The 72,089-nt window shown below is 30.0% G+C and overlaps 1 protein-coding gene across 1 annotated transcript; it reads right to left on the bottom strand.

Annotated features, from left to right (window-relative positions):
- Nucleotides 1–5,180: 5,180 nt before the first annotated feature.
- Nucleotides 5,181–59,332, bottom strand: LOC143224339 (degenerin-like protein unc-105). The gene is made up of 13 exons (XM_076452729.1): nucleotides 59,295–59,332; nucleotides 47,791–48,013; nucleotides 43,277–43,331; nucleotides 33,231–33,307; nucleotides 29,062–29,204; nucleotides 26,469–26,626; nucleotides 26,201–26,299; nucleotides 24,877–24,997; nucleotides 22,589–22,673; nucleotides 18,841–18,904; nucleotides 17,111–17,187; nucleotides 11,883–11,958; nucleotides 5,181–5,919 (listed from the first exon to the last, which is right to left on the bottom strand). The coding sequence occupies exons 2-13, from the start codon at nucleotides 47,997–47,999 to the stop codon at nucleotides 5,758–5,760; spliced, it is 1,326 nt and encodes a 441-aa protein (XP_076308844.1). The 5' UTR covers nucleotides 48,000–48,013; nucleotides 59,295–59,332; the 3' UTR covers nucleotides 5,181–5,757.
- Between the last annotated feature and the right edge of the window lie 12,757 nt (nucleotides 59,333–72,089).

Raw genomic sequence — 72,089 nt, forward strand, 5'->3', positions numbered from 1 at the left:
TTTCATTGAAATCGCGTTACATTTTGTTACGGTTAATGTTGACAACCACTGACTATAGATTTCTCTATGCCAATCGAGACGTGAGAGTCACTTCCACCTTTCTGGAACTCGCGAGAAACACACAGCTAGTATATAAACAATGAACAGTCCCTATGACGTGTCAGCTATGGATATTACTGTTTGTGGGTACACTTTAACATTCCTTTTTGTTTTTAATATTATTTATTCGTCGGTATAGCAACAAAAGTTTGTGTAAATGGCCTAAACACATTCTGTTATATTTGTGGTAAATATCATATCATATAATATTTTCTTTTTGTTCCCGAATGTAATAATCCTTACATGATAAAAAAAAACAGAATATTTATTTTTGAAATCTGTGTAACTGAAGTATGGAAAATTTATTATTAAAACCAAAACAACTTTTATGAAATTTAAAATTGTGTAAGGTAATTTATTGGCTATAATATTTGTTTCATTTAAATAATAGATAAAAACGAACAAATGTAACAGTGTTGTAATAGTTGTTTCGTTCGAATAAAGGATTTACTCATGAAAGCAGAACATCAGAGTTGTTCAAGTCCTGTGGAACTAGAGAAACACTGTCTTAGTTACGCTCTCAGTCTAAAGTAGCACATTCTTAATACGACCAGTTACACTCTCTGCCTAAAGTAGCACATTCTTAATACGACCAGTTACACTCTCTGCCTAAAGTAGCACATTCTTAATACGACCAGTTACACTCTCTGCCTGAAATAGCACTTTCTTAATACGACCCTATAATAACACTGAAGCACTGTCAGTCTTTGTAAAACGCATATGAAAACTACAAAACAACATGTGTGAAATGTATTGCGTCTCGATCTGGTATACACAGCAAAAATGTTGTTGTATGGGTAAAGGAATAGTATATTTAATCCATAAAGCCAAACAAGTAAAACTATGTTTTATGTTAAATTACTGTATGAGGCTTAGATATTTAAATAAACGTTCTCTTTTTAGTACAATAATTGTTAACAATATGTTATACCAATTATAGAAGTGGAATTTAATCTGCAATATTACGTTTAATGTGTGCTAATTTATGAAAACATAATTGTGCCAAGGGTTTTGCTTGAATTAACATACTGATAAAATTTATGTAGTGTTATAACTATTCAGAAAGAAGCTATCCAGGGACTAGCATACAGAACATTTTCTGTTTTGGCTCAACATCTTCAGGATATTAAGGCACTTGACTCACAGTCAGAAGATGGCGGGTTCGAATCCCTGTTTCATCAAAATTGTTTGCCCTTTCAGTTGTGGAGGCGTTATGATGTGACGGCCAATACCATTATTTGTTGGTAAAAGAGTTGCCCAACAGTTAGCGGTGTGTAGTGATGAGTAGCTGCATTCCCTACGGTCTTCCACTACTGACTTAGGGTCAGATATCCCTCATGTAGCTGTGCTTAGGGTCAGATATCCCTCATGTAGCTGTACTTAGGGTCAGATATCCCTCATGTAGCTGTACATAGGGTCAGATATCCCTCATGTAGCTGTACTTAGGGTCAGATATCCCTCATGTAGCTGTACTTAGGGTCAGATATCCCTCATGTAGCTGTACTTAGGGTCAGATATCCCTCATGTAGCTGTACTTAGGGTCAGATATCCCTCATGTAGCTGTGCGCGAAATTTTTTTTTTTTTTTTTGAAACCGGAGTAGTAAAGATTTTGTAAGTTACGAGGCCTTTATAGAAATATAAGATGATGTTGTCTAAGTAATCCAAATAGATGAATATTTTAAAGGAATATCTCGTGAAGAAGTAAAGCATACCTTGATAGCAGGTAAGATAAACACCTTTCGAAGCTTTCAGTACTACAGTAAAAGTGTGTGAAACGTATCATTTGAGACAGAATTCTTAATTATTGGATTAAGTTTTTCATATCAGAATCTGTAAAAGGAATTCTTCATGTCAATATTTGTCTGACAAAAATCATGGGTTAGTAATTCCTTCGTTCTACACAGAACACCTCAGCTGATCATTACCAAAAGTATATCATAAATGTAATTTCTATTCATTATTTTATATATCTATAGAAGACATATTTCATCTGATTATAAATTTGTGAAAACAATAATTCACTGCTAGATCGTACTCTGATGAAGCTGTACAAGCGAAACACTGGCCGAAACAACAAGTTTTGTTATTATTATCTACTGGGAGATTATCGTTTAATTCATTGCTATATCGTACTCTGATGAAGCTGTACCAGCGAAACACTGGCCGAAACAACAAGTTTTGTTATTATTATCTACTGGGAGATTATCGTTTAATTCATTGCTATATCGTACTCTGATGAAGCTGTACCAGCGAAACACTGGCCGAAACAACAAGTTTTGTTATTATTATCTGTCATTATTATTATCGTTTTTACTCTAACTTTAATTTTTAAATCTCTACCAATTTTGGGAAATCAGTAAAAGCTGCTTCACTGTCCGTAGAGGAAACCACTTCAGGAATAAATGTTGATCATAAACGTAAGAAACAAGAACAACAACAAAATAAATACGTGTTATGTTGTGTTTATTGATTACAATTATTTTTAATATGGTGACGAACGACACAATTAGCATTCAAAATACACTACATCAGAGTGTAGAATTAAGATTGTTTAAAAATACTGCTTACTGAATATCAAAGTTAATAAATAATTTAAAACTATATTCAATTTCTCAATAATAACCACTGAATATTTCTAATAACACGTATGAAACAATGAATAACTGTAAATGTTTTTTTATTAAAGATGTATTAAACAGGAATTACAAACAGCAATATATTCTTTATGTCTTTTCATCCAACTCTAGACAGTTTTTTGTTATGCATTACTGTGTAAAAATGTTAGTCAAGATCAATATGTCTCTGGTGTTAACTTTCACAAATAACGCACGTTACAAGAAATAATTATGATGTCACTCAAGTTAAATATAAATATGCCTTTAGTGTTAAAATTGCATAAAAAATGAACAAGTAACAGTTCTGACATCACTCAAGTTAAATGTAATATAAATATGTGTTTAGTATTAAATTTCCACAAATAACACATGTTACAAGTAACAGCTCTGATGTCATTTAAGTTAAATATAAATATTTCTATAGTGTTAAACTTTCACAAATAATACACGTTGCAAGTAACAGCTGTAATGTTACTCAAATAAGTATAAATATTTCTTTAGTGTTAAATTTCCACAAATAATACACGTTACAAGTAACAGCTGTGATGTCACTCAACTAAGTATAAATATTTCTTTAGTGTTAAACTTTCACAAATAATACACGTTGCAAGTAACAGCTGTAATGTTACTCATATAAGTATAAATATTTCTTTAGTGTTAAATTTCCACAAATAATACACGTTACAAGTAACAGCTGTGATGTCACTCAACTAAATATGAATGTTTCTTTATATTAAATTTCCACAAACAACACACGTTACAAGTAACAGCTGTGATGTCACTCGACTAAGTATAAATATTTCTTTAGTGTTAAATTTCCACAAATAATACACGTTACAAGTAACAGCTGTAATATCACTCAACTAAATATAAATATTTCTTTAGTGTTAAATTTCCACAAATAATACACGTTACAAGTAACAACTGTGATGTCACTCAACTAAGTATAAATATTTCTTTAGTGTTAAATTTCCACAAATGATACACGTTACAAGTAACAGCTGTAATGTCACTCAACTAAGTATAAATATTTCTTTAGTGTTAAATTTCCACAAATAATACACGTTACAAGTAACAGCTGTGATGTCACTCAACTAAGTATAAATATTTCTTTAGTGTTAAATTTCCACAAACAACGCACATTACAAGTAACAGCTGTGATGTCACTCAACTAAGTATAAATATTTCTTTAGTGTTAAATTTCCACAAATAATACACGTTACAAGTAACAGCTGTAATGTCACTCAACTAAATATAAATATTTCTTTAGTGTTAAATTTCCACAAATAATACACGTTACAAGTAACAGCTGTGATGTCACTCAACTAAGTATAAATATTTCTTTAGTGTTAAATTTCCACAAATGATACACGTTACAAGTAACAGCTGTAATGTCACTCAACTAAGTATAAATATTTCTTAGTGTTAAATTTCCGCAAATAATACACGTTACAAGTAACAGCTGTGATGTCACTCAACTAAGTATAAATATTTCTTTAGTGTTAAATTTCCGCAAATAATACACGTTACAAGTAACAGCTGTAATGTCACTCAACTAAGTATAAATATTTCTTTAGTGTTAAATTTCCACAAATGATACACGTTACAAGTAACAGCTGTGATGTCACTCAACTAAGTATAAATATTTCTTTAGTGTTAAATTTCCACAAATAATACACGTTACAAGTAACAGCTCTGATGTCACTCAAGTTAAATATAAATATTTCTTCAGTGTTAAATTTCCACAAATAATACACGTTAACAAGTAACAAGTAACAGCTGTAATGTCACTCAACTAAGTATAAATATTTCTTTAGTGTTAAATTTCCACAAACAACACACGTTACAAGTAACAGCTGTAATGTCACTCAACTAAGTATAAATATTTCTTTATATTAAATTTCCACAAATAATACACGTTACAAGTAACAGCTGTGATGTCACTCAAATTAAACATAAATATTTCTTTAGTGTTAAAATTGGGTAAAAAGCAAACAAGTAACAGTTCTTACGTCACTCAAGTTAAATGTCGTATAAATATGTCTTTAGTATTAAATTTGAACAAATAACGCACGCAACAAGTAACAACTCTGATATCACTGAAGTAAATATAAATATTTATTTAGTGTTAAATTTGCACAAATAATGCCTATTTCGGATTATAACTTCGATATCATTTAAGTTAAATATAATAGAAAGATTTTTTTTACTACGAAACTGGCATAAATAACTACGCTCATTACATGTTACAGCTTTCTAGAATATAAAAAATTACAGGTGCTTGTTTAAGCTATAAGCCACTTCTAACAAGATTTAAAGTTTAATGGACAGTTGAAATAAATAAGTTATTACTGTTTTACATTTGTCCGTGAAGAAGATGCACAGTAAATAATAAATATAAAAAGAACATGCTGCCACACCCTAATAATATTTTATTGGGAATAATTAATAATTTATTACACTACAAATTTAATTTATAACCACGGAATGACAGATGTGTTATAATTCAAACGCACGTGATAATTATCAACACATGATGTAAAGGGTTTCCTACATTTAAAAAGCGATAAATGAGATATGGTTTCATGAATTAATTGTATGTAACAAACAAGTAAACTAATACAAGCATGATGAATTGGGCAATGAAACAAGCTAAATATGTTTCGCTAGGACAACAATAACGATTTGTGTCTGTAATAGTAACAACACACAGCTATACAATTCCTTTCTGATATGTACTTCATAAGAACATCAAATTATCCACTTGATTTTATTGAATTAGAACAAAAGATTTTGTAAAAAATTCTCAAAGCACATTAAATATTTTTATCACAATAGCAGTAGACCAATGTGATGTATTATATTGAAAACACCCATAAGCTATGATAGTGTCAAATTTCAACCAGTACTGACTTATTACAATAGCAGTAAACCAAAGTGCTGTATTACGTTCAAAACATTCATAAGCTATGACAGTGTTAGGCTTCAATCAATACTGATACGACTTCACTTTTTCAACTTCAATTGACTCAGTTTCTCCTGTCAATAGGCCGACTTTTCGTCATTCTTTTCTTCATTACGTTTTTTAAAGCATTTTATCGCCCAAGACCATAATGCACCCATGGCAATAGCTGCCACGCTCAGTACCGAGTAACCTACCCACATACCCAGGTAACCGCCAAAGTAGCTGAACACCTCGATTTCCTATAGTAATATTATAAGAAAATTCTTGAAAAAACATCACTTGAAACTAGATATGTTGACTATAACAGGTGTTTGTTAAAATAAATATAATATAATATAATATAAATAAAATAAATATCAATACCGACATTTATGACCATACAAGAAAAATGAAAATATTACAAACATCCTCATTACTTATTAGAAACAAAACCTAAGAACGATATATGTTACTTTTGATACAAAGCGAACAATAGCTATCCATCTTGTGTTTTCTGTTGCTATAAAGAATACTTGTTCTTGTTGTTGCTGGATGGCTTTAGTAACGGAGAAGAGAAAATGTATCTATCAACATGAACACGATTTTTGCTTTTTAACACACAGAGCACTATCTGGTCGTCTCATACGTTAATTTTCTTATGGCTTATATGTATGAATGTAACATTAATCTGTGAATAAGGCTAAACGACGTTTTCACTTTTTGACTAACTGTAAATAACGTTTGAAATAGATTTTCTTACTACTTTTAGGTTTGAGATTCTACGTTTATTTCCTTATAAAGATTGCCAGTGTGACATAATGTTTACTATATTTTGTAAGTCTGAAAAACGGCGCTTTAGAAACTAATGGAAATAGAAAGTAGTTAGGGCTGTGCCCAAGGGATGCCGACTCAAGATTATTATAACTAGTCCATAATGTATACACCCGTGGGCTACACAACTATTACATAATATATACACTTGTGGGCTATAAAATTATTACATAATATGCAAATGACGTTGACGCCTGAGGGTTGCACTATGTTACGTAATAAGCATCAGTGTGCGTAGCTGTCTCAGGATCGTAGGTCCAGGTATAATGAGCGTGTGAACAACCAGAGGGTGATATAAACCAACATGACATCAACGTTATAGTAACAATGAAAGTCTTAAAATTAATAATTTAATCTCACTTAAATAATGTTACTTTTATAGTTTCGATTTATAATAAAACATTTATCCTGAGTTGTGATTACCAAGGTTTTGTAGGCTGATGGTGTTGCTATAGGCAGTCGATGTCACCAAGGGTCTATAAGCAGCTGGTTTTACCAAGGTTCTACTGCCGAAGTGTGTTACTAAAGGTAGTGTTTTCGTCAAATACAATTTACACATTAGCGCCAATGTTATTAAGTTGTTACAGGCGGATAATGTTTCTACAGGGACACAATGGTACTATTCTTCCATAGAAATGTATACAGATTTTAAATCATTTCAACATATGTTTAAAGTTTTTTATGGTCTTACTAGACATATTGGGTGCATTTTACAATGATAGGCTGTGCTTCTACACTGCTGGCCAAAATCTTAAGGCCAATGAACATAAAGAAAAAATATGCATTTTGCGTTGTTAGACTCAACCACTTATTTGAGTAGAGCTTCGAAAGATGAAAATAATAAAAGGGAAAATCAAAATCGTTTTAGCATTTAATAGGGAAAATGTGAACACTGAAATTATCCTAAATACTAGCTGGTCAAAAGTTTAAGACCATACCAAAAAGAAGTCCTAAACAGGGTAGGAAATGCCCAACAATAGGTCTCAGCAGTGAGTTGCATGGTCGTCATTGCGAATAACTTCAAACATTCGCTTTGGCTGGGTCGATATAAGCGTTTGCAAAAGGCTGGCTGGAATGTTATTCCAAGTGGTGAAGATGGCTTCACGAAGATCATGCACTGTTTGGAATTGAAGTACATTTCTATAGACTTCCATTGCCATCCACTCCCAGACATTTTCAATGGGGTTCAGTTCGGGTGGAAACGCTGGACGGTCCAAAAGAATTACGTTATTCGCCATGAAAAAGTCCTTTGTCCCTCGGGCATTGTGGACTGTAGCGTTGTAATGCTGTAAGATCCAGTCATTTCCACATATGCGAGGGCTTTCATTCAATAAGGATGCTCTCTCCAACATGGCCCTTATATTCTGAAGTTCCACTGTTCCATGGAAGGAGAAAGCACCTCAGATCATGATGGAACCTCCTCCACTGTGTCGTGTATAAAATGTCTCTGGTGAGATATCTTTATCGTGCCAGTAACGTTGGAAGCCATTTGGACCATTCAGGTTAATTTTTTTTCTCATCAGAGAACAAAACCTTAGTCCACTTTTCTAAGTCCCATGTTTGGTAATTCTAAGCAAAGTTTAACCGAGCTGTTTCATGGTGTGGAAGGAGACGTGGCCGTTGAAGACGTTTACGGTTTTTAAAGCCTTTCTCTCGTAGATGCCGTCTTATTGTTCTTGAGCTGCATTCTGCGTCCGTTAGGGCCTTAATCTGGTTCGACGATCGGCTGGTGTCTTGCCGGACAACCCATAGAATCCTCCTGCTCAACGTCAGCGAAATTTTCTTGGGCCGACCACTTAAAATTCTCGTTCCGTATCCCTCAGGGTCTTTTGAGAAATTTGCAACAGCAGCTTTACTACGCCCAATCTCACCAGCGATGGCACGTTGAGAGAGAAAATTCTGCCACGTTCAAAGTCTGTCAACTTTTTAGACTATGCCATGTTTTTATCCAATGTAACACAGGAGATGTCAGTGGGAGATATTGACAACGCTAATGCTTGAACACAAATTACTAAATTTCGTTATGTGTTTACCGATTAACGCTGCGTTTCAGTATGGTCATAAACTTTGGACCAGCTAGTATTTAGGCTAATTTCATAGTGTTCACATTTTCCTTATTAAATGCTAAAAAAGTTTTTTTATTTTCCCTTTTCTTATTTTCATCTTTCGAAGCCCTACTCAAATAAGTGGCTTAGTCTTACAACGCAAAATGCAAAGAAAGGTAGAGGTAACTGACCGGAAGCTGAACACATGTTTGAAAGGGGTTGTGTAACTGAGTGTCAGAATGTCAGTTACCTCTTCATTTCTTTGTGAACCTGATAATGACCGAAGAAGGTCGAAACGTTGTTCGCTCCTCTACGCAAAAATTTTTTTCAATCCAAATGAGCCGTTTTTACATATGTTTTTTCTCTACAAGTGGGTTTTCTCGAAAGTACTGATAATTAAAATACAATTATCATTATGTTAACCACCGGACTTATAAGAAAACCTATAATGACGATAAAGACAAGACTTATTAGGGATAAGAAGACATATAATGATCTATATACATTAAATCAGTAGCATTTATACGTGAATAATTATGACGATAAACGTAGGACTAATTAGGGATAAAAACTTAAAGTGTAATAATCATATAGATACATCAAATCAGTAATAGTATTGATCGAGGACTTGGTGAAACTCCATAATTACAGAATGGAAAAATAAGCGAAGTTTATGTGAAACGCACACTTGTCTTTGTTTTCCTTTTCTGTAGATTGGGTATATTCTTAATAAATAAATTATACTGTGGGAACTTAAACTGTAATAGTGTTGTATATATGTTAAATAGATACCATTTACAAAATAATAATAATGATAATGAAAACCGTATTTATCTTTAGTAGGAACAAACAACGTAACAAGATGTAAATCGGCTTATTCAGTATCGATTAACATGAACACAGGAGGGAACTTAAAGGGTAATGATAATCTATATACAATAAGTCAGTTATATTTACAAATCAGTAATAATAATGATGAACATAGAACATAGGATCTGACAATGATGTAGGTACACTATATATATGGATTAATATTGATGATAATAAATGCAGGAATTAATGGAGTAATAATAATGAACTATGTACATTACATCAGTAAAATATTTGTAATAATAATGAACTATGTACATTACATCAGTAAAATATTAGTAATAATAATGAACTGTGTACTTTACATCAGTAAAATATTAGTAATAATAATAAACTATGTACATTACATCAGTAAAATATTAGTAATAATAATGAACTATGTACACTACATCAGTAAAATATTAGTAATAATAATGAACTGTGTACTTTACATCAGTAAAATATTAGTAATAATAATGAACCGTGTACATAACATCAGAAAAATATTAGCAATAATAATGAACCGTGTACATAACATCAGTAAAATATTAGTAATAATAATGAACTGTGTACATTACATCAGAAAAATATTAGCAATAATAATGAACTGTGTACTTTACATCAGTAAAATATTAGTAATAATAATGAACTATGTACATAACATCAGTAAAATATTAGTAATAATAATGAACTGTGTACATTACATCAGTAAAATATTAGTAATAATAATGAACCATGTACATTACATCAGTAAAATATTAGTAATAATAATGAACTATGTACTTTACATCAGTAAAATATTAGTAATAATAATGAACCGTGTACATAACATCAGTAAAATATTAGTAATAATAATGAACCATGTACTTTACATCAGTAAAATATTAGTAATAATAATGAACCGTGTACATAACATCAGTAAAATATTAGTAATAATAATCAACCATGTACATTACATCAGAAAAATATTAGTAATAATAATGAACCGTGTACATAACATCAGTAAAATATTAGTAATAATAACGAACCATGTACATTACATCAGAAAAAATATTAGTAATAATAATGAACCATGTACATTACATCAGTAAAATATTAGTAATAATAATGAACTATGTACTTTACATCAGTAAAATATTAGTAATAATAATGAACCGTGTACTTTACATCAGTAAAATATTAGTAATAATAATGAACTGTTTACATAACATCAGTGAAATATAAGTAATAATAATGAACTGTGTAAATTACATCAGAAAAATATTAGTAATAAGAATGAACTGTGTACGTTACATCAATAAAATATTAGTAATAATAATGAACCATGTACATTACATCAGAAAAATATTAGTAATAATAATGAACTGTGTACTTTACATCAGTAAAATATTAGTAATAATAATGAACTATGTACACTACATCAGTAAAATATTAGTAATAATAATGAACTGTGTACTTTACATCAGTAAAATATTAGTAATAATAATGAACCATGTACATGACATCAGTAAAATATTAGTAAAAATAATGAACTGTGTACATTATATCAGTAAAATATTAGTAATAATAATGAACCGTGTACATAACTTCATTAATATATTAGTAATATTAAAATAGTTGTGACGATAAATACATTTCTGTTTAAGGATAGGAACGTAAACATTCGTTAAAATAGTGATATTTATAAATCAATAATGAATATGATCTCTGTTCTTCTTATGGTTTTTTCTGGGAATACTATTGAAGTATTGAATAAGATTGATCAGCACGTCACAAAATTAAAAGTTTGATTATTTTTATATTTAGAAGTGTTGGTATAACTTGAACTGAAAAACTAGTAAAATGCGGAATGTTTGTATGAAATGTGATAGTGAATTAGAAACATCACAACACAGCTTTTATATTTACTTAGATGCTTTAGAAATATAAATATATTATTTTATGTTTATGATATTATTATTGATAGAAAAATGTTGAAAACAAAATATTTAAATCAGTATTATTACACTGCACAACAAAGTTTTTGTTTCTTGAACACTGTTGAGTGTTCCTTATAGGTTTTTGGCTGCTGATCACGAAAATTACATCGAAATTTGCCCATCACGTACCGTTTCATTGAAATCTTCAGTTTTGCTACAATGAAAAAATAATATCAGGGCAACTGGAATCCTTCAATGCTTGCTGACTACTGTTAGACACTGCAACGTGATGCACCGGATATTGAATAGAAACGAAAATCAGGAGCAAATTTAATTATGTTGAACTTAATAGCGTATTAGAAACATAAACGTAATTAAATACCTTATTGCCGATAAACAGTTAACTGTTTATCAGAGTTCTCACGTGATGAATCAAAACCAAAACTATAATTGTGCATACCTACCAGGTACCTGTCACAATCAGCAAAAAACATTCAGGAAGCAAAACTTTTCAAAAAAATTGTTGTGCAGTGTTATCGAAACAGATAGAATACATACAATAATAATAGAAAGTGTTACCTGAAAACTTGCGTGATAATTGTATGTTATGCTCTCTTCCGTATCAGGTTCAACAGAAACAAGCAGGACTTGCTTGCTGAAACATATTTGACTTACAAATAAAGTTTAAAATAGCTAAAATTGGAATACAAATATTGTAAACATTTACTGGGCTGAAAGTGATTATGGGTAGTTTTTATTATTTAACACTTTGACTTTCTTATACAAACCACTAATGCGGTTTTAAAAAAAGACAGTGAGAAAATAAAAATGTTTGATTGAAAGCTTTCATTCATAACAGTTAACTGTTTTTTGATCAAGTAGCCTTACAGCCAACAAGCATTTCAAAGAAAGTCTATCATTATAGCACAATTTATAAGAAAAATTTCATAAGACTTAGTCATGATAACATCGTATTCATTAGTCATGATAACATCGTATTCATTAGTCATGATAACATCGTATTCATTAACCAAATTTTAGATACATCACGTCAGTATCGTGACCAAATATATCAGGAACTGTGTTGATATTAGTATTTTTATTTGTGTATAACAAGCCACTTCCTACCATGCAATAGTCTCTTTCTTGTTGTCCAGTATATAATTAACAATGGTTCGAAAATCGCGCAGTTTACAGCTTCATCAGGTGGCACTGGTATATGAAAGTTGACCATAGGTGGCGTCTCTAGCTAGTTAACCTTGAAATAATATTTGTTTATCTCTTGACTTCATTTGGAATTGAAGTTAAATCTGATTTGGAGGATTGATACAAATTACCCTAATGCTAACGTATAATCATATTAAATACTATTTGATGCACTTTTAATGCGAAGCTATGCTATGCACCCACCCACTAATTAGTTTTTTTTTAATATGCTATTTTTCATCATTTTAAGTTTGGATGCAAATAGGGCTATAAATTACAATACTCAACTCTCCCTTCCACTAATCCTCACAACATCTGTACTTACTATATATTTGTAATATTGTTTTTCATGAGGAAGACAACTTGTAATGTTGTGAGAAAGACCGTTGATTTTCTTGTTAGTTAATTGGGAATGACATAACAGTTCAGAGTTGCCATGTTCTTTGAACAAATATAGATTGATAATACATAGGCTTCTCTACTGAACACAAATGAATACGTTTGCACCACAAATTAAAAACAAATTTGCACAGAATAAAAAAAGATTTACCAGACTTCTATGTTTATTTAGATTTAAACTTTTAGTTTTAGAACAGGTGACTTAGAAACGTTTAGGATATCTGATGTGACTTTAACCTTGGAGTCCAATGTGCCTTAAATTTTGAGGACGTTAGGGTTTGTTTAAAATGATAGTTGAAGCATTTAGATTGTCTGTTTTACTTTTACCTTGATGTGTTAGGTTATGCTTCATTTGAATTTTTATCTTACTTTATTTTAACTTACAGGGGAGAAGTATAATGATCTGATATGAGATTCTAAAATATGTTTGAAAATATATGCCTTTTTACAGTTTGTATTGTATTGTCTGTTGGTTTTTCTTTCTAATTGTAGATTGCTGAACTTATACATCTGCATAATATCTAAAAATATATATAATGACAAACTCGGTTTGTGATTAGGAAGAAACAATTCATAGCTTGATACCCTTAAGCCTCCCGTTAGATGACTCTATCTGATTACACTTGGGTAAATTAACAAGCCAGAAATACTAAATAGATGTAAAGGTAAAAATTTGGTGATGTGACCAAAGGTTATCGTAGTAAAGGAGTTTCAGTCTGAAATGAGGATAGACAGATTTGTAGAATCCAACTTATAATACATAGACTTCTTCCTTTGCTGCATAAATCATTAGTAACTATCATACCTCAACTGTGAACTTAGAGAGTGAATGTCATCTGGTGCACACAAATGATTGATAAAGCTCCCACCTGACGTTCAGCCTCGAAAATAGAGCTGAAGTAAATGAGGTTTGCTTGAGTTGCAGGCAAACTAGATTAACTGTGATGGATATTTATACCACAGATATATATATACCAAGAGAAGTATAACCCCGTTTTATTTGGATGTCATTTACAGAGTAAAGGGGAGAATTATCAGTGGTCGACACAATAATAGTTGTCTTGATAACATAAGAAATGGTGAGCTTTTGTGCAAGGAATCAGTGATCAATGGAGAGAGCTTATCCAGAAACTGACGCCAATAAACCAAAGGTCAAAGACAACAGCTCTTATTGAATGACAGCTACCAGTAGGAACTGCACCATCAGAGGATGTGAGATCTTACCTAGGATGGTAATGATAAGCTAACAGAGAGTCTGTTCAGGAGAGAAGTATCAAACCATCCGAGGAGTTAGAAGTAAGGTAATATTGATGGATAATGTTATCCAATGTGAACTGAACAACAGAGTAAGTACATAATATCAAAATGAAATGAGGACCAGGAAAGATATTTCCTTGATATTGGAGGTGAATTTCCGAGGCAATCACAGGATAAAGAGTGACTAGAGGTTGAGCATGAATATATTCAATACCATTTTTGCATCCTCAAAATAGAGAATTAACACGTGCCTGAATGGGGTTACAGTCACTTCAGACTCAACTGTGCTCATTATACTGAGCATACCTATTTACGATGACACCATGTGAACCTGAAATTATACAAACCAGATAGTACCACAGTTCAAGTGGACACTTACAGAAGACTTGATCCATTTCTTTAACGGTTTTGAAAAGTTATTTTTTAACATTGCTGATTTCACTAGCAGCCAATACAATGATGAGCCTAGATGGTTTTATACACGACACCATCCACTGAAGCACTGAACCATTAAGTAAGCTGAATTTAAGTCTTGTAGAAGGGGCCTTTTAAGAAATTGTGTACTTTTGCAAGTAATGTTATTTGTATGGGAAGGGTCCCCTACAATGACACCAGCAGTAAGTAAAAACGGCCTTAGAACGATTTCTAAGTAAGAAGAAGAGAAACCACTTCAGGGTAAAATTATTATGATTAAAGCATATCAGTTGTAATGATGTTATATAAGACTGTTTCAGTCATATGATTAAAGCATATCAGTTCTAATAATGTTATATAAGACTGTTTCAGTCATATGATTAAAGCATATCAGTTGTAATGATGTTATATAAGACTGTTTCAGTCATATGATTAAAGCATATCAGTTGTAATCATGTTATATAAGACTGTTTCAGTCATATGATTAAAACATATCAGTTGTAATGATGTTATATAAGACTGTTTCAGTCATATGATTAAAGCATATCAGTTGTAATGATGTTATATAAGACTGTTTCAGTCATATGATTAAAGCATATCAGTTGTAATGATGTTATATAAGACTGTTTCAGTCATATGATTAAAACATATCTGTTGTAATGATGTTATATAAGACTGTTTCAGTCATATGATTAAAGCATATCAGTTGTAATGATGTTATATAAGACTGTTTCAGTCATATGATTAAAGCATATCAGTTGTAATGATGTTATATAAGACTGTTTCAGTCATATGATTAAAGCATATCAGTTGTAATGATGTTATATAAGACTGTTTCAGTCATATGATTAAAGCATATCAGTTGTAATGATGTTATATAAGACTGTTTCAGTCATATGATTAAAGCATATCAGTTGTAATGATGTTATATAAGACTGTTTCAGTCATATGATTAAAGCATATCAGTTGTAATGATGTTATATAAGACTGTTTCAGTCATATGATTAAAACATATCAGTTGTAATGATGTTATATAAGACTGTCAGTCATATGATTAAAGCATATCAGTTGTAATGATGTTATATAAGACTGTTTCAGTCATATGATTAAAGCATATCAGTTGTAATGATATATAAGACTGTTTCAGTCATATGATTAAAGCATATCAGTTGTAATGATGTTATATAAGACTGTTTCAGTCATATGATTAAAACATATCAGTTGTAATGATGTTATATAAGATTGTTTCAGTCATATGATTAAAGTATATCAGTTGTAATGATGTTATATAAGACTGTTTAAGTCATATGATTAAAGCATATCAGTTGTAATGATGTTATATAAGACTGTTTCAGTCATATGATTAAAGCATATCAGTTGTAATGATGTTATATAAGACTGTTTCAGTCATATGATTAAAGCATATCAGTTGTAATGATATATAAGACTGTTTCAGTCATATGATTAAAGCATATCAGTTGTAATGATGTTATATAAGACTGTTTCAGTCATATGATTAAAACATATCAGTTGTAATGATGTTATATAAGATTGTTTCAGTCATATGATTAAAGTATATCAGTTGTAATGATGTTATATAAGACTGTTTCAGTCATATGATTAAAGCATATCAGTTGTAATGATGTTATATAAGACTGTTTCAGTCATATGATTAAAGCATATCAGTTGTAATGATGTTATATAAGACTGTTTCAGTCATATGATTAAAACATATCAGTTGTAATGATGTTATATAAGATTGTTTCAGTCATATGATTAAAGTATATCAGTTGTAATGATGTTATATAAGACTGTTTCAGTCATATGATTAAAGCATATCAGTTGTAATGATGTTATATAAGACTGTTTCAGTCATATGATTAAAGCATATCAGTTGTAATGATGTTATATAAGACTGTTTCAGTCATATGATTAAAGCATATCAGTTGTAATGATGTTATATAAGACTGTTTCAGTCAAATAACTGAAAAAGAAATGTGAAAGTAGTTTGTTGTAGTACTTTTTTCTATGGCCTGCTATATTAAAGCTAGTGTTCCTATTGTGTTTGAACTCAGTTTAGGTTGGAATCATAAATCTCACCTCAATGTATCGTGGCACAAGCTAACTAGTATCTATCACACGAGCATTACGTTCTAATGACTATATAAGATACAAACGTATCTATTCTTTATGTTGTAATTGCTACATCAATTATAAACTTGTGTACCTTTATGTTCTAATGAATATATCAGTTACAATTATATCAGTTCTGTATATATTAATGACAGTACCAGTTACAAACACACCTGTTCTTTATTTAAACCGTATTAGATATGAACCGATAAAGTGTATACCTAATATCAGCATTTCAAAGTTGATAAAAGCAAACTTATGTAACAAATATACTTTCAAATTATAGTTGTTATAAATGGAGCCTATATCTACATTCTGATATAGATAACAAAATTTATGCCATAAAGAAATATTAGTTCTAACTAGCCACAACTTATGAGGAAAAAGTAAAACCTTACTTGACGAAATCCTTGCTAAGTTTCCATCCGTATGATATATTCATCACGTATACCCAGAAATCCAATATATAGGTATACTGCAGAAAATAGTTGAAATGCTTAGTGTTATACACTACAGTTATGATATAGAATAAAACAAATTGGATGGTTAAAACAAGTAACGCAAATACAATTTAGTACCGTATAACAGAGAACATTCTGGTATTGCATTAAATAACAGTTTTCAAATTTTATCGGCAAATCTGCAGACTAACTTTACCAAAGTAGGAATTTTGTGTATTGTACTTGTGAACTGTTGAAAACAGAAAAGCTATGCAACAAAACATTAAGAAAAAAATAACATCATCCAGTTGTTCGTAATATGTTGCACTAAATACTAATTTGTAATTAAACAAACAAAACCTCAGAATTTGAGATTACTATGGTAAAAATACTAGGTTGTACAGAAATAAATGTCAGAATTCTTATGATGACATTTAGAACTCAATATTGAGTAACTTATCGTTGGTTGGTTAGTTTAATACAAGGTTTGTGACTTAGAATGCGTCTTAATTGTTTGCTGTTTTAACGATTAAGTTTCACAATCCTTAGGGCAGCATGGACAAATATGACTTTCGTCGTATTTTCCTTTATGACTTCAAACTTGGACGAAAAGCTACCGAAACTACATAGGAACATCAACGAGGCATTCGGCCATGGATCTGTTACTAAGCGTACAGTTTGGCATTGGTTCCAAAGGTTTCGACATGTAGATGAAAGTCATGAAGATCATGAAAGTCGTGGAAGGAAGCCATCCTTAGATGAAAACACATTAAGTTGAGACAGACCCTCACACAACAGTATGTGAGCTTGCAGAAAAGTTATGCACAATCAAATCAGGCATTACCAATCAACTGAGTGTAGTTGGAAAGATGAAAAAGTTGGATAAATGGATTCTGCATGAGCTGACTGAAGGTCAACAAAATCGGCGTTATAAGACCTGTCAAGGATGACGCTCCAAAAATTGCACTAATTTGGAATCCAGGTTCTGCCTCATCTACCTTACTCTCCAGACCTTTTCCTTACAGATTTTCATTTTTTCAAGCACGTTTTGAACAATAAACGCTTTAAAAACCAGGCAGCTGCAGAAGAAGCTTTCAGGGAGTTCACTGACTATAGAAACTCTAATTTTTAGAGCAGGAGCATAAACAGCATTGTTACACGTTAACAAAAGTGTGTTGAAGCAAATGATGCTTACTGTGATTAAAACATGTTTTACAACAATGGTTTATACTTTCCAAACTTCGCAGTTCGTAAACGACATTTATTTATGGATAATCTCGTATTACATTTACTTACGTTACAATTTAGAGTTACTTGTCAAAGAAAATTAAAATAATTAAATTGTTTTCTATTGTTTTATATTAAACTGACCATAAGTTTATTCTTTTAGAATTTATTTTGAACAAGGAGTAAGAAGTTAAATTATTTTTATCTTGAAGAAAGTGGAGAAGGTATTATTTTATTTATCTTAAACAAGGTGTGAAAGGTTCTTACTTTATTTATCTTGAACATGGTGTGAGATGTTGTTATGTTATTTATTTTGAACAAGGTGTGAGAGTTCATTCCATTTATGATGAAAGGTATTTTGAAATGTGTTACATATGAAACACATTTAAAACAAACTAAATATATAACAAGTACTTTTCATTAATTTACTAAGATTGTCTGATTTTAATTATTTACGTTACCTTGTAACTTTCGTAAGGTAGAGGCCAAATTCTGGTTTTTTCTTTAACTCTATAAGTTAGCTTCCTAAGTAAATAAATCATCAAAAAATTAAAACACAGGGAAGGATTTAAGACCAAGAAGCATTTCAGAAAAAAAAATCTTAATAAAGAGAGATTTTAATACTTAAAAAAATAGAAGCAAGTGTAATAATCTTAAACAATGTTAATTAGAAAGAATTGAATAAGACGCTCAAAGGAAACAGTTTTGTCTTTGATCATTTGAGCCTTTGAGTTTTAAGGAATGGTGTACTAATTAATAAAAAGGTAAGTACAACTGAATTATTTCAGTATTGTAATGTTACATTGTCTGGTTTAAATTAAAGAAAAATATAAGTAGTCCGATCTATAAATGGCCAGCGTGTTAAGGTGTGCGACGCGTAATCTGAGGGTCGCGGGTTCGCATCCCTATCGCGCCAAACATGCTTGCCCTTTCAGCCGTGTGGGGGTTATAATCTTACGGTCAATCTCACTATTCGTTGGTAAAAGAGTAGCTTAAAAGATGGCGGTGGGTGGTGATGACTAGCTGCCTTCCCTCTAGTCTTACAATACTAAATTAGGAACGGCTAGCGCAGATAGCCTTCGTGTAGCTTTGTGCGAAATTCAAAAACGAACAAACCGATCTATAAATATTACTGATGAGAAATAATGTGATTGTTTAAGCTATCGTAGATTATATATTTCCCCAGTAGGTGTCATTGTTTTATAAAGTTTTTAAGTAACTTTTGCAATGAAGTAACCAAGTTATTAAAAATATTATAGAATCTTCGAATAACCTGATTTGACACAAAGACGTGAATATTATAATTATGAAAAGCCTCAAAGTTAATTACATTCTAGGAATCTGACAACATGATTTTAATATAAATGTCAACTGTGTGAAAAATTGTGTTATATCTGAGAAAAAGTCACCAACTTCTCAATTTAAAATAGGATCTATCTTCAGGTATTTTAAACTATGGAAAACTATTTAGATAAAGAAGCTGACCCCAGGCAATCATCTTACAGGTGAGTAAGTTTCTCAGTTAGATATTGTATGCTTAGTGAGAAAACAGATTACCGTAAGATAAATTTAAACCGTGGTAACAGTATCTTTTACTGTGGACAATCCCTGAGTTTAGTTTTAGGTTTTATTGTTTCTGAAAATAAAATTTGTTAGTTAAAAGCTCATATCCAAAAACTATTCAAACTACACATTATTTTTAATACAGCACTAAAATAAGGATTCTGTTATTTTGTTTTCAGTATTTGATAATTTTCTAATTAAATTATCCCATACAGCTTCCTGCAACATATCATAATTCATTAAAGAAGATTAAGTCATAGGTAAGAAGGACCAACATTAGAGATATCAACTGAGGCGACATATTTAACTTCCTGGTGTTTACAATGCGTTAATTGTGGTCTACAAACTGTTAAAATATGCAATAAGTACTACTTGTACAAACAAGTTAGGTTGTGTTTAATTACAGTGTACAAATAGATAAATCATGCAATAAGTTTTATATGTATAATCAAGTTAGGTCGTGTTTAATTACAGTGTACAAATAGATAAATCATGCAATAAGTTTTATATGTATAATCAAGTTAGGTCGTGTTTAATTACAGTGTTGAAATAGATAAATCATGCAATAAGTTTTATATGTATAATCAAGTTAGGTCGTGTTTAATTACAGTGTACAAATAGATAAATCATGCAATAAGTTTTATATGTATAATCAAGTTAGGTCGTGTTTAATTACAGTGTTGAAATAGATAAATCATGCAATAAGTTTTATATGTATAATCAAGTTAGGTCGTGTTTAATTACAGTGTACAAATAGATAAATCATGCAATAAGTTTTATATGTATAATCAAGTTAGGTCGTGTTTAATTACAGTGTACAAATAGCTATGTCGTGTAACAAGTACCGTGTATATAAACAAGATAAGTTTAATGAAGTTACATTATTGTTAACTATGGTGTATAAAAAGGTATGTGATGAAGAAAGTACTCAGTGTATAAACATGTTATTATATGTTTCATTATGTGGTATCATAAAAACAGTTACCGTATTTTCCGGTTAATAAGCCGAATCGCGGAATAAGCCGAGGCCAATTTTCAGCTCTGAAAATGAGGGTTTTTGCTTATTACCGCCCAATAAGCCGAGGCCATTTTTAAGAAGTGACAAGTTTCTTCAAAATGATTTCTTAGTCTTGTTTCAGCGTCAGCATGCATGTTGTGTGTGATCATTAGCGTTCTGTAGTAAAGCAGAACGTGTCGTATTGAGACAGAGATGGAATCAATATGTCATTCGTTATTGGCTCCACTCACTTTAATTAGGTAACCAATGAAATTCCAGAAACAACGTTTCACTGTAGTCTTAACGTGCTTTGCTGATGGGACAAAATTACCGCCTATGGTAATTTTCAAAAGAAAAATATTTCCTAAGAAGAAGAAATTTCCGAAAGGAGTGATCGGCTAATAAGCCGACCCCCAAAAATCAGGTCCAAAATTTAGGGCCAGAAATTCGGCTTATTAGGCGGAAAATACGGTATATTTTAGAATAAGTAATGTGTATAGACAAGGTAGGTTATGTTTTATTATCGTATGCAAACAAATTTATCATGCAGAAAGTGTCATGAGTATAAACATGTAAGGATACGTTTCATTAAGGTGTACAAAAAGGTAGCAAGCACTATATATACAAACAAATATGCTAGGCTATGAAGATATATAGAGAGTTAAACATTTGGTTTTGAAAATATGAGTTAATATTATATGTGGATTTCTTGATAGATATTGTCGTTGATAGAAGATACGTTTTTCTTATCACCTGTATAGTATTAAACAGTTAATACTTGGTTTATTAAAACGTGTGCCTATATTCTAAACAACATTAGCCCTTAAGTATTATTTTTATGATATCTTGAAGGAATACGTGTGGTTAATATAGTCTCACTATACGTGTAACTCACATAGTCTCACTATACGTGTAACTCACATAGTCTCACTATACGTGTAACTTACATAGTCTCACTATACGTATGGCTAATATAGTCTCACTATATGTGTGGCTACTATAGTCTCACTATACGTGTAGCTAATATAATCTCACTATACGTATGGCTAATATAGTCGTACTATACGTGTAGCTAATATAGCCTCACTATACGTATGGCTAATATAGTCGTACTATACATGTAGCTAATATAGCCTCACTATACGTATGGCTAATATAGTCGTACTATACGTGTAGCTAATATAGCCTCACTATATGTGTGGCTAGTATAGTCTCATTAACAATTTCAGAAAGTTGCTTTGCTTCAAATACAAGTGTTTGGTCAAGTTAAAACTATTTTTATATCAGACGAGCCTATCACCTAATTCCAGTTTGTTTCAAAACAAGTTATTCCTAACATCTCTAAACAACGAAATGTAATTTTCATATGCCAGAGTTCAAAGTAAGATACACGATTAAAGATAACCCTAGTTATTGAGCAGAATGAAGCAAAAGTAATTTCTTTGAAAATATTGGACATTTCAAGGCCATCGGAGACAAACTAAGATTCAGGACGATAGAGAGAAAGCCAAATATTAAATCACTTTTTATTCAAAACTAAGTATGTATTTGCTCTTCTTGTTTTATTTGTGTGATATTTAATTAGAGTGGTAATTTAATCAACATTTAAACATTTTGGGTTTTAGTTCCAAATAAACAATCTTCCTTACCTACAGGGCTGACGACAAACACTTTCACAGTATACAAGTATGTTCTTTTCTTCTATAAGTCTTTGTGCACATTGGTTCTCAGTATCTTTTAAAGAATAAAGAAACAAGATAGAAGATTGTAATTTTGGAACATAAAGAAAATTGTTATCCAAACTTTATAAATGCATGGGATTTAACAAATAATATTTATTTGTTATTAAGCGTAAAGTTACTCAATGGAATATCACTTTTCTACCCACTACAGGTATCAAAACTCCATTTTTAGTGTTGTAAGCGTTCAAAGAATCTTCTGAATTACAGGAGTTGGGGAGAGCTAATATATATAATAATAATGTTAAACAGAAGCTGAAAGTGGTTTGTGATAACAACTTGTTGAAAAGTAGATAAGCCAGCGTTTAGAAGAACACAGTACAAAACTTAAGTAAAGGTCAGAAACCTACCATCGACGGAGAACAACGTTTAAAATACAAAAATAAGAATTAAAACTTTATATATGATATCAGATCAGAGATCCAATGTTAACAGAGTACATAGTTTAAGAGTACACCGCATAAAACTTAAAACTTTGTTTACAATATGAAGGTGTTACAACCTTACTGAAGGGACCAGGAGAGAAACTTACCATCAATAGAGAGAGATATTTAAAAGTTCACAATATGAAGGTATTACAACCTTACTGAAGGAACCAGGAGACAAACTTACCATCAACAGAAAGAGATATTTAAAAGTTCACAATATGAAGGTATTACAACCTTACTGAAGGGACCAGGAGACAAACTTACCATCAACAGAGAGAGATATTTAAAAGTTCACAATATGAAGGTATTACAACCTTACTGAAGGGACCAGGAGACAAACTTACCATCAACAGAGAGAGATATTTAAAAGTTCACAATATAAAGGTATTACAACCTTACTGAAGGGACCAGGAGACAAACTTACCATCAACAGAGAGAGATATTTAAAAGTTCACAATATAAAGGTATTACAACCTTACTGAAGGGACCAGGAGACAAACTTACCATCAACAGAGAGAGATATTTAAAAGTTCACAATATAAAGGTATTACAACCTTACTGAAGGGACCAGGAGACAAACTTACCATCAACAGAGAGAGATATTTAAAAGTTCACAATATGAAGGTATTACAACCTTACTGAAGGGACCAGGAGACAAACTTACCATCAACAGAGAGAGATATTTAAAAGTTCACAATATGAAGGTATTACAACCTTACTGAAGGGACCAGGAGACAAACTTACCATCAACAGAGAGAGATATTTAAAGTTCACAATATAAAGGTATTACAACCTTACTGAAGGGACCAGGAGACAAACTTACCATCAACAGAGAGAGATATTTAAAAGTTCACAATATAAAGGTATTACAACCTTACTGAAGGGACCAGGAGACAAACTTACCATCAACAGAGAGAGATATTTAAAAGTTCACAATATAAAGGTATTACAACCTTACTGAAGGGACCAGGAGACAAACTTACCATCAACAGAGAGAGATATTTAAAGGTTCACAATATAAAGGTATTACAACCTTACTGAAGGGACCAGGAGACAAACTTACCATCAACAGAGAGAGATATTTAAAAGTTCACAATATGAAGGTATTACAACCTTACTGAAGGGACCAGGAGACAAACTTACCATCAACAGAAAGAGATATTTAAAAGTTCACAATATGAAGGTATTACAACCTTACTGAAGGGACCAGGAGACAAACTTACCATCAACAGAAAGAGATATTTAAAAGTTCACAATATGAAGGTATTACAACCTTACTGAAGGGACCAGGAGACAAACTTACCATCAACAGAAAGAGATATTTAAAAGTTCACAATATAAAGATGTTACAGGCCTGGCATGGCCTAGCGCGTTAAGGCGTGCGCTTCGTAATCTGAGGGTCGCGGGTTCGCGCCTGAGTCGTGCCAAACATGCTCCCCCTCCTAGCCGTGGGGGCGTTATAATGTGACGATCAATCCCACTATTCGTTGGTAAAAGAGTAGCCCAAGAGTTGGCGGTGGGTGGTGATAACTAGCTGCCTTCCCTCTAGTCTTACACTACTAAATTATGGACGGCTAGCACAGATAGCCCTCGAGTAGCTTTGTGCCAAAAACAACAACAACCTTTAACTGTACTTTTAATTCATTTGTTAAATTAAGCAATGTTTGTTAACTACATTTCAGGAGAAAACAGTTCATATCGTATAATTATTTTAAAGTATCAGTTTAGAGAATTATAAGTTCCAGTAACATTAAAAACATCATATCTTACCACCTTCTCGTACATTTCTTCCCATTTTCTCTTTTGCTTCCAGAGTAAATGGAGACACCATATAGTCTACAACACCACACTCAGCTAACGTTGCATTCTCAAGACATTCCATTTTACATAACTATAAAAGTCGAGGGTAAAACTAGTAAACATTTATAATAATGACAGAATTGTCTAAAACTACACCTGACTTGAATATTTTATCATTATATATAAAATGTTTAATTTTACTTTATGGTTAGGAAAGGTATGTTATATATACACTATGTTAATCGTCAGTACTTTTAAACTTACTGTCATTGTTCAGTCACGTGATAGATCTGTTACAAAAAATAACTACATTATCTCTCAATAGCGACATGACATTACTCAATGTTTCTTTTGATCTTCATACAAACAAGTGACAGTTATGGTGTTTGTAATAAGATAACATGAAAGAAAGATCTGGTTTCTACTTACCATTTTTAGTGGACTAATTATTATACAAAGTATTTCTTGTCAACATCCATAAAATAATTGGTATTAGCTAAGTTTGTTTGTTTGAGTCGAAATTAATATTAGTTTAGATGCCAGTATTATGAGTGGTCGATGTTTATTTCAGATTAGTGCATAAAAGTAAAGTTATTAATTGTGAGATAATGAAACTAGTTTAAACACCGTATAAACTCATTGCCCTTACTTGTGCAATCTAACACGAAATGTGTTTTATACGTTTATGTATTTGATCTGTTTTGTTCACCTCCTCTTACTTTGAATGTTACAGATGTAAATACACTACCTTTGAAAACAATATACTGAATGATGCGATTTTTGTGCCAATATTAAAAGAGAAGTTAGAGCCAGGGTTGTAAAACATACCGTTAGAAGGCGCTACACGTGAATCAACTGCAGGGGAGTTAGAGGATGTAAATATTCGTGAATATATATATTTAAATATCATGCAATAAGAATGAGAATTTTTATTTCCATAAAAATTTTGTATTAAAGATTAACTTTACCAAGTTAGAATCTAGAGAAACAATCAACCATGTAGAATTATTTTTTCCTTATTTTGCAATCGGAACAGATCCTGGTTTATTTTATGCCTTGATCTTTATCCTACAATGTTGTTTTAATATTTACAGTAATGAATGAGGTAACTATTCCAACTTATTTTGATTACAAGTTTCCATACGTTCATGGAAAATGAAATACTGTTTTACATCTGTTCAGTATCTGTAAAGTTAATCTGAGAATTATTTTTAAATTCACTTATTTTTAAAACACATTTAACGCTCGAGTTTCGTTAAGTTAAAAATGAAAAATGAAAGTAGAACATTCTCACATTTTCTTCCAATAGTCCTGGTCTTGCTGGTGTTGTACCAATCTGATCATAGTCTGTACAGTTGGTTTGATACGGTGGTGGTAGCAAAATTGACGTTTTCTGTTGTAATGACAAAATGTTGGGGTAAACAAAATTTGAAACGATCTAGAATGATTCATGAGACATCTGAGAAGAGAAGCTTATGTTATAAAATGGAAACAGGCTCTTTCTGTAAAAATAGCAATAAAATACCTCCATTTTTGTACAGGATTTGTTAAGTGGACAGTACCTTAGAAATGAAGTACCGATATAAACGTCCTGGTATCAGTCTCCACGTATTGATTGGATTTCGCATATTTGGCGCTATGTGAGGGTCGTGAAACGAAAGTATAGCAGTTGGAGTCTCAGCAAAGTCTTGTAGTGGCAAAAATAGTAATAAATCTAACCCTAGAAATATTCACAAGTTTTTATGTTCAAATGAACTCATTTTGAAGTTAAAAACAAAACGTTATTTTTTTAAATGAAGTATCGATACTTATATAAACATATGTTACCTACTATATCTTACTTCTCAGTAAAAGTAAAATATACATTAGTACTTTTTTCTTTCTAACTACTCAAGACCCAGCATGACCAGGAGGGTTAAGGCGTGCGACTCGTAATCTGAGGGTCGCGGGTTCGCATCCACGTCACACCAAACATGCTCGCCTTTTCAGCCGTGGGGACGTTATAATGTGACGGTCAATACCACTATTCGTTGGTAAAAGAGTAGCCCAAGAGTTGGCGGTGGGTGGTGATGACTTGCTGCCTTCCCTCTAGTCTTACACTGCTAAATTAGGAACGGTTAGCGCAGATAGCCCTCGAGTAGCTTTGCGTGAAATTAAAAAAACAAAACAAACAAACCAACTATTCAAGCCTACAATAAAACTGTTGTTTATTTTAGTATTCGCATGATGCTTTGCGACACGTTACATGCGCTATGGCTTAAAGGAAAGACAGCTAGTTAAGATTATGGGCTACTTTAAACTTTGGTCATCACACTTTACAACGCTCTTACGGATTCGTAATAGCGAGGAGTGATTTGTTTCCAATGAATGATCTTAGTTTCGATTGGCTCACAAAGGAATGTACAGACATTGACTATCTCGACTGCAGTCGTCTACCTCTTACTTGGTAAAGCTTGATTTGGCAAAATTGAATTATTTTAGTTAGCTATGAAATGAGGTTAGGATATATTATAGGGTGGGGTGGTGGCACTTGTTCCCTCATTTTTTGGCGGGCTATGTGCTAATAATAAATAAAGCATAACTAAAGCTTTAAAAACATTCACAATGAAGTTAACACGTCTCAGAGTATCTAAGGAATGTCTTTACACTAACATTTATCTAATATTAAAAGTAATGTCAGTCTGAGAACTAAGAGATGGTGGATTTGGACTATCTTTTCTAAACAAGTTTGTTAATTGATACATTTTATAGTAAAATACAGCATCTTCAAGTCTTCATACTAGCTAGTACTAAGTAAATTCAGTATTTATCAATAGAGCCTCATTCTCAGTATCATTAGTTAAGCAACTGCCAACCTTTTATGCTTCTTCTATAACATTTTTTCATGTTCAACCTTCAACAGAGATACGAACGATTTCAATTGTGATTCCGTTGGGAAGGTTGAATCATCACGATAGTCAACAGTAGAATGAGCAGACAGGAATTTTGAAAGCAGGTACAGGTATAATATTTTACCGCGCTTGCTGCCCAATATCTACCAAGGTGGCTTTAAATGGTTCTTGAATATTTCTATATGTCACTTGGAGACTTCCATGTTTCTTATGTTTGACTGCTAAGCTCCTATTGCTAATTTTAGTCACTTTATCACTTCAAAACATTTTTCGCATCCCCATCGTTAAAGTGATGCGAAAAGTGTCCAAAATTTTTCAACTAAAAAACAAAAACAAACTGTGTAGTTGGTTGTTTTTCAAATAAAATGCTTGTGATGGGCCTGTTAAAAATATAAAATAACCCTTGTAACGTTTTCTTTTGTTCTGAACTAATTATTACACGAGTTATATTTTCATCATCAAGTATGGGATTTTATAACACCAAAATTCGAGTTTCGATAATCGTAGTGGACAGAGTACAGACAGCCCATTTGATCAAATTACCACATTGTTAATTCTGTTTATTTTCTACCCCTGTAAAACCGCGAGAAAGGCACTAATTTCTTATCTGTCTGTTTTGTGCAGAATATAATCAAAACTGTTCGCATTACAGATGAATGGAAGGTTATTAACAATAATTACATGAAGTATTTTGTAAATTTAACGTGGTAAAATTACAGGAAAGGCACGAATTTCTCTATTTTAGTCTTTGTAGTCTGTTGCAATGTGTCAGTGTTATCTAGACTGACAGAAAAGCAAAAAAATCCAACTTGAAATCCCTGACTTTAATTTTTGACTCTTGTAAAATCTCAACATTTGTATACTTTAATCTGTGAGAGTTGTAAACTTAAAATCACTAATTAAGTACCAGTTATCAGTTATATAATGTAAGATGGTGCAGGTCAGTTCTATGTGGCAGTTAACTAGTTTTGAACCTATGCGATAACACAAAATATTATTTAAAACTTTTAAAATAAAAGTCTTACTATATCTCTCATATAATACAAAATAAATAACATGTAATTTTTATAGTCAGGATAGTTATTTGTATAAAGTACTTTCAGCTATAATTTCAGTAGTTTTTGTACACTACCCAGAAAACAATTAAAACATAGATAACATATTTAATTATAGTGCAGTATAGAAAAATAATGTTTTATCGAATTAACAACAATCGATATAGTTTTTTAATTTTTCTGTTGATATAACTCTTAGAGACGTATACTGTTTGTTTTTGTAGTCACTGCATGATGCTCTGTTTCATAATACGTCACAAATAGTTTTCTGACTTTTGACCCAGACCATGCTGCGTTGAAAGTGTAGCAATTTCCATAAACAGGATCAAAATATTCTGCAACATTTTCCAACCTGCCATAAGAAAATATCAAAATCTAAGAGCATGTAATTAAAACCATAGCTGAATGATAGAAAATACACATTACAACATAGTTTGTTAACCATTCATTGGTCATTGTTTTCAACAAAACGTTTAACTGATGTACTTCATCACATGAAACATTTTCGTTAAAATCTGTTCATTTTGCAAGATTATTTTTGTGACATCATATATTAAACGTTAAATGTAAGCTACATTTTAATACATCGATTTAGATATTTTTTTTTACCAGATGTCGCATGCACTTCTTTTATTAAAGTTTGCAATCTGGATGTTTCGTGTGGTATGTGGAAAGCACGGCTGAAAAGAGACATCATTGAAGTATTTAGTGTATAAATGAGTTTTAGTATACCAGGTTATTACTTCAATGCCTCTTAATGGCTTAAACAGTAAGAGTTTTTGGCGTCTATCTGTCTGTGATTTGAGGTAGTATTTAGCGCTTTTGTTGTTGATTAATCAGCAGAGGAATTTCTGGAGTTTGTAAGCAAGTTAGGACTAAGAGTGAATCAAGCCTGTGGCAAACGTTATTGAAGAGTAAATAAACTTTCTATTTACATAAACTGGAATTGGTAATATTTTCAACAAATAATTATAAAACCTAACCAAATACAAACATTTTACAAGACATTTTGTCAGAAATGGGATTAGTTTGCTTAATATAAAACATAACTTTGACGATATTTCAACTTCAAAGTAAAGGCAACATGGGAAGGAAGTGAGATACGTTTCTAGAATATTGAAACAAGATATTGTTAAGAATAATAGGGGACAGAAAACTGAAACAAAACCAGAAATGTATAAAAAATAAAGGAAAACTAAGAGGTAAGAGACGCGGGTTTAGAGAAAAGTGTAAAAGGCATAACTTACAATAACTTTTAAAACCAAATTATAGGAACAAATTCTATATAAATATTAGTTTCGGCGTATCACATTTACTGTTTAGTTGAAATACAAACGAATATTGAATTGAAGAGGAAATGTGATATATAGAAAATAGTATCTATATATATTTAGATACTATATAGAATTTGGTATTGTTATATTAGGGTGATTTTAAACTTTATTGTAAGTTAACTTACATATTATTATAAAGAGATGTAATATTTAAAGAACAATAAAAACCAAATCTGATTGAAAATGAGATCCATAAGGTAACTGGAGACTTACAGAGGGAATACGGATAACAATGTTTCGAAGAAGATCATGGAGGAAAGAAGAAACTTCAGCTACACTTATAGGGCAGTTGAGAAGACTTGCTTAATTATCTTACATGAATAGTTCACGTGACTTGATAATAGATTCATTGGCACATGATCAATTTATAGATTAAGCCCGAAAAAATAGGTGGTAATTTTTTAAAAACTGTTAGGTTGTTCATTATGGCCAAACAAATAAAGATACATGTTACAGGATTGTGATATGAAGTAGTAATTTAACTATAGTCTAGAAGAACTAAAAATATTAATTAGACAAATAATCCCGTTAAACACATAGTGCCTGGACTGCGGATAAATCCACACAGATAAATACTACTGCTAAAGGATGTCTGAAAAGGAAACTGATAAAGGAGACTAAGAGAGAATCTTTGGGTCTAAAAACACCCCATTATCTTGAAATGAGTTAAGAAACACATTATGTGAAAGAATCAAGTCTAAGAATGAGTACTAACAAGTGCAAGTCGACTGGCCAAGTAGAAACATGCTGGCGTTTACTGTATAAAATACAATGAGGCAAGTGGTTGTGTTACCATTTGGATTACTTGATATATATTTGATCTGTACAAGTGGTTGTGTTACCATTTGGATTACTTGATATATATTTGATCTGTACAAGTGGTTGTGTTACTATTTGGATTACTTGATATATATTTGATCTGTACATGGTTGTGTTACTATTTGGATTACTTGATATATATTTGATCTGTACAAGTGGTTGTGTTACTATTTGGATTACTTGATATATATTTGATCTGTACATGGTTGTGTTACTATTTGGATTACTTGATATATATTTGATCTGTACAAGTGGTTGTGTTACCATTTGGATTACTTGATATATATTTGATCTGTACAAGTGGTTGTGTTACTATTTGGATTACTTGATATATATTTGATCTGTACAAGTGGTTGTGTTACTATTTGGATTACTTGATATATATTTGATCTGTACAAGTGGTTGTGTTACCATTTGGATTACTTGATATATATTTGATCTGTACAAGTGGTTGTGTTACCATTTGGATTACTTGATATATATTTGATCTGTACAAGTGGTTGTGTTACCATTTGGATTACTTGATATATATTTGATCTGTACAAGTGGTTGTGTTACCATTTGGATTACTTGATATATATTTGATCTGTACAAGTGGTTGTGTTACCATTTGGATTACTTGATATATATTTGATCTGTACAAGTGGTTGTGTTACTATTTGGATTACTTGATATATATTTGATCTGTACAAGTGGTTGTGTTACTATTTGGATTACTTGATATATATTTGATCTGTACAAGTGGTTGTGTTACCATTTGGATTACTTGATATATATTTGATCTGTACAAGTGGTTGTGTTACCATTTGGATTACTTGATATATATTTGATCTGTACAAGTGGTTGTGTTACCATTTGGATTACTTGATATATATTTGATCTGTACAAGTGGTTGTGTTACCATTTGGATTACTTGATATATATTTGATCTGTACAAGTGGTTGTGTTACCATTTGGATTACTTGATATATATTTGATCTGTACAAGTGGTTGTGTTACCATTTGGATTACTTGATATATATTTGATCTGTACAAGTGGTTGTGTTACCATTTGGATTACTTGCCATATTTCAATTCGTAATGGAATACATTTGATCTGTACTGTCCTGAAATATCGTACTTATCTACTTTGATAACATAATCACATAGACAGGATCTTTGATAATACTTTTGATAGGCTAAGGAAATTTCTCAAATGTTTGAAGGAAGGTAATATTAGGCTGAATTCTAAAATAGTAAACTGTTCTTACAATACGCAAGTTTCATGGAGAATATAGTCACAGAAAGCATTTGTAAACAGACCTATCCAAGACTGAACTTGTTTAATATTGGCCAACTCCAAAGTACTTGCATAGGGTAAGAGGTTTTGTAGATCGTTCTCTTACTGCTGTTGTTACATAAAATCATTTTCTGACTTAAAAACAAACAAGGCTTGTTTGTTGTCAACAGGCATTTAACAAACTGAGCGTAAGCAAGAATTAACTCAGCTACTAGTAAAATGAAAATTCTTTATGAGTCTGAAAGCAAGAAAGGAGCGAAGTTTAAAGAAAAACAGGTTATGGAAAGAGTCACGTTTGGTTTACAAAATCTAGAAGAACATGTGGTTCAAATAATCATCTACCTTAAGTATGTTTGAACGTGAGAGAATAATGAGTTTGGTAAGAAGAATATAACAGAAGAAAATCAAAGTCGATATTGGTTCCAGAGAATCACTAGAGCCTTAATTGGACTAACTCGACAAGGGAAGACAGCAACTAGCAATAAAGGTACAAGAGGTCATTCAATCTGTGGTATGTCTGCAGACTTGGAACATTAGCAATCAGGTTTTTGAACAGACAGATCACTGATAGCTCTTTGTGCAGCTTTTGGCTTAATTTCGGACAGACCATCTTCTGCAAAATGTTAAAAAATAAAACCATCGAGAAGAATTGGTGAATGGACGCTTTTAGGTAATGTTTAATGTTGTTTTTTTTGTATTAGGAGCTATTGCGTCTATTTGTCTGTGATTTATCAACAGTGGGTAAGTTAAAATGTTTGTAATCGATTAGCCGAGGATTTGTGGAAGTAAGTTTATAAGTTAGATATACACATGAATGTAGCCCTTAATAAATGTTATTAAGCTGGATATGTCATTATATTTACCAATTAATATGAAACTTCCTGCCAAATAAATAAACACATTATCATCATATTTTATGATTATTAGATAATTAAAAATTACATACTCAGCATAAGGATTAGCGTTTGGTATCATAGTATCTAGTTGAAATCCACCTTTCCGCATGATACTCATGTTGAGATTCTATTAAAGAAATGAAGTTTTGTACAATAAATATAATTAAATTTATGAATGTTCTAACTCATAACTTTTTACAATGTTACAGTCAAAAATAAAATTATTAATTCGTAATAGAAAAGTATTAATCTACAATATAGAAAGTACTTCTACTGAAGATATACATTTGGTCAGTTTATCCTGTTTTAATTTACTTTTTACGTTTGAGAAATTGTTTATTCGTAAACACGTTTCACACTGTTGGAGCTATCAGGACCTTATAAATAAATAAATATATATATATGTAGACCTATTTTTAACAGTCTTAGCACATGTACTCAGGTATCTTAAGTTGGTGTTATAATGGAATTCTTTTCAGGCAGGAACTATTTTGAAGTAGATATAGTTAGAAGTAATTTGGGTAATCCTGGAGTTTTACCATAACAGTACAAATTGCACTTTACAGCCCAAAGGATGTCACTTCACTCTTTTTAGCTGCTTCATTGAAGAGGGGGTGATGTCACCAAAGTGATTATTCATAGTTCCTATAGTTGTCTTCAGATAACGCGTCGTCAGCGGACGCATTGCTACGCTGCCACAACAAGCAGCTAAATTTAATGATTAGATGACAGTACCTCAAGGTAGAGAATGTATTTCTAAAGCTGTCATGACTGATAAAATAAATATATGTCTCATCAAGAATATAATTAATCACTATTTAGATAGTTAAGAATTTGAATTACATTTATAATTAAATCATCGCAAAAATATGACGCTTAACACTAATTCATTAGGTACTTAAATTGTTAACAAAAAGGAAGCTTAATGGTAGTTTATTAGTGACTTAAATCTCCTGTCGTATCTTAATTTAAACTTGCTGTTAATTATTAACCAGTGTTTAAAGATTTTCAGTAATATAATAAATTGCCAAAAATATTATTCAATATAACGTGTTTGAAAGAGATTACAACTCACGTAGAAAATCACACACCTCTTCAATATTTAGTCCAAGAAACAAGTAACTGAAGTTTTGTTAACAGTTTAATACTTGCAACAAGAAACATCAGTTAATAAAATAATTTTAGAATAATAAACTCTAATTGATATTCATCAAAGATTTCTTTATCTTAGAAATTATACAAAACATTTGAAAACTAAATCAGCCGCGGACTTTACTTACAATTTAAAACTGACCTTCAACATACATATTCAAACTTGTAAAGTGTCAAACATTAAGGAATATTTTAACGTTTATTCATCTATCAGATACATATATACAGGGAACATGCCAAAAACAACAAGTATCATTTATATAAAATGAACAAATAACTTAGAAATTATATTTCAGTATCTGATGGTAAAATATAGTACATATCTTTTATTTCACGTTTTATTAATCCAGTATATTTGCAATTCAAATAAGCTGTTACTACGTTTCGATCAAGAACTCGCATATTTGACGTTTAAGTTAACACACAAAAAGTTAGATAAATAGTGTTAACTTCTCAAAGGTGTAATCATTTAAGCAGGTAAAGAAACCTTGGTATCGTCCATTTTATACGTTTTTCTGACATTTATGGTGTGGAATACGTAGCTTCTTTCAGTGTTTTACGTATTTTACATATTATTTGTAATATGTAGCTTCTTTCAGTGTTTCACTCCAAAGCTAAGATATTAATAAAAACAACACACACATATACAATCTGGAAACAGAAGTTTAACAATTACAAAGATCAGTCACAAACAGTATGGACAAGGTGTCATGTGGCCACACATATAGTGTAGGGCTGCAAGAAATTTCAACATTACCTTTGCTCGTTAGTCACATTGAAAATAACATTATATATTTTAAAACTTTATTCACATTTAGACTCAGTTAAATAACATTACATATTTTAAAACTTTATTCACATTTAGACTCAGTTAAATAACATTACATATTTTAAAACTTTATTCACATTTAGACTCAGTTAAATAACATTACATATTTTAAAACTTTATTCACATTTAGACTCAGTTAAATAACATTACATATTTTAAAACTTTATTCACATTTAGACTCAGTTAAATAACATTACATATTTTAAAACTTTATTCACATTTAGACTCAGTTAAATAACATTACATATTTTAAAACTTTATTCACATTTAGACTCAGTTAAATAACATTACATATTTTAAAACTTTATTCACATTTAGACTCAGTTAAATAACATTACATATTTTAAAACTTTATTCACATTTAGACTCAGTTAAATAACATTACATATTTTAAAACTTTATTCACATTTAAACTCAGTTAAATAACATTACATATTTTAAAACTTTATTCACATTTAGACTCAGTTAAATAACATTACATATTTTAAAACTTTATTCACATTTAAACTCAGTTGTCTTTCAAATGCACAGTGATGTTCCTCTGTGCATTTATCGTAATTTAATGTAATTTATCTATAAAGTAAAATGATTAAAAATCTGTGATTACATGTAAAGCTCATGTTTGTCATAATGCTCGAGAAACTATTATTGATATTTAAAGTTATTGGCCATCTTGGTTAAGAAAATATACAGATTGAGAAAAACCATGAAATTAGAAATGTCAAGTCTATTTTACAGTAAGTGGCTAAAAACCCCAAAGCTCAAGTGACTAATGTTTGTTTTTTAACAATTCAGTGTTATATAAACAAAATATGAGCTATTATATAAATTTAATAAGAAACTATAAATAATGTTCACTTTAAAAAACCTTTAAATATATTCAATTATACTGCAGCAAAAATACACAATATATTTAATAATTAACTCCACACATGTACATTATAATACACATATTTAATAATGAAAGTTCACATGTACATTATAATAAGAAATATATTTAATAATGAACTCTACACATGTACATTATAATACACAAATTTAATAATGAAATTTCACATGTACATTATAATACACAATATATTTAACAATGAAATTTCACACGTACATTATAATACACAATATATTTAATAATGAACTCTACACACGTACATTATAATACACAATATATTTAATAATAAACTAAACGTATGTACATTATAATACACAATATGTTTAGTAATAAACTCCACACATGCACATTATAATACACAATGTATTTAATAATAAACTACACGTGTATATTACAATACACAATATATTTAATAAACTGTACATATCTACATTATAATGCAAAATACATTTAATAATAAACTCTACCCGTGTACATTATTAAAAAACAATATATTTAATGATAAACTCTACACGTGTATATTACAATACACAATATATTTAATAAACTGTACATATCTACATTATAATGCAAAATACATTTAATAATAAACTCTACCCGTGTACATTATTAAAAAACAATATATTTAATGATAAACTCTACCCGTGTACATTATTAAAAAACAATATATTTAATGATAAACTCTACACGTGTATATTACAATACACAATATATTTAATAAACTGTACATATCTACATTATAATGCAAAATACATTTAATAATAAACTCTACCCGTGTACATTATTAAAAAACAATATATTTAATGATAAACTCTACACGTGTATATTATACTTTAATTACTGAAATTTAATATTCCTTACATAGTCTTTAAATGATTAATGATATGTCAAGATATGTTATTATATACTGTACCGGAAAACTATCTGTGTTTGAGACCAGTTAAAGTAAAATGAAAGTAATGTTTAGACTGCGAAGTTTGTATTTACGGAAAACATTTACTAAAATAAAAGTTAATTATAACACATTGTCGCTACCTGTGGGTTACAACATGTTTAAAATAGATGGTTAACTGTAAATATGTAGTTTAGGGACACATATCAGTTAAATACAATTTTTGTATTCGATTAAACTGTGAATTTCTAAAATGCAATTACCAGTAACGAATAAAGCCATACGAAATAATAACTGCTTCTCTTCCGTATTTAAGAATTAGCGCAAAATTATAGCATAATTCACCCAGAATACAGCAAATGATCAGATTGTATTACGTGGCTCAGACCAAGTTTCAAAATGACAGATCGATTCTACTTAAATGTGGGAGATTTCATCATTATTTTAATTATCTTATGTTTTGCAACATTGTTGCTATATATTAGACGAAGATTTCAACTCACTGACAATGGCGAATTTTGATTCATCTAACAGAAGCGATTAGTTTATTGTCATAAATAGTAAGAAATAAGTTGTCAGATAGTATCCTTTAAACAAATAGTTAATAATACTTAAAACAACAAATCTTACCATTTTCTATATATTGTTCACTTTAAATGATAACATAGAAATAAATGTCATTAAACTCTCCAGCTACTATTCTTGTTCATTGAAAACCACTAAACCATTCTTGTTCATTGAAAACGATTAAAAAGATATAAAATTCCATGTTCTGTTTGAATTCGCTAACAATCCAGTCAAAATTTGACACTTTCTGTTCCTAGGTGGTCGTTATAGGAAATATAACATTCTTGAAACAGTGAATGTATGTATTCAAGCAAAACGATACAGAAAATGTGGAATGACAAAGGTTGCTTCTAAGTCGACAAAGTGTGTTTCACATTACACAGCAGAACTGGGTAGCTTAATCATATTTGTATCAACTATATTTACATTTTATGAAATGTATAAAATCACCAAAGTTCTGTGATTTTCTCACACAAAACTAATAGATAGCTATAATATCTTTACTATATTTAAGTAAAATCTTAGACACACCATGATACTATATAAGAATATTTATTAGTTTATAAATAAATGTCAGGTTAAGTATTTTATGGTTAAAATACAAATCACCAATAAATGTTTTAAACAAATTTCTAGTTGACATAAAAAACTCACATAACCTGATGTAAAAGTGTTACTGTATGTTAATAAATCACATATTTAACAAACGTACTGAAATATTTGTAAACAAAACGTCATGATATATTTATGTTATTTAAGAAAACTCCTTAGTTTATAAAATATTAACATACAGTCAATGTAATAATATCTGTAGTATAAACTTGTTCAAGTAGGTTATCATAAATTAATTAAAGTTTCTATTAGAAACTACGCAAAATATTTGAAAACTAAATTGCTTGTCGTACTGATCTTCAAATACTACTACCCTAAAGTTTAAAACAGCTTTGATATCTTCAATATACAGAAGCAAAGACTCGTAAAGTAACACATAAATATAGGCTTATTTTCTATAATTACAAACTGTGTGTTCACTATACGTTAGCTCTGACAACGATCTTGTATCAACATAAATTTATATATTCTTATCCTTCATATAATATTACATAAAGCTAACTATATATTGACAGTACTTTATACTTCAATAAACAAAAATATTTTCAACTTCTAGGTCACTAAGTTTTTGATATATATTCACATATTTGTCATCTAAATATAACACAATAAGTCATATACATAGTTTAAGTTCTTAAAGTTGTAGTCAGTATCCTTAATCTTACAATTTGGACAATATATAAGATCAAAGATATTATACTCAACAATTACACAATATTTACCAAAGACCCTTCCACTAACTCTATTGTCACGGACCCCATAACGCTTATGTTATTTGACATACAATACAATCTCGAATGGAAGAAAAACATGATACGACATTAAGGTTAATGACAAAAGAAACATAACATAATATTAAGTACGAGATACGACATTAAGGTTAATGACAAGAGAAACATAACATAATGTTAAGTACGAGATACGACATTAAGGTTAATGACAAGAGAAACATAACATAATGTTAAGTACGAGATACGACATTAAGGTTAATTAATGACAAATGAAACATAACATAATGTTAAGTACATTCGTTGCCAAAAGATTTATTTAATGCTGTCTTTATACTTTAGAAAGTTCAATGTTTAAAAGATAATTTATTAAACTAAAGCTAACTTCATGATTTTAACTCTATTCGTTTGATAAGTATGTACAACTTCAAAACAATAGATGTTATTTGTGTACAATGGGTTGTTCGATATGAACTCTTGTTTCAGTATACGTTTATATAACAAATAAAAAACACGTACAGTTGTTTTAACTATATATACAATCGTTAAGGCTATTCTTGAACACTAATAGAACTTTGTGCTCACCGAATTAAATGTAATGAGGATCTACTAAATACAGGGTGGCCCGTAAGTCCCTACCCATCCATATGTTATATTCAATTACGCATGTATTATAATTTTTTCTTTTTTTCAGAGAAATATGGCCGATTTAAGACCATTTGCACTTGAAAACGTCTCACAGAACATAACGTCGCATAATATTATGCAGTGAGAATGAAGGACAGTACACAGATACACTGGATACATAAGATATATGTATAAAAGTTTGATTATTTATTGAATAAAGACGTTAACTATTTAATGTATCCTTAATTATTAATACATAACAATTTTGTCTGCAGAATAAAATACTAAAAACGAACAATAGTTGTGAGAAAAGAGAAATATTAGTCTATTATTTTATTACCATAAATCTTTAAAAGATTTGGCCAAATACATCTATAACTGAAGAACAATTGAACTATTTAATTAAACAGTTTATCATAGAACACTCATTTACATTGGGATAAAACACATGCTAAACTAAAATCAAGAAGAAGAGTATCCACCAAATTAATTTTATATTATTAACTGAAAATAACATGAATCTGTTGAAAGTGTTCATACACTAACACTTTTAACTCCATAATTAATAAAATTAATTGTTTTACTATAACACGTAAAAAAAGTGTATTTGAGAAAAGAGAAAATATCTGATTACTGTAAAAATAGTTAAAAATGGAAATTAACAATGTTGGCTTATTGATACTATAAGATAACAATGTTGGCTTATTGATACTATAAGGTAACAATGTTAGTTTATTGATACTATAAGATAACAATGTTTGTTTATTGATACTATAAGATTAACAATGTTGGCTTATTGATACTATAAGATTAACAATGTTGGCTTATTGATACTATAAGATTAACAATATTGGCTTATTGATACTATAAAATTAACAACATTGGCTTATTGATACTATAAGATTAGCATTGTTGGCTTATTGATACTATAAGATAACAATGATGGTTTATTGATACTATAAGATTAACAATGTTGGCTTATTGATACTATAAGGTAACAATGTTAGTTTATTGATACTATAAGATAATAATGTTGGTTTATTGATACTATAAGATTAACAATGTTGGCTTATTTATACTATAAGATTACAATGTTGGCTTATTAATACTATAAGATAACAATGTTGGCTTATTGATACTATAAGAAGATTATTTCATTGATTACCCTGCACAACAACTTTTTAAAAAGTTTTGCTTCCTGAAAAGTTTTTGCTGATTGTGACAGGTACCTGGTGGGTATGCGCAAATATAGTTTTGGTTTTGCTTCCTCACGTAGGAACTCTGAGAAATAGACAGTTAACTGTTTATCGGCAATAAGGTATTTAATGTCGTTTATGTTTCTAATACGCCATTAAGTTCAATATGATTAAAAGTGTTTTGCTCCTGATTTTCGTTTCTATTCAATATCCGGTGCATCATGTTGCAGTGTCCAATAGTAGTCAATAAGCATTGACGGATTCCAGTTGCCCTGATATCGTTTTTCCATTGTAGCAAAACTGAAGATTTCGATGAAACGGTACGTGATGAACAAATTTGGATGTGATTTTCATGATCAGCAGCCAACAATCTACAAAAAACACTCAATAGTATTCAAGAAGCAAAAACTTTATATGCAAAAACGGCTCGTTTGGGTTGAGAAAATATTTTACATAGAAAAGCGAACAACGTTTCGACCTTCTTCGGTCATCGTCAGGTTCACGGTGTAAAATATTTTCTCAACCCAAACGAGCCGTTTTTGCATATAAATTTCTCAACAAGTGGGTTTCTCGACATCACTGATTAAGCAAAAACTTTGTTGTGTAGTGTGATCTAAGAAGTTCACTCTAAAAATGTTATGTCATCGATTCGTCAAGAAAATTATCTTACCAATATGTAAAGAGTATTATATTACCAATATGTAAAGAATAATATCTTACCAATATGTAAAGAATATTATATTACCAAAATGTAAAGAATATTATATTACCAAATGTAAAGAATATTATCTTACCAATATGTAAAGGATATTATCTTACCAATATGTAAAGAGTATTATATTACCAATATGTAAAGAGATTATATTACCAATATGTAAAGAATATTATCTTACCAATATGTAAAGAATATTATCTTACCAATATGTAAAGAGTATTATATTACCAATATGTAAAGAATATTATCTTACCAATATGTAAAGAATATTGTCTTACCAATATGTAAAGAGTATTATCTTACCAATATGTAAAGAATATTATCTTACCAATATGTAAAGAATATTATCTTACCAATATGTAAAGAGTATTATATCACCAATATGTAAAGAATATTATCTTACCAATATGTAAAGAATATTATCTTACCAATATGTAAAGAGTATTATATCACCAATATGTAAAGAATATTATCTTACCAATATGTAAAGAATATTATCTTACCAATATGTAAAGAGTATTATATTATCAATATGTAAAGAGTATTATATTACCAATATGTAAAGAATATTATCTTACCAATATGTAAAGAATATTATATTACCAATATGTGAAGAATATTATATTACCAAAATATAAAGAATATTATATTACCAATATGTAAAGAATATTATCTTACCAATATGTAAAGAATATTATATTACCAATATGTGAAGAATATTATATTACCAAAATATAAAGAATATTATATTACCAAAATGTAAAGAATATTATCTTACCAATATGTAAAGGATATTATCTTACCAATATGTAAAGAGTATTATCTTACCAATATGTAAAGAGTATTATATTACCAATCAGGCCCGACATAGCCGAGCGTGTTAAGGCGTGCGACTCGTAATCCGAGGGTCACGGGTTCGCATCCCATTCTAGCTAATCATGCTCACCCGTTTAGCCGTGGGTGCGTTATAAGTGACGGTCAATCCCACTATACGTTGGTAAAAGAGTAGCCCAAGAGTTGGCGGTGGGTGGTGATGACTAGCTGCCTTCCCTCTAGTCTTACACTACAAAATTAGGGTCGGCTAAGGTTTCTCCTCCTGGTTGGGGGTTGTGCAGTAGGCTAACAATCTGCTCACTTTAAAAACCAGCCAGTTAATGAATCCGCCAGCGATTGCGGCCCTATGTTCCTTCATGGAATCGAGAGACATAAATAATAATAAATAACAATTATATCACCAATATGTAAAGAATATTATATTACCAATATGTAAAGAATATTATATTACTAATATGTAAAGAATATTATCTTATCTTACCAATATGTAAAGAATATTATATTACTAATATGTAAAGAATATTATTTTATCTTACCAATATGTAGAGTATTATATTACCAATATGTAAAGAATATTATCTCACCAATATGTAAAGAATATTATCTCACCAATATGTAAAGAATATTATGTTACCCATATGTAAAAAATATTATATTACCAATATGTAAAGAATATTATATTACTAATATGTAAAGAATGTTATCTTATCTTACCAATATGTAAAGAATATTATATTACTAATATGTAAAGAATATTATTTTATCTTACCAATATGTAGAGTATTATATTACCAATATGTAAAGAATATTATCTCACCAATATGTAAAGAATATTATGTTACCCATATGTAAAAAATATTATATTACCAATATGTGAAGATTATTATTTTATATGTAAAGAGAATACATTTAGAAGGTGATCTTAGCGATATTTTAACAAAATTGTCTTATTATTTGTTTTGAGAAGGTTGTCTCATCGTTATATTAAAGAAGGTTGTCTCATCGTTATATTAAATAAGGTTGTCTAATCGTTATATTAAAGAAGGTTGTCTTACCGTTACATCTTTGTATTGAAGAGTATCCCATATATCATTATCTGAACGTCGGAATCTATTATAAGGTAATAAAACAAAATAAATTAAATATTATACAATAATAACTGAATACTGTAGAATGAATAAAACCAAACGAATCATATATTTTAAGTTGTAGTCTCCCGGTTGGAGTTGGACAGCTGTAAGATTAAGCTTTTAACCCCAAAATTTGGATTTAGGCAACCGACAATAAACACAGCAGACAGATCAATATTGGCTTTGCTTTAACCCAATAAAACAAGTGTAAAATATTTTCAATATGTAAATGGGATATTTGCAATGTCCACAGGGATATAACATTAAAAATAGAGTTACAAATTTCTAAACAATTTTTGAAACATGAATGTTAAACATTCAAGTTACAAGATTTATTAAACAAATAAAACATAATTTTTCAATTAATTACCCAACTGTAACTCAATGTACTTAAATAGGATCAACAAAAGTGATCTATTGTAAGTGAAAACGAAAAATTTTAGAGTTTCACATAGAGTCATGAGAAAAAGTTAGGACACCCTATGAAAGTCTGTGTATTTTTCTTCAGTTTTAAATGTTTAGTTATATTTTTATAATCTCTCAGTATTGTTAAAATTGAGATTAAATATCTATATATCCAAAAATGTTATAAAAATACACATGCTTTTTCAGGGTGTCCTAACTTTTCACATGACTTTGTAGCCTATAAATTGGCTCCTCTTTCACAACAATTATAGCGACGAAACAGTACAAATAGCAAGGCTACGTGTAACTTCATTTACAGTACAAATAGCAAGGTTACGTGTAACTTCATTTACAGTACAAATAGCAAGGTTACGTGTAACTTCATTTACAGTACAAATAGCAAGGTTACGTGTAACTTCATTTACAGTACAAATAGCAAGGTTACGTGTAACTTCATTTAATTGTTTGCTGACTAAATGATTGATGGACAATACACAACTGTTAGAGGTGCAAATGGTTAAAATACGTAACCCTTCAGACACACTTTTGATCACCTTTCCGGGAAATTATTACACCTTCATATTGAGATTAAAACTGTTTTTTTGAGGAAGATTAAAATGTAAAAAATGATTTTTTCAACATTTTTATTATAATATAAATAGGTGTCATCAAATCACAGTAAGTACCAAAATAACGTATCTGTGTCTGTAAAATTGAAAAACTATGATTCAGAATATTAAAATTATCTTTGTATCTGAAAAGTTAAATATTACAAACAGTACGCTACTACACACAATTTTACTGAATTTTATAAAAAAGAAACAATCTAATTGACTCTGTTTCTGGGGTTTTATCACATGTGTTCCGTATATTGTTACAAAATTGTCATAAAATTATTAATAATATTTAAAATGTAGGGCTGTATAACAATATTTCAACATGCCGTTTTTAAATATATTGTCTATATAATGCTAGTGGAGTGTGCTTGTTAATAACAATATTTAAACATGTCTTTTTTAAATATATTGTTATTATCTAGATAATGCTAGTGGAGTGTGCTTGTTAATAACAATATTTAAACATCCCTTTTTAAAATATATTGCTATTGTCTAGATAATGCTGATGGAGTGTGCTTGTTAAAAACAATATTTAAACATGCTTTTATTTATATACGTATTGCTATTGTCTAGATGACGTTAGTGAAATGTGATTGTTAATAGCAATATTTAAACATGCCTTTTTCAAATATATTGCTATTGTCTAGATAATGTTAGTGAAATGTGATTGTTAATAGCAATATTTAAACATGCCTTTTTCAAATATATTGCTATTGTCTAGATAATGTTAGTGTAGTGTGCTTGTTAATTACAATATTTAAACAAACCTTTTTTTAAATATATTGCTATTGCCTAGGAAAGGCTAGTCGAGTGTGCTTGTTTATAACAATATTTAAGCATGCATTTTTTAAATATATTGCTATTGTCTAGATAATGCTAGTGAAGAGTGTTGTTAATAAGAATATTTAAACTTGCCTTTTTTGAATATAATCTTTTGTTAAGATAATACTTGTGGAATGTGCTCGTTAATAACAATATTTAAACATTACTTTTTAAAATATGTTGCTATTGTTTAGATCATTTTTGTAGTGTGTGCTTGTGTACAACAATATTTAAACATGAATTTTTTAATTATATTGCAAGTGCCAAGACAATGTTAGTGTATTGTGCTTGTTAATTACAATATTTAAACAAACGTTTGTTAAATATATTGCTATTGCCTAGCAAAGGATAGTGGAGTGTGCTTGTTTAAAACAATATTTTAACATGCCTTTTTTATATATATTGCTATTGTCTAGATAATGGCAGTAGTGTGTAATTATTAATTACCATATTTAGACATGCCTTTTTTAAATATATTGCTATTGTCTAGATAATGTTAGTTGAGTGTGCTTGTTAATAACAATATTTAAACATGCCTTTTTTAAATGTATTGCTATTGTCTAGATAATGCTAGTCGAGTGTGCTTGTTAATAACAATATTTAATCATTCCTTTTTAAATATATGGCTATTGTCTATATAATAATAGTGGAGGGTGCTTGTTAAAACAACATTTAAACATGTCTTTTTTAATATTATGTTATTGTGCAGATAATGCTAGTAAAGTGTGTTTGTTAATAACTATATTTTAACATTTCCTTTTAAAATATATTGCTGTTGTCTAGATAATTCTAGTGGAGTGTGCTTGTTAATAACAATATTTAAGCATGTCTGTTTTAAATATATTGTTATTGTCTAGAAAAGGCTAGTGGAAGATTTCTTGTTTATAACAATATTTAATCATGCTTTAGTTAAATATATTGCTACTGTCTAGATAATAGTATCGAAGTGTGCTTGTTTGCTTGTTAAAGGAATATTTAAACATGCCTTTTTGAAATATATTGTTATTGTCTTGGTTATGCTCTTGGAGTGTTTTTAATAATAATATTTAAACCTACCTTATCTTTTTTTAAAAATATATTGTCTAGATAATGCTAATGTGTAATGTAGTGTGTTTATTAAATAACAATATTTAAATATGCCTTTCTGAATATATTATCTGGGTGCTGGCAGTATGGTTAGGTAATTATTACGATATTTACCTTTTTCGTCCTAAATGTTATCTGGGTACTGCTAGAGTAGTAGGCTTATTAAATAACAGCATTTGAACTTGCCCTTTTTAAATGTAATATATGGACACTGCTAGTGTTGTGTGTTTCTTAATAACAGTAGTTAAACCTGTGTGATCTACGTTATGTTATCTGGGAGCTGCTAGTGTTGTGTGTTTGTTAAATAACAATAGTTATACTTGCCTAGTTTATTTCTTTATAACTGTTTTATCCATGTACTTCTAGTGTAGCTTGTTTGTTTTCACTTTAATTGCTTACTGCTATTTTTTATGTTTGTTGACACGTTAATTAACTTATTGCAGTTAATTTTTGTTATGTATACACGTTTATTTTTAGACGTGGTTAGATATTGAAATATCAGTGGTTGTTGGATTTTATAAGAAAACTAATGTGATACAAACTTTTTAAATGTCGTGACAGTTGGAATGATATTTATTAAAAAGAACATACCTCTTTATAACATTACTTAAAAGTATGTACTAATGAAGTTGTATATTTTCTATGTAATTTTGTAGATGATGAACTATACTAAGGATTTTGTATACAAAGATTCTTTTGACATTACATTAATTTATGTTTCGGTCTATTACGATTGGCAAAGGACATTGTTCTCTTATCAACAGTTTTAACCAGTTTTATTTAAGCACTATGAAATAAGAGAACACTGCCCTTATCGGCCTGTACTGTTTGTATTGCAGTTATCCTTATGATTGTAACAGTATGTTATTATTACCACAGAACTAAGTATAAAACTACAGTTTGATTAACAATATAAAACTATAGTTTGATTTTTATTACAACTAAATTAATACACATAACCACAGAAAAATACTGTTATCACCAGAGTGCCGCACAATGATACTTACTTATACAATAAAGAAGTACCGTACATATTTTTTGCAATATAGAAGTGCCGTACCTACTTCTACAATATAGAAGTGGTGTTATAATAATACCTATTTCTATAATATAGCAGTGCCGTACAATGACATCTACGTCTACAATATAGACGTTTCTTGCAATGTTCTACAATATAGAAGTGGCGTTACAATGATACCTTCTTCAGAAATGTAGAAGTGCCGCACAATAATACTTACTTCTGTAATGTAGAAGTGCTGTACAATGATATTTAATTTTAGAATGTAGAAGTGCTGTACAATGATACCTACTTCTACAATATAGAAGTGCTGTACAATGATACCTACTTCTACAATATAGAAGTGCCGTACATTGATGTCTACTTTTACAATATAAAAGTGTCGTGTATTGATACTTACTTCTACGATATAGCAATACTTTTATCTACATAATATAAAATGTCATCGTAGTTACTTCAACACTCTGTTGAAATAAGTGTTGGAAACATACCTCTCCATACTGCATATTGTGACGGCAGGAAAATGTACTTGAAGTGCATCGTCTATAGCAATGTCCAGGTTAGTTTGGTATTCGTGAAATAACTGCAGGAAGTTGACACTTTGATAGATGAAACCAATGAGGGATGCGATGAATACAAGTTTGTTCAGGAAATTCTCGTTCCATATTAGCTTTAGTATAGCAGATATTGTGAAGTACATCTTGAGGGAACCTGCTGGTTTAAAATATAAATAAACAAACCCTTCATTACAAAACAACTAACATGTCCTTGTTTTGTTAACAGATCCAATGTTTGTATTCACGAATTACATCGAATTAGAATACAATCTAAATTTGTTAAATTAAACACACATGCTCAAAATTAAACATGTTTTAAGGTTCTCAACCAAGAACAAAAGTAAGTAAATTATTGTATCAACGATTAACGAAAGTTTATCAGCTTAAGTAAAGTTGTATAACAAACTATGACTTCATGTAACTTCTGGACTTTAACATAACTAGGAAACATATTTGCCCTCTGAAGAAATGAATCACCACACTTGAAGTTATCTTTTTAACAAACTACGACTACATGTAAGTTATATTTCACCTCAACTGTACAATGTTGAGTGACAAACTACGACTACATGTAAGTTACAGTTAACCTCAATTGGAGATAGCTGTTTTAACACTCTATGGCTGTATGTAAATTACGGTATACCACACTTGAATATAACTATATAATTATGATAGTGGGTAAGTTGTGATAGACCACAATTGTACGTATCTTTGTGAAATAGTAAATTTTACATGGAATAATGACAGAGTATACTTAAATATATGTTTATAACATGGTAACTGTTACAATACAGTGAACTTGAATATGGTTATATGACACGGTATGTTTAATATGTTTACGATACAAGACACATCAATATGATCTTAAGACACAATAAATATGAATATGATTTTAAAATACAGTAAATTTGAACACTGATTTAGGGCTCAATAAAGTTGAAAATAGCTTTATCACAAGGTAAACATGAATAGGTGCTTAAGATAAATAAAAATTAAATATAAACTTACAACGTTGTAAACTTTAACATAGATTTTCGACACGGTAAATATGAATATAGATTTACGAAACATGAAACTTCATTACGAGCATAACATGCAGTAAACTGAAAAATAAATTAAAACGCGGTAAGCTTGAATGTTGTTTTCGGACAGAGTAAACTTGTGAAGTTATTCGCTGGCTATCCAACTGCAAAAGTTTACTCTGTCCGAAAACAACATTCAAGCTTACCGCGTTTTAATTTTTTTTCAGTTTACTGCATGTTATGCTCGTAATGAAGTTTCATATTTCGTAAATCTATATTCATTTTACTGTGTCAAAAACTTGTATTCATATTTAATGTTCATGCACCTTTTTATCAAGGTTTACTATCTTATATAACTACATTCAAGTGTATTGTGTTCTCAACCTATATTCAAGTATAGTTTATCTTTAACATATTTTTATCTTTACTGTTTCATAAAAATATATTCATACTACCGTGTTATAAACCTATGTTGAAATATACAGGCTATCCAACTTCCTGGACAATAGAACGTGTAAAGTAGATGTGAATGGGGCTTGCTCAGGGTCCTTTTCACGCGAGGCAGGAGTCCCGTTTGTTTGTTTCATGTTTTTTGAATTAAGCACAAAGCTACATAATGGGCTGTCTGTGCTCTACCCACCATGGGTAACGAAACCCGGGTTTTAGCGTTGTAAGTCCGCAGACATACCGTTGAGCCGCTGGGAGCGCAGGAGTCCCGCAGGGAGTGGTAGTTAGCCCTATCATATTCATTATGTATGAGTAATATGACACTGTTGGACTTAAATTTTGGTTTTGCATCACAATTTGCTGACGATGTAGCGGCCTGGAAAAGTACCCCCACTCCTTCAATAGCAGCAAGAAACCTCCAACCAGTTAGTCCTGAATAATTTAGAAGAATACTGCCAGAAATATAGAATAAAAATTAATATTCTGAAAAACCAAGTAATACTATTTACCAGATTATATAAACTGAAAAAAGATCCACCAAAGTTATACATGAACGAATCATTTTTACAGACTGCTATTTCTGCAAAATTTTTAGGATTAACTTATGATACCAAATCAACGTGGATACAACATACAAACAATATCCTGACTAGAATCTGGAAGAGAGAAAATTATACAAGACGTCTTTCAGGTAAAAATCAAGGTACATCACCTGATAATATAATAAAATCTACAAAACATACATTAGACCTATAATAGAATATGCATCTCCTGCCTGGATAAACATAACACAAAAACAATTACAGAAACTACAAACTATACAAAATTCAGTTTTAACTTCAGCCTATAAAGTACCACGTAGTAACGTAGCACTTCATCCACATTCATGTACAAGTATGTAAATAGTCCTAACTACCTCTCTCCTATAAATATATATTTAAGAAACGTAAATCAAGCTGGCCACCATGCACTAGACGTGATAAACATAGTCCTAACTACCTCTTTCCTATAAATATATATTTAAGAAACGTAAATCAAGCTGGCCACCATGCACTAGACGTGATGAACATAGTCCTATGTACCTCTCTCCCATAAATATATATTTAAGAAACATAAATCAAGCTGGCCACCATGCACTAGACGTGACGAACATAGTTCTAAGTACCTCTCTCCTATAAATATATATTTAAGAAACATAAATCAAGCTGGCCACCATGCACTAGACGTGATGAACATAGTCCTATGTACCTCTCTCCCATAAATATATATTTAAGAAACATAAATCAAGCTGGCCACCATGCACTAGACGTGATGAACATAGTCCTAAGTACCTCTCTCCTATAAATATATATTTAAGAAACATAAATCAAGCTGGCAACCATGCACTAGACGTGATGAACATAGCCCTAAGTACGTAATGTAGGTATATGATGTACTAAATTTGAATATAGGTTTAGGACCCAGTAGAAGTATAGATATAAAACAAAGTAAATTTCAAAATTGGTTTACAAGATGAAAAACTCAAATTTGGGCTTACTACATACTAAACATATCTATAGTTATATAACATACTAAACTTTAAACATGAGTAAAAGTTTTGATAGGATAAACTTGTATTTGCTCTTCCGACACAGTAAATTTAAATAGAGAGTTGAATTTATTATTAGGTTAATTCAGTTAATTATAACACTTTACCAAATTTCCTTAACAATATTGATTCATAAGTTATTATATTTAACAAAGAATGATTTTAACTGCTCTGAACTGCAGTATAATATATTATGAATAACTTGAAAATCATAATTTTGTTTTGTAGTTAATACAAAACTACACAATGAGGTACGTGTGCTGTGCCCATCATGTTGTAAGCCCAAAAGCATCCCGCTGTGCCAGTGGAGAAGACACGGACACTTAAACGAAATGAGTCAACTTATATGATTGACAGAAATAATATTATCATAAACGTATGTTTCGCCTTCTTGTTGTTAAGAAGAAACTAAACAATAAGTTGTAAATACTGAGGTTACCATGATCATTATTATACAATTTTAGCGTCATAAGCCACAGGACTTATTGTTGACGCAAAAAAACTTGAAGAAAAGGTTCTTATAGCAAACGCACATCTGGCTGTCTATTGCGTCCACCGAGGGGATTCGAATTCCTCATTTTAGTGTTGCAAATCCATAGGCTTGCCGCTATCCCAACGGGTGCAGACAGAAAAGAGAATAATGACTAAGGTTGTTGAAATAATGAAAATGTGAACATTTTAAATAAAACCAATAGAACGAGACATGAATGTTTTTCTTGTACTGTAATTGATTTGTAAAGTGTAAAAACGTTAAAAGTTTCTGACATTTTTCAAACTTTTCAAATGAATTAATGTGCAAGGAAAATATTGTCTCGTTTAATTAATTTTATTTAAAATTGTTTACACAATAAATGTCTGCTTTATATTATGTCACCAATGTTTAAAATAAAAACAAATCTTTTCATAGACCAACTGTTATAGGCTCTAAATTAAGAAATCAACAAATATTTTTCCATTTCTGTTGTCTGTACATTTTATTTTATACTTTCAATACGCAGACTAAAAGCAATATTAGGCCAGAATTTTGTTTCTAAGCAACATGACGTAAAAGCCATTTTTGGAATGAAGCTTTACTAAAACTGCCTTTTCTATATATTAAACGTTTAATATAAGTGGTTCTTACAAATAATTATTTTATAAACATGACACTAAATCATTTCATGAATTATCTTAGTTGTGATTGGCTGACAAACGATCTTACCAACATTTGACTATCTCATGTGCGCTTTTCTGCCTCTTCGTTGGTTAAACATGATTTCACAAAATTTATTTCGGTTAGCTATGAAATGCGAGTTTAGGGTACAGTAGAGGTGCAGGTGGTAATATTTTCCCCGCTATTTTAAACACCTTACGTTACTGTAAAAATTAAAAGACCCAGAACAGCTTATAACAAGTGAACAAATAAAAATTATCGCCCATTTTTACATTTAAAGACATATTATCTCAGATATTAACATTTGAATGCATAGATATTGAACTATTTCATCTGTTAGAACGGACTTCTAGACCTGGTCCATGGACTAAAAAAGAGGCACGTTTAAGGCCTTGAAGAAGGTCCATGATTTAGTCCGCCTTTCTCAACTTTTAACTAGAAATTAAGTAGGAAAACATTTTTACGTCTTCAGTGAAAGATTTAATATCAAGTTTTACCTTACCATTGTGAAGTTACCTATTCTCTGAAAATATTGCATGTTTTTTTATGTCAAATTACAACTACTGTATACTAAGTTAATGGAAAGTATTCCCGTTATTATACTTGATGATCTGATGAATAAAAATGGAGAACGTAAACGAGTGTCTCAACCTTGAAGTATCTCTTTGAGTTTATTAGTATTTTATATTGTAAAGAATATATTTCATAAGGGTAGAGACATACGTAATAACAATTAAAATTATCATTACATTGTAGTGTTCAAGTGTTAGACAAATTCAACTGATTTTTTTATGTTTTAACAAGAATAGATATTTCCAGGATGTGCCAAATATGTTGAAGAAGATGCTTGAAGAAAACCATATAGCTACTTAACCATCAACTGGAAATGTATGATTTACTTCTCAAGATAAAGTTATAGAGTTAAGACTAATATTTCACTAAATATATGCTTATTGTCATGACTGTGATAGAAATAAAAGGATTTTATCTGAAAGATGGCCAAATGTAATTAATATGAGATTTAGTCATTGAGTATATAGATGTGTTTTTGTTCAAATAACCATTTTTGAGTGAATATTTTTCAAAGACAGATCTATTCAGTGTGACTGGGTAACGCTATATTGGAAACATCCACTATTTTTGTGTGTTGAGTGTGGCAAGATTGTTGACGGAGAACTTTACAACCGTTATACAAAGAAGGAACAGAAACCAGAGATATTGAGAAGTCTGCCAAAAATTTATTGTTATAATATGAAATTATTTAGACGCCACATGGATAATAAGCTTTCAAATCGGATTATTTCTGTGTATTTCGTATGACCAATCATTATCGTGGTAGTAAAAAAAGTGTATGTAAATTGATGTATAAATAATTTTTAAATGTTGTAATTACAACCTCTTTACATTTATTCATTATAACACTTGCAGTTAAAACAGTATCAATATTTGCCTCTGACATTAACTCAAGCAACACACAAGCAGATGAAATAATAATATAATTTCGTGGTCAATTAATCAATTAGAGAAATTAATTTTACAGGTTTTGTTTCAAGTTGTATTTTAGGCAGTGTAGGCATAAATGGATTTATCATGTGTATTTATGAATGTACTTTAAATATTTTGAAAGAGCTTAGATTATACAGGCTCAACAGAAACTAAATTTACTGATACAGAAAGGAGGGTTTCTACCATTATTTATAGCACACATAGTTTTATTATACGGTGGTTTTGCAGGATGGACTAATCGTAAACCTGTTTGATTCTAAAAATATAGAACATATATTAGAATCACATTCGTTCTGGAAAAACTACTACACTCAATGTATGAACTCATAGTTTATGAAAGATTTAATACCATAAAGTATTAAACACCATAGATGACAATATGAATTATATTCTACGACGCCATTAGATCTTTCAATCAATGCCATAGAGTTCGTTAAAAATAAAATTGTAAAACCGAATTATGAAAATATAGAGTTTATCTACAGTGTTTTACAGAAATATCAAAAACGAGCCGAAATTCTATTGCAGTTAATATGTTTCTGGTAGATCTAACATGCAATGATCGTGAGTATTAGTGGGAGATCTGTCCTCAAAAGTAACAACAATGTGTTATGAATACGAAATAATTTTAACCCGACAGAATATATAAAATTACAAAACAGTTATCTAAGAATTAGTTGAAGACCTAGACAAACTAATGTATATGAAACATGATACATGTATTAATTACAAGATCTAAAAGTACTAAATCTAAATGGGTTAAATTTTAATAAAGTAATTTTGTATTGTTCATTCATTTGTATCGAATGTTTTCATGGGCTGTTTACAGCCTTTTCAGCTCAGTAATATTTTGAGCTATCTAAATATTAGCACAATTTGTTATGAAGATCATACTATTGTTAATGTTAGAGTCAACGTTCATATTAAACTGCAGTAAATAAAGGTAGATCATATAGAAAAAAAAATCTATATATTATAATCTTTCACATTTTGTCAGATGTGGTGGAGTGCAATCTACATTTAGATCTGTGAAAATATCAGGTAAGTCCGACACTCTAAAACAGATCAAATAGTGGTTAAATAGGTAGAATAAATATATTGTGCATAAACGAGAAAGATATAAGTTGGTGAGAAGCAATGGTTGGCTAATTTAATGAATTTCTTCTAACTTATGTCGTTATAACAATCAGTTTATTTATTTGCTCAAGTATATTTACGTGTTTTGTAGATATAAATCAGTTGTTTCACTCAAAAATAGATAGATACAGCAATAATCAAATGGATTTTATGATACAGCAAAATACACTTTTATTCCTAAATGAGTTGACTGAAAAGATTTAACTATTCTTGAAACTAGCCTCCATGGTACAGCGATATGCCTACGGATTTGCAAGGGTGAAATTAGGAGCTCAGCAGTTAGTCCGATGTAGCTTTGCTATAAGAAAACACATACTTAAAACTAGGATGACATACTGCTATATTTATAGTGGAACTTACAAATATATCATTGTAATGAAATATCTGGTCAGTGCCTATAACACTATCTAACAAGTTTTTCTTGTTCCTTGGCAAAAAGTGTTATTTCCCAATTAATTATGCCTGAAGTAAATGGAAAAGACCTATTTTCCTTTTCAAACTTTGCTTTTGAGACCTGGGTAATGAAATTTCCAAATTTACCCATTTTCCAGAACATTCCAGGTAGGTTCAATGCTAAGTAGCTGATAGAGAATCTTCTAGAACTTACAAGAATTTTCAAAAACTTTCTGGAATGTTTTAGAACTTACAAGAATTTTCTCTAATGTCGTAGAACTTACGAGAATTTTCAAGAACCTTTTTGAATTTTCTAGGACTTTCCATAGTAATATATATATACATGGGCTCACCACTTCAGTTTAATTCTAGCTACCAAGTTAACACATAGACATATGTGATTTTATCAGAGATGGCATAAAGAAGCTACAAGCATTCTCCAGACGCATTCTGCTATGTATGTGGCCAATTTGTCAAGACAAGGGCGAAAAAGTGCTCTGTGACAGCATCTGCTAAAATGTGTGAAGCCAACAAGGCACATTTCATCATGCTTGTTAGGGATCAAAACAAACTCTGAGCACCTTATTTTACCTGCGTGCACTGCAGAAAAACTCTAGAAAATAAAACGGACAATACTTACTTGCTTGAATAGTAATATTTTATATTATGTAAATTTTAGATTTTTTAAATATCTTTTTATTTTTATTTTTTAAATTTGCAGTAATATAGAAAAAATATCACATATAAGACAATTTGCATGAACCTCTTACACAAACAGCTCTCAGTTGCTTTCCTCCATAAAACGATAAGCATAACACTATTTCTTTTTGTTCATCAAGGATCATACGATGTTACAATGTAACTCTTCTATAAACTATTTCGGCAATAATATTCTGGCTATCTGTGTCATTCGTTTTCGAAAATTTTTCATCCTTGAAGGTTTGTGGGATGTGGTAAAATAGCTGGCATAATGTTCATAATGGTTATCAAAATATGCTGGTTCTTAATCTGCAAAATTAGATCAAGTCATTAAAAGGAAAATACTTTTATAGAAGTTCTAACTTCATGGTGTAAGTTTCAAACTTTGTCTGGTATGACATGAAGATTCATTTGATATTAGGTCAAATGAACATTCTAAGTGCGACAGGTTTCTATTTACGCTAAACATGTCAAGATAAGTTCATCAGTCGTTCTATCACATGCTAAATTTCAGAAAGATAGAGTTAAATATCCTTTGAAATATTTTGTATGCAAATCAGTTTGAGTTCAATAAGGAAACTTAGAATGATCTATTGGTACTGTATTTTTATGTCACGTAATTACACATCATAAGACGTGTTGATGATGATGCATTTTATGGATCTTGGGAAAAAGCCCATACAATTACAAACATTACGGTATCAATTTTGTGGCAATCAGTATGGATGGAAAACCAATTCTTACAACCACACTTTGGTGCTAAGCTGTATGCAGCAAACTATTAAACGTTATTTAATGGAATGTGAAAAACAGTTCTTAGATCAAAGAATTGATATGGGACATGACAAACACTGCTGGAGATTCACATTTTAAGTTGGTGAGAAAAGGAAATTTATGAACTGGAATATGTTTTAACTGACTTTTTCATCACTACAAATATTTTTGATTATACAAAATTCTAGTCAGTTTTGTAAATTAATCTGCTGGAAAACATCATAACTGACGTCTAATACAAAAACAAACACCATCTGCTAGCCGAGTCAAAGAATATTTGGGAATTTCCATGATAACACAAGAGGCTAAGTAACCCTGGTGTTTCTTATATACGACAGGATTGTAAAGAAATAGGACATGATCTTAACCTTTATATTTCAATATTCTTTGGAAAATCGACAATGATAGGGAATAACTGATAAAATAAACACTGATAAAAGTGTTTTCTTATATATCAAAGCCACGTCGGGCTATCTGCTGAGCCCACCGAGGGTAATCGAACCGCTGATTTTAGGTTGTAAATCCGAAGACATACAGCTGTACTAACGGGGGGCAGCTAATAAAAGAAACACTCAACACTAAACAACAAGTAGTCTTCATTCAAATTGCACATTTTCTACATTATGTTTCATGTTACTCTTTTTATGTTATAGTTTCTTTTGAGTTACTGTTATTAAAGCTATATATTTCTTTTAGTTATTTTAGATTGATCTAATTATTTTATTTTTTTGTATTAGATACTATATATGTTGTTTATTAAAACACAACAGTTGTTGAAATGTAATAAGCCATGAACACTGTAGAGATTTATTCGATTTTCACACAAAATTTATGTGCATGAAAGAGGTTTGGAGATTTGTTTGCTGGTGATCAAATATTTAAAAAAGAGGAAAGACAACCTCGTATAACCAATCTAGATCTGAATCATAAATCTGGTAGTCTCTCGGCCTGTAGTTAATTTGATCAAGATGAGAAAAGTAAATATTTTGATCTATTAGGACTGTCTCTACATAACCTCAATATAAAAACATTCATCACGAAAATCTTTTGAACATGGAGTTACAATGAGTTATTGTCTAAATTAAGATCCCATGAAGATAATAATGATATGTTTGTTTGCGTGTTTGTTTTCATGTAAATGTATCCTCAAATGATATGTATTTTTATTGAAATCAGATTACAATATCTTTATATTAAAAATATAATAAAGTATCAAAATGAAATATTTCGGTGAGAACTTTTGTTGCAACGATACACCAATAAAAAAATTCAGATATTAGTGTTAGATGAAATCATATATAGAAGTGCATGCTTATAACAACACGTCACCTGGTGCCCTTTATGATCCTAGCAACACATCTTCTGGACAACTTCTGTTGTCATGGCTGCATCATAACATCCATCTGTCTAACAATTCACCTTCTAGAGTAATTGGTGGACATTATCATCTCTACCTACTCATATGGTGCCGTATCATGCAAGGTCCCCGATAACTACTCATAAGAATGTGGCACATTATGTGACTAATATAAATCATATTATTATATGCTTTCCATTTCTGTGTTCAGTAATGTTTCTTCAGCTATAATACCTTAATCAAAGAGTCAAGAAATTTAGTCAACACAGAATTAAAAGTATTATTAAAATCTAGAAATTTATCGATTCTGATAATTCTCTTTATAATTACTATCAACTAACATGAAAAACTATTACATATATTTGACTGTAAAAACTTAAACCAGCGTTATCATAACAATGTGAGGTTTACATGTTGTAATATAACATATACTGAGAAACATAATATAAAGATCTACATCTTTACTCAAGAAAAGAGTTTTTTTATTGCTTTTTTAATAAAAATGACAGAGAGTGACATAGTGGCTAGTATGCTCGGACTATAAATGTGCCCATTGTCTGAAAAACACGTGGAATCGCGAGCGTGCTAGATGCTAGATTGGTTAAATCCCAATATTCATCCATACAAGAGCTGAGGGCTGTCGGCTAGCTGCTCTTCTTGGTATATACTCAATCAGCTGAAAATTAGAGGCGTTAGAACGCAAATAACCCTTACGTAACTTTCGACATATTTATATTTTGAACACTAGGTGTAATATTATCCTTATTATATTTTGAACACAAGGTGTAATATTATCCTTATTATATTTTGAACACTAGGTGTAATATTATCCTTATTATATTTTGAACACTAGGTGTAATATTATCCTTATTATATTTTGAACACTAGGTGTAATATTATCCTTATTATATTTTGAACACTAGGTATAATATTATCCTTATTATATTTTGAACACTAGGTGTAATATTATCCTTATTTTCAGTTACTGTTAGTCGATTGTACCTTAACATCCACCACTCGTTTAGTAGAATGATCTTCACATTTACAAAAACACATAAGATGAGAAATATTTTGTACTATCGATAAAACTCAAACTCAGATTGACATGGAGTCACAACTATCAAAACTTTATGAATAAGTTTAAACTAATGTTAGTAATATTTTCATGATACATGCGACATTTTTATGTATATTTCCATGATAAATAGAACATATTTTTATACACGTTTCCATAATACATACAACACACTTTGTTACATTTTCATGATAATTACAACATAGCTTTATAAACATTTTTAACTCAATAATACTGTTTGAAAGTTAGTGATCTAAGGGTTAACTTCTTATGTTTGTGAAACTTACCTTGGTGTGTTTAGTTGGTGCCGTCTTGTTGTTCCACCTTGTTTGGTTGTAAACAACCGTATTTATGTGTACAGTAATCAATAGCTTCAGTACGCAGTAACAAAAATTAGTTCGCACGACTCTCTATCTTCATATCTGTAATAAAATATGGCAGTGCTAAAAGGCTCTTCTATGCTCATGTAGTGAATTATTTTCAAGACACCAAGGCTTCGTTCTGAACACCAAGGTTTCGTTCTGAACACAGTAGCTACGAACTGTATAAAACGAAAGCGAATATTTTGTTATCATTACTGAACCATATATTGTAGTTTTTATTGTACATTGGTTGATATCAGTAATAACCTTACTAATGATCTCAGGAAAAGAGAAATAGTTTCATTTACAAGTAGTCCTGAAACAGCAGAGTCCATCGTGGAATATGTTTATTACATGTGTCTTGCCATGTTAAAATCCAATTAGATTCACTAGAATCCACATAAACTAATAAAATCCAAACTTCTAAAGACAATAAAACACATTAAGTCGACCTGCCGTAAGAAAACTCAAACTGTGTTTGATGTTTGACGTTATATATTATTTAAAAAAAAACCCATCTACTAACTAGTACTTTGGACTGTTATTAAATTAAAGTTGTACTGTGTATATTTGATTATTTTTTAAAAATACGTTTTAGTGTTTTTTAACAGTATCTTCCAACCAGTATTTAACAGATTTGTCTACATTAACTAACATATAGGACGTGTATTATATAGTAACGATCACATAACTACAAGTCGTATTTCTGTGAGTCCAGTAGCTTCAAATCGTGATATCTGATATATAATATATATGTTTGGAAATTATGTATTATTTTACTAATCAATTTCATTATTTGTACTGATAATGCAATTACTGATACTTATTACTGTTACCAACAAGGAAGGAAATCTCAACGCTCTTGTTTATTTAATATAAAAGTGTTTTAATTGTTTCCAGGTACTGAGGAAATAAAATTAATATATTGACCTAATTTGGTAGTTTAACTTAAAATAAATTTATATTTTAAAAGTTTGGAGACTATTTAAATAGATAATGAAGAAATGCTTCGTAATAAATATAAAATGTCGTACAATAATAAGTTCTTCAATACACATTCGAGCTGTCTCCAACTTTTGTTTTTCTGAAAAGTAGGTGAAAAGAAAATTTCATCAAATTTAAGTTTATATTTTGATAATACACCCTGAAAAGAAGAATTAGCACTTTTGAACCTCAAATATAACTGAAAAATACAGTTCTACAAATAAACATTAATTGTAATAGGAAAATTAATTATTTCAAACAAAGAACGTTTCTCCTTGTTATACAAGTTACATTTGTTTTCTTATTATTTATTCACTTTAAATTTCTTAAAATTCTTTATTCTTTTTCTCACAATGGCTTTGAATTCATCTGTGCTTATTTTGAATTCATTTCTAACATTAGTCACCATATTTTATTGTGGATAAATAAACACATCATATACATTATAATATCATAAACTAAACTCTAATATAACATTATTAATATTAAATCTAATATTAAATCAGTACATCGATGTATAATACGTACTTTAATCGGAATGTTTCACTTATCACGTTTAACAAGATGTTCATTATTTATAATATAATTTATTATTTGCAAGAACTTCAGAAACAAATATTTGACCTTCATATTTTACAGTGTTATGATGAAAACGTTATGTTTGATATAATAAAAAGTAAAGAGATTTTCAATCTGTGATTAAATACTTAAACATTCGGTTTAGAAAACTAACAAAACTTTATTATCTGTCAATCTTATGTTAACTTGTCAAACAATAACTTATCTCGTTTATTAAAATGAAATTATCTAGCTTAGCCAAAATGGAGTCACAACTATTAAAACTTTATGAATAACTTTAAACTAATTTTACTAATATTTTCTTTATACATACGACATTTTATGTATATTTCCATGATGAATAGAACATATATATATATATCCAAAATTAAATTATCGTTTTTGTGAAAAAAATTAGCTTCTCTCACGTTTTCAACGTTAACTTATCAATTCATCAGTACAACATTAACTTATCTCTATTATCTAACATTTACTTATCTCTGTTATCTAACATTAACTAATCTCTGTTATCTAACATTAACCTATCTTTATTATCTAACATTAACTACTCTTATTTATTCAACACCAACTTATTGTTTTATTAAAATTAACTCACTTATCTAACATTAACTCATCTCTATTATCTAACATTAACTTATCTCTATTATCTAACATTACCTTATCTCATTTATCCAACATTAAGTTACCTCAGTTGTCACAATTGAGGTTATATAACTTATTTAACGTTAACTTAACACACTATATAACATTAACTTATCTATGTATCCAAAAATTAATTTACATCACTTATATAACAATAACTTATCTTATTTATCCAACTTGTTTTAGTTATCCAAAATTAACTGCTATGTCTTTACAACATTAGCTTATCTTGCACGTGTCATATTATCTTATTTTACTTATTCAGTATTAGTTGTTTTCACTATTATAACATTAAACTTAGCTCACTTATCCAAAATTAACCTATTTCATTTATTTTACAGTAACTAATGTTATTATCCAAAATTAATTTGTCTTTCTTATGAAAATTGAGCTTGTCTCACTTATTTAATATTACCTTACCTTACTTACCAAAAATTAACTTATCTTACTAATTCAACACCAAATTACCTTAATCATCTAACAGTACCTTATTTTACTTATTTAACAATAATTTACTTGCTTATTTAACGGTAACTCATATTACTTATCTAACAGTAACTCATCTTACTTATCTAACAGTAACTCATCTTACTTATCCAACAGTAACTTATTTTACTTATCTATCAATAACTTATTTTACAGTAACTTACCTTACTAATCTAACAGTAACTCATCTTACTTATCCAACAGTAACTTATTTTACTTATCTATCAATAACTTATTTTACAGTAACTTACCTTACTAATCTAACAGTAACTCATCTTACTTAACCAACAGTAACTCATCTTACTTATCTAACAGTAACTTAATTTACTTATCTATCAATAACTTATTTTACAGTAACTTACCTTACTTATCTAACAGTAACTCATCTTACTTATCCAACAGTAACTCATCTTACTTATCCAACAGTAACTTATTTTACTTATCTATCAATAACTTATTTTACAGTAACTCATCTTACTTATCTAACAGTAACTCATCTTACTTATCTAACAGTAACTTATTTTACTTATCTATCAATAACTTATTTTACAGTAACTCATCTTACTTATCTAACAGTAACTCATCTTACTTATCCAACAGTAACTTATTTTACTTATCTATCAATAACTTATTTTACAGTAACTTACCTTACTTATCTAACAGTAACTCATCTTACTTATCTAACAGTAACTTATTTTACTTATCTATCAATAACTTATTTTACAGTAACTCATCTTACTTATCTAACAGTAACTCATCTTACTTATCTAACAGTAACTTATTTTACTTATCTATCAATAACTTCTTTTACAGTAACTTACCTTACTTATCTGACAGTAACCTACATTACTTATCTAACAGTAACTTATTTTACTTGTCTATCAATAACTTATTTTACAGTAACTTACCTTACTTATCTAACAGTAACTTACCTTACTTATCTGACAGTAACTTACCTTACTTATCTGACAGTAATCTACATTACTTATCTAACAGTAATTTACTTTACTTGTACAACAGTAACTTAACTTCATTATCTAATATTAACTTATCAGTTTTAAGTTGAATTTTTTAAATTAAATAATGGCTCAGTTTAATATTTACCAGTTTGTTATTACATGTTACTAGTAGGTTGGTTCAACGTTTTATTTTCCTAGAATTTCAAATGCGGGATTTATAACAACTGTGTTGCACACTGTTTGAGCCTAATGTTGTGTTACGTCCTTCTCTTTTTAAGACTATTGTAGGTACCAAAAGTTGATGTTGGAAAATACTTTCCTGACCTTCAGTCCTCTTTGACTTGATGATGATAAGAAACGTTCCTGGCACCTTCAGTCCTTGCGTCACTGAAGTTCATGTTTAACGAGATCTCCAGGTATCATGTTTAAAGTTGATGATGTGTATTACGTTTCTCAATCTCTGACTTTGCTGCTGAACTTCGTTACTTTCCGTTACTTTTAAAGTACCTAAACTTTTGTTATTTAAAACAGTGATACTCCAGTGATGATTACTTAGTAAAAAGTATATTTATTATAGATGTTGTTAAAAATATTTGAGTTTAGTTATATTAAACGTTTTTTGTATAGTTCTGACTGTTAAAAAAAACCCTTCGAAAAAGGGAGTTGTATTCAGGCTGACTTGTAACACGTGGTTTTACGTAAGTTTGTGTATGTATGTTATGAATTTAGTTGTAGTTATATGTGAATATCACTTTCACTGTATTCTTTAACTAGAGTCAGACTTCAGTTATTCCTGATGCTGAATATATGTAGCAAAATAATAAGATAATTTTGATATTTAAAATCATTAAGCGGTAAGCTTTGGGCTTTATAGCGCTAAAATTCTGTGTTTCGATCCCCGTCGAAATTCTGCTGTGTGATTTTGTTCTCAATAGAAAACATACAAAACCAAAATGTATAGAAATAAAATAAAATTGGACCTACAGAACTAGCAACATTTAATAATTATCAGTAGTGACCTATAAATATGATCAGTGTATTAAGATAGGCAACATGGATGCATATTTAAGTTGTGGTACTGTTCAGTAATAAAGCTACTTCTCCAACATGTCTTTAAATATATTTTTTGTTCTTGTGGTAAGATATTTCAAAACCTGTAGGTTGATTCACTTGACCCTTCAGTATTAAAACGAAAGATTGTCTTTTGTTAATATCAAAGTGTGGATGATAATTTATATCCACATTTGAAACTTTAACATAGAACGTTAGAACTTCTAATCACCACTTATAAATTAGGTGCAGGTTTCTTTTGTACTAAGATAAACCGTTATGAATGTATATTTTAGTTTTTTTACTGTTCAGTAACAAATGTAACCTTAAAATGTTTCTCTTTCTGGTGATATGTTAAAACTTTTAGAAATTGTAAGTTGATGATTGGTTTATTAGTATTAAAACTAAACATTTGATATATTTCATTGATATTAAAGATTTCCGGCTTAATATATTAAACAGTGAAACATTGTTAAAGGATACACTTTCCCAACATTAAACAACGTATTAAAAAATACGTATGATAAACTCATTGATGGTAATGTTTATTGTCTCGTGTATAATAATTTTTATAACTTCAACATAATATTTTACTAACTTATCAGAACTTCGCTTTCAATAATATTTTTAACCCTAAGCAGTGACTGACCTTTTAACCTTCGTTCTAGTAAACTTTATTTATACATATTGATTCTTCTTAGAAACCAGATAGTAGAGGTGTGTTGTGAACCATTACTACACAAGAAGTCATCTTGTAATGTAGGTAATGAAACATTCATGTAAACTGACTTCATTTACAACAGCCAGACAACGCATGGTACGATAGTTGAGAATTTCTATACCGGACATGGTCCATAATTATAAAGAAAAGTAATTTTCTTTTATCGTTTAGACAAGATAGTTCGCCATACGGTACCTAGTGTTTCTCTTCTGCATGATGAATATTACAACTCACTAATACAAAAGTTTAGTTTGGTTCAGTTTTCATTAGTTGCAAGAGACATTAAAACTCGTAATAACAAGGAAAGATTAACAAAGAACGCAACATTTTGAAACATATATATGAAACATATATATACATAATGAATAAATTAACAAATGTTTGAAAACACGATGAAGAAATTTTATTTTTTAGATTTTTTTCCTTCTTCTAATACATCAATAACACAAGCTGATATTTATAATTACTTGTATTTTAAGATGTATTTAAAATGCATTTTGGCTCTCCGAACGTGAATTAAACATCAGTGTAAATGCATATTTTGGTGAGTAATTCATTCACATTAACAGCTACTTGGCACCAAGACATTTACGACAACCCTCACATACTAAAGACGCCAAATTTGGGATTTGTTTTTGTTTTTCATCCCGCAAAATTATAGTTTTAGTCATTTCTTTAGATTTCAAACAGTCAAAATTACTCCTCAGACAAAGGTAACTGACAACACACACGAATCTGGTACATGTGCTATTCTCACAGTTTTACAGTGGCAAAAAATGAAAAGATTATCTAGAAATATGTTTTTCTTACATTATCCGGCTGAAACCATCACTGAGTGAAAGGTACAATATTAATGCGTAAATGTGCCACAAAATTAGGGTTTCTCGGTATCAGTTTTCTTTAAAAATATTTTGATCAATCAGATGAAAATATCATATAATACAACATACAGACTCGAGTCTGTGCATTTTATTAATTCACATGGATTAAATAAAAAAACTAAAATAGGAACATAACTCGGTAATTCGTTTGTACTTCGAGCAGTATAGATGAGACGTTACACAAAAATATTTGAAACGTGCTTATTTGATTAGAGCTCTTAAAATTAACAAGTAAAAAGATACACAATGATATATCTGTGTCCATAACGAGTATCAAAACCTATATTTTCACATTTTAAGCTCTGAGACTTACCAGTGAACAATCCAGCGGTATTGTATAGGTATTGTATAGATATTGTATAGGTATTGTATAGATATTGTATAGGTATTGTATAAGTATTGTATAGATATTGTATAGGTATTGTATAGATATTGTATAGGTATTGTATAAGTATTGTATAGATATTGTATAGGTATTGTATAGATATTGTATAGGTATTGTATAGATATTGTATAGGTATTGTATAGATATTTTATAGGCATTGTATAGATATTGTATAGGTATTGTATAGGGTATAAATAAAAATATATATTAGTTTTTCCTACTTTTTCTTTAAACTTTAACTTCTTCAAACTTTTAATAATTCCCGTAGTCTGGATTGGACACATGATACTTGTACCTTTTATGCGATTTTGCAGGTGTCAAAATAATTCCCAAAGTTAAGTCTAATCGTTTTTAGTGTGTCCTATTTTCCTCAAAGTAGTTTTTATGATCATGCACAAATCTATTTAAGTAAAAACTGTTTACTAATTATAAACTCAAGGCTCATTGCATTTCAACTTGTCATAAAACGATTTTGAAATTCTACCTTTCTTTTGATTATTTTATGTCCTTAGATCGTAAAGCAACTGGATATATTTGGCTTAATATTTACCAGATATAGTTAGTTTATGTAATGTTAGTTGACGCTTTTTTCATAAACTTCTGTTGAAATATAATTCATGATGTTAGAGAAACACGTGGATTCACGAAATCTTAATAGAAATATAAAGCTTTCTCAGCTCACCGAGAGAAACAGGTTTATCCTTTAAGGCGCTTTCGATAATTTATACCATCTATTAGTGCAATAATTTTAATAACTAGAACGTCTAAATGTTTTAGAGTACAACATTGTTCTTTTAGACATTGGTAGCATAATGCTTTCTATTGGTAGAGGTTGAGTGACATCTATTATTTTACTTCAATTCACTGTAACATATACATCTAGTTTTTTATGGTGTTGAAATGAAAATGTTGCTTACATTGGAAACGTTTATTTTTTCAAGATTTTAAAGAGGTTTATTAAAACTTCAAGAATAGCATAACTTGAAAGTAGACGAATAACTTTGTTATATTGTGTAACTATCTTGTGTAATTATGTTATGTTGCATATTAATTAATTTTATGTTGAGTAACTTTGTAATGTAGTATAATTATGTTATGTTGTGTAAACATGTTATGTTTTCAACTATGTTATGTTGTGTCATTATGTTGTATTTTGTAAACATGTGTTGTATAACGATGCTACCTTGTGAAACTATGTTATGTTGATTAGCTCTGTAGTGTTCAGTAACTGTGTTAAGTTGTGTAACTATTTTGTGTTATGTAACTATGTTATGTTGTGCAATTATGTAATGTTATGTAATTATATTATGTTGTGTTACTATGTTACGATGCGTAACAATGTTATATTGTGTAAATATCTTATGTTCTGTAACCATGTTGTGTTCATTAAGTATGTTATGTTGTGTTACTGTGTTATGTTATGATGTTTAACAATGTTGAATTGTGTAACGATGTTATGATTTGTTACCATGTTATGATGTGTAACTATGTTGTGTGGTGTAATTATGATATGTTGTTTAACAATGTTGAATTGTGTAACGATGTTATGATTTGTTACCATGTTATGATGTGTAACTATGTTGTGTGGTGTAATTATGATATGTTGTTTAACTATGTTGTTTTGTGTAACGATGTTGTGTAATCATGTATATAATGTAACTATATTGTGTAACTATATTGTGTTGTGTAACTGTGTTGTGTTATGTAACGACGTTGTGGTCATTAAGTATGTTATGTTGTGTTACTATGTTATGTTATATTGTATAATTATTTTATCTTGTGTAACTAGTTATGTTGTGTAAGTAGGTTATGTTCGGTAATTATGTTATGTTGTGTTACTGCGTCGTATTTTGTAACTGTATTATCTTGTGTAACTATGTAGTATTGAGTAACTGTGTTAAGTTGTGCAACTATGTTGTGTTGAGTAGTTATGGTGTTTTTGTAACTATGTTATGTTGTATAGTTATGCTATGTACAACAATGACGTGTTGTGTAATTATTTTCTGTTGTGCAGCCTATGTTGTGTTGTGTAACTCTCTCGTGTTGAGTAATTCTGTTATGTTTTGTAACCATGTTATCTTGTGTAACTATGTAGTGATGAGTAGCTATGCTGTGTTGTGTAACGATGTTATGTTGTGTAACAATGTTTTGTTGCGTATCTTTTTATGTTATGTAACTATGATGGGTTACGTAACTATGTTATGTTGTTTAAGCAGGTTATGCTGTGTTATTGTGTTGTGTTTTGAAACTATATTATCTTGTGTAACTATGTTATGTTGAGTAACTATGTAGTGTTGAATAACTATGCTGTGTTGTGTAACCATTTTATGCTGTGTAACTATGTTGTGTTGAGTAACTATATTGTGTTGTGTAACGATGTTGTGTTGTGTAACCATTTTATGCTGTGTAACTATGTTGTGTTGAGTAACTATATTGTGTTGTGTAACGATGTTGTATTGTGTAAACATATATGTCATGTATCTATACTGTATAACAATATTGTGTTGTATAACTATGTTATTTTATGCCACTGTTTTATGTTTTATGGTCTGACTATGTTATGTTAGGTAACTATATTGTGTCTTTGATTATTTTATTTTGTGTAACTATGTTATGTTCTGTAACTAAATTATGTTGTGTAACTATGTTACGTTGACTAACCATGTTATGTTGTTGCAACTATGTTTTACTGTGTTACTATGTTGTGTAATTATGTTATCTTGTGTAACTATGTTTTGTTGTGTCACTATTTTTGTTGCATAACTATGTTTGTGTAATTACGTTATGTTGTGAAACTGTTTTATGATGTGTTACTATGTAGTGTTTTGTAACTGTTATTCTGTATAACTATATTATCTTGTGTAACTATGTTATGTTGAGTAATTATGCAGTGTTGAGTAATTGTGTTATTTTTGTAACTATGTTGTGTTGTGTATGTTATGTGGTATAATTGCGTACTGTATAATTATGTTGCTTTCTGTAACTCTGTTGTATTGAGTAACTATGTTATGATGTATAATTATGTTACGTTGTGTAACTGTTTTTTGTTTTGTAACTATGTTATGTTGGGTAAGTAGGTTATGTTGTTTTACTATGTTGTATTTTGTAAATATATTATATTGTGTAACTATATTATGTCGAGTAGCGATGTTATGTTTTGTACCCATGTTATGTTGTGTAATTATGTAATGTTGTATAATTATATAATGGTGTGTTACTATGTTACGATGTGTAACATGTTATGTAATTATGTATGTTGCATAATTATATTATGTTAATTATGTAATGTTGTAACCCTTTGTGTTAAGTAAATATTAATTATGTAATGTTGCATAATTATATTATGTTGTATTACTCTGCTACGATGTGTAACAACGCTATGTATGTAACTCCTTTGTGTTAAGTAAATATATTGTGTGTGTAATTATGTAATGTTGCATAATTATATTATGTTGTATTACTCTGCTACGATGTGTAACAATGCTATGTTGTGTAACTCCTTTGTGTTAAGTAAATATGTTGTGTGTGTAATTATGTTGTGGTTATTAAGTATATGTTGAATAGCTATGTAGTGTTGTGTAACTGTGTTAAGTTGTGTAACTATGTTGTGTTATGTAATGTTGTATTATTATATTACAGTATGTTTTATGTGTAACAATCTTATGTTGTGTAACTGTGTTGTGGTTATTAAGTATATCATTTTGTGTTACTATGTTATGTTAAGTTGTGTAATTATGTTATGTTATGGAAACATGTTACGTTTTGTTGAGTAATTCTGTTGTGTTGCGTAATTATGATATGTTGTATAACTAGGTTGTTTTGCGTAACCATGTATGTTATGTAACTATTCTGTGTACCTATGTTATGTTGTGTAACCTTGTTATATTTAGTAAGTGTTGTATAAGTACGTTATGTTGCGTAGTTTAACAATGTAATGTTATGTAATTATGTTGTGTTGTGAAACTCACTTGTGTTGAGTGACTATGCTGTGTTGTGTAGCTGTTATGTTTTGTAACGATGTTATCTTGTATAGCAATGTTATGTTGAGTAACTGTGTTGTTTTGTGTAACTATGTTGTTTTCTGTTATTATTTTATGTTGTGTAACAAACTATGTTATGTTGTGGAACTATGTTGTTTTGAGGAAATGCATTGTGTTGTGTAACTATATTGTATTCATTAAGTATGTTATGTTGTATTGAGTAACTATGTTGTGTAGTGTAACTATGATATGTTGTATAACTATGTTGTTTTATGTAACGATGTTGTATTGTGTAACTATTTTAATTATGTAACTATACTGCGTAACTATTTGTGTTGAGTAACTATGGTATTTTTGTAACAATGATATGTTGTGTAATTATTTTCTGTTGTGTAACTGTGTTGTGTTGTGTAACTCTCTTGTGTTGAGTAACTATGTTTTGTTGTGGAACTATGTTATGTTGTTTAACTATGTTGTTTTGAGTAACTATATTATATTGGGTAATTATGTTATGTTGTGCAACTATGTTGTGTTGTGTAATTATGTTATGATGTGTTACTATTTTGTTTCGTGTAACTATGTTATGGTGTGTAACTATTTTATATTGTGTGTCTATGCTGTTTTGTGTAAATATAGTATGTTGTGTAACTAGGTTTATAGGTTGTGTAATTATGTTGTGCTGTGTAGCTATGTTAGGTTGAAAAAAAGTATGTTGTGTTTTGTAACTATGTTGTGTAACCATGTTATGTTGTGCAACTATGTTGCGTTGTGTAGCTATGCTATATTGTGTAAGTATGTTATGTAGTGTTGTGTAACTGTTATGTTTCGTAACTATGGTTTGTTGTGTAGCTATGCTGTGTTGAGAAAGTATGTTGGGTTTTGTAACTCCGTTATGTTATGTTGTACAACTGCTTTGTATTGTGTTGTGTAAGTATGTTGTGTAGTGTAATTATGTTGTATTGTGTAACTATGTAATGTTGAGAAACTATATTGTGCTGAGAAATTTTGCTATATTGTGTAACTAAGCTATGATGTTTAACTATTTTATATTGTGCGTTTATGTTGTGTTGTGTAACTATTTAATGTTGTGCTGTGTAACTATGTTATGTTGTGTAGTTATTTTATGTTGTGTAACTATGTTATGTTGTGTAATTATTTTTTGTTGTGTAACTATGTTGTATTGTGTTATGTTATGTAAATATGTTGTGTTGTGTATCTTTCATGTGTTGAGTAACTATGTTGTGTTGTTGTATCTTTCATGTGTTGAGTAACTATGTCATGGTGAGTAACTATGTTATTTTGTGTAACGATGTTATCTACATAAGTATCTTATGCTGAGGAGCTACAGTCATGTGAAAAACCCCTATGAAAGCCTGTGTATTTGTGTAACATTTTTGGATATATAAATATTTAATCTCAATTTTAACAATACTGAGAGATTATAGGAATATAACTAAACAATTAAAACTGAAGAAAATACTTTTCAAGATCTTCTGTAAATGTAATTTTACAAAAATGCATTTATTCCCACTTAAAATAACTCAACTCACACACAGGTGTATCATACCAGGTGCACATGATTAGGAGATCGTTACTCAGCATTTTAAATGAAGCTTGACCTATTTAAACCTCAAACATTTAGTTTGAAGTGCTCCTGACTGTTGAAGTGAGAGTGAACACCATGGTGAGAGCGAAAGAGCTGTCTGAGGCCTTCAGGAAAAAAAATTGTAACAGCTTATGAGTCTGGTAAGGGATTTAAAAAGATCCCAAAATATTGTTAAATCAGCCATTCCACTGTCCGGAAAATAGTCAACAAGTGGAGGGCTTTCAAAACAACTGCCAACATGTCCAGGTCTAGTCGTCCAAGCAAGTTCATTCCGAGAGCAGACCGCAAGATGCTAAAAGAGGTCTCCATACACCCTAACATGTCATCATGGGACCCAAAACGGGCTTTGGCAACTGTTGATGTGAAAGTGCATGCCTCTACAATCAGAAAGAGACTGAATAAGTTTAACTTGCATGGGAGGTGTGCAAGGAGGGAACCTTTGCTCTC

This window comes from Tachypleus tridentatus, chromosome 8 (assembly GCF_004210375.1).
Source record: "Tachypleus tridentatus isolate NWPU-2018 chromosome 8, ASM421037v1, whole genome shotgun sequence".
Classification (NCBI taxonomy): Eukaryota; Metazoa; Arthropoda; class Merostomata; order Xiphosura; family Limulidae; genus Tachypleus; species Tachypleus tridentatus.

Excerpts from the sequence above, each read along its gene's own strand:
- LOC143224339 (XM_076452729.1), bottom strand. The coding sequence starts at position 47,999 with ATGTACTTCACAATATCTGCTATACTAAAGCTAATATGGAACGAGAAT. Across the intron at positions 29,205-33,230 it reads AACGCTAATCCTTATGCTGA|GTTGGAAAATGTTGCAGAAT; the intron begins GTATGTAATTTT and ends TTCTTATGGCAG. Across the intron at positions 22,674-24,876 it reads AAGAAATGTACGAGAAGGTG|ATACTGAGAACCAATGTGCA; the intron begins GTAAGATATGAT and ends ATTCTTTAAAAG.